The following is a 69,546-nucleotide window of genomic DNA, read 5'->3' on the forward strand; positions in this document are numbered from 1 at the left end:
AAGTTGCTTACCTGTAACTGTAGTTCTCCTTGGACAGATGATCTTACAGCTACACAATCCCGCCCAGCCTCCCCTATTGTTGCCGCCAGCTTTATACCGAACTGTTTATGTCGGTTGGGGGTGTGCTTATATAGGGGCCAGGTGGGATACTTTCGGGCGGGAGGGCTGGCACACGCGCAAAGCTCTTTAGCTTTGCAGCTTTTAGACTGCCGGGTCGGCTCCGTCACGGGGACGTCACCTTCTTGTGTGGCTGTAAGATCATCTGTCCAAGGAGAACTACCGTTACAGGTAAGCAACTTCTATTTCCAGCCACAGCCAGAATTCAGGAGCTAGTTGAATAGCGACCTTTTCCTGCTGGGAGATAGAGATTACTGATGAGACAGGAGGAGTACCAGCCAATAGGACCACCTGTTAATCAGTTTCTCTATCTCCGCCTGCTGGTAGATGTGAGCTATCCCCATTGGTCTCTGGATTCATCTGCTGCTGTTGCAAGGGAAGTTAGATTATTATTGCTGTTACCAGATAGGGGTAGTAGTTCAAGTTAATAAGGCAGATGACAGTGCATCCATCCTGCCAAAGTTTTCTACAAAAAAAGCCAACTAATCCCATGTAATTGAAAATAGTTTTTAAATTCAAGGAGTAATTTATGATTTTGAGACAGTTGTCACAGTCAACACGAGGAAGGTCTAAAAATGAAAAGTAGTTTCTGAACTCACTACCAGAAACATATTCCGCTGAAGTTTCAAGAGGATGTAGCTAGGTCAGATTAATACACTCCTAATGTAAGTACACTGTCCAGAATTCCATTTCCTACATGATACAAAAAAGCACCACTTTGTAAACTTCTAATAGCCAGTGAACATTTAATAAAGCAAATTTAACATACAAAGAGCACCAGTTAAAGCTAGTACATCCAAGAAACTCAGGACAGCATGTCAGACAATAAGTGAAAGGATATGACAATCACTCAGTGATTATGTACCACAGAAATTCAATTCATTAGAATGGTGGTTTCAAGTATTCAAAATTATTTTTATTAAAAAGAATTTCATTATTGTGGATAGAATTGTGAACTGGTTCCTTACCCAAATTCTGAAAATATTAGAAGTGGTTCTTAAACCTGTCCTAGGGGACCCAGCTAGTCGGGTTTTTAAGATTTCCCTAATGATTATTTATGCATGACACAGTTTTGCACATAATAGAGGTGACATGTATGCAAATGTACATCATGCATTTTAATTAGGGAAATCTTGAAAACCCGACTGGCTGTGGGACCCCGTAGCACAAGTTTAAATACACTGCCAGTATTTTCAGAGTTTGGAGTAGGAAACCAGTTCACACTTATCTAAAATAATGAAAGTTTTTTTAAAATAAAAAACAGTTTTGAATACTTGAAAACATATCTAATTCTGCAAAAGCAGGTATATGATAGAATAATCCTTAAAATATGTGAAGAGTGCAGACAAAGAAACTTTTCACTTGAACATCAAGAACTTAACTGAATTGTCTTGGTTATAATTTTACTTGAACATAAGGTCCAATCCAGTTGTCAGCTAGTTCCCGAAGTGTGTTGTACCTTCGTTCAAACTCTTCACTGTTACACTCTACAAGTAACCGTGTGATCTCTTGTTTTAGAGACATGATGGTCAGGGATTTGTCTTGGGAGGCAGAATAAGAGCTTTTCAAGATTTCTAGTAGACCATCAGTGAGAGGTTTGTTGTCATCTGAACTATTATTCCTCTTATACCACTGCTCATGAATCATTTCACTCTGCACCACCTTCATGTCAGAGTTAAGAACAGCAAGAATGTGCCGGCAGGGGAGCTGAAATGTCTGATTGAAGTGGCAAGTGCACCTTTTTAGATTTTTCCTATCTACTACTTGACAGTCTTCTAGAAGCTGAATGTTGATCTTGTCATTGTTGGTACCCGCTAGCTGTACAGACTTTTGAGCAACTGCAAATTCCTGCAGACAGAGTTTGGCTGCTGCTGGTGTGCAGATACGAACTATGGAGAGTTGGACTTGGTCTTCAGTTTCATTGGTGTTTTCTTGAGTATGGTGTGGCTCATTTCCTTGGGAATGAACAAGGCCTGCAGAAGATGAAGGATAGGAATCACTCACAGGATTCACATCTTTATGTGCCAACCCATCACTGTTATCAATATGACCATTTTCCAATTTACCAGTGAAACCTATGACCTCTTTGGGCACCGTGGTATTTTTACCATATGTGCATTGATGAACATGCTTTGCCAAAGAGCTGATGCTAGTTTCCAAAGACACGCCTGTAGTGAACAGCTGGCTGAAGTCCCGAGAAATTACTTCTAGGCCGTGAAAATACTGTATACATTCTGCCCAACTCCTCCATCTGTGCAAAGCCCAGATGTGATCAGCTAATAGCCAATGAGAATTCAGCTGTGGGAGCAAATCTGGTTTTACAAACTCTTTCAGGATCACATGCATCTTATTTAGATTGCTTTCCGTTGCTGAGCACATCGTGTTTTTTAAGGCATTAAGTAATAACCTCTCTGTTTGGTTGTTCAGAGACAACTGATAGATTTTTTGCTGAAAAAACTTACATATGTGAAAGACAGACAGAACAATCTCAGCAGATGGAAATGCTTCGGAAAGGGTTGGACTACCAGGGAAGTATGGCTCAACCAAAAAAGTCTTGATATTGGCCCAGTTTGGGTTGAAATCTTTGAACGTCTTATACATCCGAGCCAAGCTCTCTTTGGATTCATCTTTGGGAATAGCGAAATGAACCACTTTTTCTATTTCCCCATTTGCTCTTAAACCAGGGTTGTCTGCTAGAAAAGCATACAGGGATCTCCCTTTCGCGATGCGTGTTCTATGAACTAGTATAACATGTGGAAAATTAAGAAAAACTGTTTGCATGAATTTGGTTTCAAAACTCAGGGAATCCAGGTTAGAAGTTTTGTCCAACTGGTAAGCCACCAGTGTCCCACTATCAAAGCCTAACAAGGATACCCAAGCCATGATTAACTGAAATGTGATATTGGATTTCAGATTTCCTCCAAATTTATTCAATTAGAACTTGCTAGTGGTATTTTAGTATAATGCACATTTCTTAACTGAGAAACTCAACAGGAAGAATTTCTGGTGGATTAGTATTCTTTGATGAATGCTGGTTTCAAATCTCCCCAATAGGGAAAATGCTCAGTCACATTTCCATTAATTTGACAAAGCCCAGGTAAGGCGCTCAACCTGTTGGACAAAAAGAAATATTTGTATTCACAGATCACTTAAAAAAAAGGTTCTTCATCATATAAAATAACCTTGATATAATAGCCAAGAAAACAGATGGCTTGGTGGACTAGCACACATTCATAATGTACTTACCACGATAACTCATGGCAACAGCATTATCTTAATACACACAACCCCCAAATTCTATAAAGTCTGCCTTACTTTGGCACCTAATTTAATTCAAAGGTTTTAATCGTTGTCATGCCATTAATTGGACTTAACTGATAGGCACCTAACTCAAAAAATACAATTCTATATAAGTAGGCACCTAATCCAAAGCAGATAGTTAAAAGTTGGCCATGATTAGGGGCAGATCATGGGTGAGATTTTGAATTCTGACAGGAACTGTTGTGCGTCTAACTTAGGAGTGTTAGGATGCCTAAGGCCGCTTAGGCAGTGCCAAGCTCGATTTTATGCAATGCACCTTTTATAGAACTGTGTTTAGCGCTGCACTAGTTGGCACCAATTTTAGAGGCAAAATATATAGAATTGGGGCCTCGGGGTCTATTTGAAGTGAGCCGATGGTCTAATGCAGTGATTTTTAAATCTGTCCTGGGGTCCCCCAGCCAGTCAGGTTTTTAAGCTATTCCTAATGAATATGCAAGAGAGAAATTTGCATGCTTATTATCTACTTTATAGGCAAATATCATATTCATTAAGATTATCTTGAAAACCCAACTGGCTTGGGTTCCTCTATATAGGTTTAAGAACCAGTAGCCTAATACACTGGTTCTCAATGTTGGTGTTCTAGCCCAAAATAAAGTTACCAATGAAGAATCATCTATACTATTATCACAATCTTTGTCAGTCAAACAGGCCTAGACAGAATAGGCATGAAAACAAAATTTACTTTGAGCTATAAAGAAGGTCCCACCAAAACAAGGTTGTGGTACACTGGGAAAACAGGAAAGGGAGGGCATTAGCAGCTCAATTGTCTGTAATTGAGGGCCTAGAAGTCCCTAACTGCTCTGGATAATCAAAATAAAATTAACCAGGCTCTTGGATGAATGTATCCAAAAATATTTGAGTGCTGCCACTGAGCACAGGAAAATGAAAAATTGTCTACATATTTTTAAACTATAGGCATGTAAGGAATTCAGTAGACAGCACAAATCCCCCATCTTTCCCATCAAGTCTGCTGGAGCTACAATTCCCAAGACAGCAAAAAAGATGGGTCACTTCAAAATAAAATCTCACCGACAAGGAAGAGGAAATTCTGCACAACTATGTTATTCTACAGAAATATCGCATTGTGCAGTCGCTGGCAAACCATGACATGGGAGTGAGAAGAGGAACAAAGGGGCAAAGACCAGCAAGAGTAAAGGATGCAAGGTTAAAACGGAACAGAAGAGAAATATGGAGGAAAGATGTGGAAAGCCTATCCACTAAAACACAGAATACTTTACATCAGCTGGTATAGTAGAATGCCACTATGCGCAATAGCAGCAAATTTCACTATTCGCTTTTAAATTGTGTACATTTGTTCTAGGTTAAGTTTTTTTGGCTCTTGTACATTTTTAAAGCAAATGTAATAAATGTACATTACATTTACTATCTTGATTAAAGCTGCAAATCTAGACCTCAAGCTCTTACATGCTTTCATGTACTGCTTCGTGTGTCTTCCTTTCAGATTTGCAAAACATTAGTATAAATTACATTAGTATAATTTTCATAGGCATCTCTTACAGCTCCGTTTTACAGTCCTCTAGCCCAGCACACCAAGCACAAGAAAATATATACCAGTGGCCATAGTACTCAACTCTGAGGGTACTCAGGGTGCTTGAGCACCCCCAATATTAAACGAACTCAATGTCTGTGTCCAGAGAGGGGTAATTTCCATTGGGTTTAGCATATCCCAATAAGTTTGAAAAGTTGGTCCCTTTACAACTATTAAAATATATGAACTTCAACGGCTTTGAGAGCAAGTTTATACTCTGAATACCTGGAATGGGAGGATTAGACTTGGGGGAAGAGAGTGGGAAGCTGAAGTTTCAAGATCTGCCCTCTGAATGCATATACTTTGCTGGAATGCCCGAGACTCAGCTGGAGGCTTCTTAGGAGGGAAGAGGAGACTTGCCTGAGGACGAGACCTTTAGAGGCACAGCAGATGAGGCCGACGAGGGTGACTTGCTCGATGTCGAGGACTTAGACGCCGCCGACATCTGCCTATCTGTCTTTCTTGAATTTGTTGGACCTGTCCAGATCGGGCAGGTTAGTGAATCTGGGCTTTAGAGACAGATCAGAGAGTGTGTGTGTGGGGGGGGGGGGGAGGGGGGAGAGGAGAACACCTGCTGTGAAACTCATTTCACAAATATGCCATAAGCCTGAAAAGGCTTCCAGCACTTGGGGTGCAGAGTCACCCTGAGATGACCGACATATGCATTCCTTAAGTCCACAGCCTTGCGCATAGATCCATCAGCCTGCCAAGCCTGGAAAAGAAAAGAACAAAAAAAATAGGCTGCCCCATCGGGCTAGCCGAGCCTTTAGTTACCTGCTTAATCAGGGGAGAGGCTAAGCTTTGCGCTGCTGCCGCAACACGTGGAGCAAACACACTCCGAAGGTGCCTAATCTGTGCAATCCTGGCAAGAAAATCATACTGGAAGGGCCGAAGTAGGCCACAGCAAATGTTTTCAGGCAAGTTTTGGAGAAGAAGTAGGGAGCTTTTTGGGGGGGGAAAAAAAAAAAAAAGATCACTAAAAATCCAAGATGGCCACTACTAAGAAATTCATGCCAAAACCGCGATATTTTTCACACATTTAACTGTAAAAACGTCGAGTTTAGGAATCCTCCACTGCCCCAGGTACAAAATAAATACTTGTTTGTAGACGTAAACCGCTTTGAATGTGTTTGTGCAACTCTAAAAAAAAAAAAAAAAAAAAAGGTGGTCTACAAGTCCCAATCCCTGGAGTGGTTGCAGGCTGCACAACCTGTTCGTTTCCCGCCTCTCACCTCTGAGGGCTAACACCCCCCCCCCCCCCAGACCCAGGTCACAACTACAGGACACAGCACCGAAGCAACTCTCACCTTTTCGCCAGACCCTGTTCATCGCCGATAAACCGCTCTTCAACCGCATCCCACCACCAGGCCTCTTCCAGGGCGGCGGCGCGAACGAGCATGCGCATGGACGCGAGCAGCGCGGAAACCGGAAGCGGCGGCGGTTGATCCGGCAAGCTGCGATTTTTTTATTTTTTTTTGTTCGTTGATGCGCATGCGCCCCCAACAAAAAAAGCGGCCTTTCCCACCTCGTTCCCGCGTTCTCCTGTTCTATTAGGGGCGACGAAGAAAGGCGGGGCGCGGTTTATTTCGCTCGCCCCTCCCTACAGTCCGCCTTCCTTTGAGCTCCTGTAAAGTTATTGGTGGTTGCCTCAGGGCTCCCGCCCCTCCGCGTGCTGTCGGTGGCGCGTGACCTTTCGTGCCTGGGGTCGGAGCGCGTGACTTTTTTTCCGCCAAGAGTCAGGTGATCAATCCTCGTCTCTTCCGAGAAAACGCCGGGAAGGAGCAGCGTGTTGTGGACGCGGAGCCGTGGCGGAGGTCAGTGCGTCGGGGGTGGCTATAGTCGAGGGGGTTGTATGACAGCAAAATACGGAGGATAACTGAGACCCAGGCGAGGTCCCGGAGAGATATGCTAGATACGTTTAAATACCTATGTGGTATAAATGCACACGAGGGAGCCTCTTTCGTTTAAAAACAGAGATGTCAAATTCCTCTTTGAGAGCCGCAATCCAGTCGGGTTTTCAGGATTTCCCCAATGAATATGCATGAGATCTGTTTGCATGCACTGCTTTCACTGTATGCTAATAGATCTCATGCATATTCATTGGGGAAACCCTGAAAACCTGACTGGATTGTGGCCCTCCAGGAGGGACTTTGACACCCCTGCCCTAGAATGTATGAGTGATTGCTCAAGTGCTCCTCTTAGAGCAGGAAAGTCCCTCCTGGAGGGCTACAATCCAGTCGAGTTTTCAGGATTTCCCCAATGAATATGCATGAGATCTGTTTGCATGCACTGCTTTCACTGTATGCTAATAGATCTCATGCATATTCATTGGGGAAACCCTGAAAACCTGACTGGATTGTGGCCCTCCAGGAGGGACTTTGACACCCCTGCCCTAGAATGTATGAGTGATTGCTCAAGTGCTCCTCTTAGAGCAGGAAAGTCCCTCCTGGAGGGCTACAATCCAGTCGAGTTTTCAGGATTTCCCCAATGAATATGCATGAGATCTATTTGCATGCACTGCTTTCTTTGTATGCTAATAGACCTCATACATATTCATCGGGGAAATCCTGAAAACCTGACTGGATTGCAGCCCTTGAGGAGGGATTTTGACACCTCTGGTTTAAAAGGAAGCTCCGGAGTGAGAGGGAAAAGGATGACGTTAAGAGGTGACAGATTCAGGAGTAATCTAAGGAAATACTTTTTTTAAAATTTTTTTTACAAAAATGGTGGTAGATGCTTAGAATAGCCTGGTGGTGGAGACAAAGATTGCGCCTGAATTCAAGAAAGCTGGGCAGGCAAGTGTGATCTCTTAGGGCAGGGGTGTCAAAGTCCCTCCTCAAGGGCCGCTTGAGATCTATTTGCATGCACTGCTTTCATTGTATGCTAATAGATCTCATGCATATTCATTGGAGAAATCCTGAAAACCCGACTGGATTGTGGCCCTCGAGGAGGGACTTTGACACCCCTGTCTTAAGGAGAGGAGGAGATAGTGGATGGACCGCCATGTTTCTGTGTTTCTAACTTTTTGGTAGTAAAGTCTTAAAGTCAATCAATTTGTACCTTTGCTTAATCTTTGTAAACCGCATAGAACTTCACGGTATTGCGTATATAAGCTGTTATTATTATTATTAAAGATGCTAGGAAAGAACTTCAGGGCTATTGGTGCATGGATTGTATGGGGTAAGCAAAACTGTGCTCTCTTCTTTGAGACAGCCCTGCCAGCCCAATTGAGAAACTTTATAGCCTACCTGCACTGCCTGGATCCCTCCTCCACCCCCAAGGATCACATGACAAGGTGATTTAAAAAGTTCTGTACAATTTGGCGCAAACAGAAGTTCTTTTACTCCTCATCTCAATCTTACTGCCTCCTTATGACATTGATATATTATCTTCACGTGTAACCCTCTTTTCTCTAGGCTAGCCCACAACCGTTTTTTCTCGGTTCCCCCTCTGCTGGTACGACTCCCTTACTCCCCCTTCCCCAATCTCTCCCCATGCCACTAAACCCCTTTACACTACACTACTCGCTCCTTAAACCCATTGCATGCATACTTTCTCTTCTCCACTTTAAAGATCCAGCACTTTCTCTCTCTCATACAGTCATCGCCATTCTCCTTCCATGTTGCAGCAGCATGTCCCCCCATACTTCCCCTCCCTCACCCTTACCTTCCTCCTTCCCTTTCTCTCTGCTGGGGACATCAACCCCAATCCTGGTCCTCTCACCCTACTCTTATGGCGACGAAAATGATAGGAGGCTTGCGCCAGAAGACATATGAGGAGAGACTGGAAGCCCTGAATATGTATACCCTAGAGCAGGGGTGTCAAAGTCCCTCCTCGAGGGCCGGAATCCAGTCGGGTTTTCTGGATTTCCCCAATGAATATGCATTGAAAGCAGTGCATGCAAATAGATCTCATGCAGATTCATTGGGGAAATCCTGAAAACCCGACTAGATTGCGGCCCTCGAGGACCGACTTTGACACCTGTGCCCTAGAGGAAAGGAGAGACAGGGGAGATATGATTCAGACGTTCAAATACTTGAAGGGTATTAATGTAGAACAAATTATTTTCCAGAGAAAGGAAAATGGTAAAGCCAGAGGATATAATTTGAGGTTGAGGTGTGGTAGATTCAGGGGTAATGTTAGGAAATTCTACTTTACGGAGAGGGTAGTGGATGCCTGGAATGCGCTCCCGAGAGAGGTGGTGGAGAGTAAAACTGTGATTGAGTTCAAAGAAGCGTGGGATGAACACAGAGGATTTAGAATCAGAAAATAATATTAAATATTGAACTAAGGCCAGTACTGGGCAGACTTGCATGGTCTGTGTCTGTATATGGCCGTTTGGTGGAGGATGGGCTGGGGAGGGCTTCAATGGCTGGGAGGGTGTAGATGGGCTGGAGTAAGTTTTAACAGAGATTTCGGCAGTTGGAACCCAAGCACAGTACCGGGTAAAGCTTTGGATTCTTGCCCATAAATAGCTAAGAAGAAAAAATTAAAAAATTTAAATCAAGTTGTGCAGACTGGATGGACCATTCGGGTCTTTATCTGCCGTCATCTACTATGTTACCTTACTCCTGCAGACCAACCCGCAATATCGCCAACCTTATTTCTATTCATCTCCTCCTCCCTGCCATTCTCTTGCATCCTATGGAATGCCTGCTCCATTCCTCACCCAGTTGGTCAAGGAGGAGGTGTTGGGCTGCTACTCTCACCCTCTTGCAGATTTCAACCTCTTCTCCCACCACAATCCCAACACTTTCTCTCCTTTGAAGTCCGTTCCATCCATCTATTCGCTCCCTTACCTCTCCGAGTAGCAGTTATCTACTGACCCCCCTGATAATGTTTCGCTCTTCCTGAAAAGGATTAGGTCCCAATTCCTGCCCCATACTTTCTCTGCCATTTGGAAGACAGGTGCACCCGGGGACATATTGTAGAGGCAAGAAATGATCTCCAAAACGTGTCCAATTTTATAGTCAGCTTCACATCTCTTTTATATTATTCTACATGAATCAGTGTTGTCAGCATGTGACGTAAACACAAACCATATATGGACACAGGTCACATGAAACTTTAAACACATCAGCATTTTTTCTATCTCAAGCTGGAGTCCAAAAGGTAAGAAGAGCCTTGGGCCAGTATAGCCTCTTAACTAAAGCTGTTTGCAAATATGGCTTATAAAAACAATTGAAGTCACTCACAACAAGATAAGAACATATCTTTTCAAACATCAGAGAAGGAAAAACAAACAGGTCTGGCTTCAAAACATTCTATGGAAAACTACCAAGGTATATGATACGTGTCCCTTCATTTCCTTCCTTTGACTCCTGGCTCCTCTTCTTCCTTGAGCCCTCATCCTTGGAGACTTCAACATCCATGTCAACGACCCCCCTCCGACTCTTTCACTTCCAGGTTCCTTGCCCTAACATCTTCATTCAATCTCCAGCTGTGCTCTACCAGCCTTACACACTAGAAAGGACACTACCTAGATCTAATCCTTTTCTCCAACTGCTCCTCCTCCCCCTTTCTGACCATCATCTGTTAATGTTCACTATTCATCACTCCACCCCCCCCCCATACCCTGCCAATTGCCACCAATATGTTCAGGAACTTTCAGGCTATCGATCCTAGAGCCCTCTCCACTGCTGTCTCATCCCTCTCCTCAACTACTATATCACACAAGATTGTAAACAAAGCTGTCCTTTCCTACAAAACTATTCTCTCCTCTGCTCTAGATACTTTGTTCCTCCAATTTCATGCCCTGTTAGTTGTGCCAAACCCCAACCCTGGCTGACCCCCTTACATCCATTACCTGCGCTCCTGTTCTATTCCACCAAATGTCTCTAAATTAAATCCCATGCACACGCTGACTTCTTACACTTCAAATTCATGCTGACGTCATTCCAGGTTGTCCTCTCACTAGCCAAACAAGAATACTATACCCACTTAACCACCTCTCTTAGCTTCAATCCTCGCTGTCTCTTTACCACACTAAACTCCCTCCTCAAAGCACCCTCATCTCCTATACTCCTCTTCAATTTGTCTCCAAACTATGGCAGATTTCTTCTACAATAAGATCCAGAAGATTCACATTGAGCTCTCAATCGGGCAACCTCCTCCTCCCCCCTCCCCTCCCTCCAACTGTCCCTTCTGCTAACCTCCTCTCAACACCTGCCACCCTCTCCTATGAAATCACCAAGGAGGAAACCACATATCTCTCATCCTCCAAACCCACTACTTGTACCGTTCTTTGGGTTTTTGCAGCCCAAATCCATGACCTTGCATTTCTTAGCATTAAATTTTAGCTACCAAATTTCAGACCATTCTTCAAGCTTTGCTAGGTCTTTCTTCATGCACCTTTCAAACTGTCCTCTCTCCTGGTCACAAATATATACACACCCAGATGTAGGTGATAATTCCATTAGATGTTACTGCACATTAATTCCTTCTCCCATTGTCCCTGTAGGCCTTGGTCTTATTTAAGGACGGGAAAACCCGGATTCATGGCCCCGCCCTGATCCGCCTCCAGCCCTGCCCCCAAAAGGCCTCATCTTTTTTATATGCCGATCTCCATGCCACGTCGAGGGCTTCCAGTAGGTGTGGATGCATGTGACGTCCTCCGCGTGTGATTGCCGAAGGCCCTCCAAACACGGCAGAAGCTCAGGGCTTTCCAAAACCGTGTTTTTGGAAAGTCCGTCTGGGTTTTCCTGGACGTCTGGTAACCCTAGCCATGTATATTTCATTTTCTTTATTGCAATGCTCCTGTGAAGTCAAGTAATTAAGCCATGTGGGTTTCTTAATGGTTGTTAGGTACAGCAATACTCGTGAACACGTGGACACATGAAAAACAGAGTATTTCTATAGTCACAAAATTGACATCTGAGAAGGGAGGGGGAGGAGAGGGAAAGAGAGTCCTGGACAGGTGAAGAGCCTCCCCCTCTGAAATCCCCTAACACAGTGTTTTTCAACCTTTTTTGGGCAAAGGCACACTTGATTCATGAAAAAAATCACGAGGCACACCACCATTAGAAAATGTTAAAAAATTTAACTCTCTGCTTATATTGACTATATATAAAGTAATTCTCTTGAATAGGAATCAAATAAACACAAAGAAAGTATTTTATAATTACTTTATTACGAAATAAAAATTATAAAAATTATAAAATACTTTATTCAGTGCGAAACCTGGGCCTGTTTGGCTGAACACAAAGCTGATATTCTGGCTGGAATGGAAGAAAGACACACACGTAGCTCTTCGTCAACAGCTTTCAGTCTCTCTCTGTATTTGGTTTTTATAGCATACAAAAATAGACAAATATACCCTCCATCCTTTTTATTAAACCACAATAGCAGTTTTTAGCGCAGGGAGCTGCGCTGAATGCCCAGCGCTGCTCTTGACGCTCATAGGCTCCCTGCGCTAAAAACCACTATTGCGGTTTAGTAAAAGGGGACCATATTGTAAAATATAGACAGCAGATATAAATTCAGAACTGTGCATAGTAAGTGAAGGGAAGTTTTCATCTCTGGGAATTTACCCAGTTAACTATTAAGTTATTTGGGCAAATTCCTTTGAAAACTGTGGTAATACTGCCTCCACTTTGCTAAATTTAAAATCAAATCATTTTTCCTACCTTGTCTGGTGATTTCTGGTTGCACTTTCTTCTTCTGACTGTGCATCCAATCTTTCTTCCCTTCTATCAGCCTGTATGCTTTCTCTCCTCCACACCTCATTCCCTCCCCCAACTTTTTCTTCCTCTCTCCCTGACCTTTCTTTCTTTTTTTCTGTTTCTCTTCTTTCCTTCCGTTTCCCTGCCTGCCCCCTTTCTTTCTTTCTCCCTGCCGTTCCCCAAGCCACTGCCACTGCCGCTGCCATCGGGGAACAGGACCCACCAATGGATAACAGGCCCCAAAGCCGACGCGGACGCATGCTCTCCCTGACGTCAATTGTGCAATCGGAGAGGAAGTTCCGCCCAGCCAGGCAGCGATTGGCTGGCCCGAACTTCCTCTCCAACTACAGAATTGACGTCGGGGAGAAGAAGACTTATCGGCTCGATAGATTAGATCGCCAAGACAAAGTGAGTCCTGGGTGATCGACTCACTTTGCCTTGGCGAGCTACTGGCGCCCCTGCCTCGGGCCCCCTGTCAGCTCCGGGCCCGGCGGCCCTGCGGCACACCAGGCAACATCTCGCGGCACACTAGTGTGCCGCGGAACAGCGGTTGAAAAACACTGCCCTAACATATTAGGCCAATAAACACAACTGGTAAAGGCCTAAGATGGCTGGGAATGCTCTGACTAAAACTGTCAAGCCTTTGCGCAATCTATGCTTGCTGAAATCAGCAAGCCAAGCAAAACTTATGCTAAAAATGAGCGAGTGAAATGAAACTTATTCAACTCCTCCACCTGATAGTAAGATTTTCTATCAGCTGCCTTTATTTTTTTAAAAAGTTTTTTGGGGATCCTCAGCGCCACCACTCAGAGCTCAACTAGATTTCATTGCTCTAAGCTTTATGTGCCAGCTCCTCATCGGTTCCCTTTATTAATTTCAGTCTTATACGTTTAAATTATTGCTCTTGTGCAATCTATTAACATTTAAGCATGTACTTACCTTTTATCTTGTGGTCTCTGGCTAGGGGAAACATCTGCTGTAATGCCATACAAACAGGGACGTGAACCTAAGAAGGATGAGGACATGTCTTGACCAAGAAAACAAAAATACATTATTTGCGAGATCTATCCTGGAATGGGCGGATTCTTTTTTTTTTTTATGCAAAATTTAACAATTTATAATATCAAACGATACCAAAGAAAAAGGATTATTTCACAAAATTTTAGAATAATTATACATACAGTACAAAATTCCTTTTCAAGCCCACAAAATTGGGGAGTCAAACCTAAAGATCAACTAACATTTAAATGTAAAGAAAACTAAGAGGAATGGGCGGATTCTTACCGGACACTTTGCTCAAAATTGTTGAGTTGATATTAAAATGACATTTGATAGGAATAGCTAGTTATTTTAGTAAACAGGACATGCGCATGGTATGACACAGATATTATGAACCAATTAATAAACTGATAAATGTAATGACGTTTGTAAGTGACCAATAAAAACTAACAATATGATATGTGCCAACGTGGCCTTAAGCTGTCAAGAATTGTATAAGAGACAGCCGTTGTGATTATGAAAAGAGACAGACATCCAGGTATACTCAAACGCTTGAGGCATACTATCTGTCAGCTCCATATGCTGTAAAGATTTGTTCTTGTAACCTGTTATTGATTGTTAATAAAATATATATTAATTAAACCAGCAAATTGAGCTTCCATGAAGCCAATGGTATTGAAAGGCCGTAAACAGGCGGCTTTTCACATCTGATACTCACAATGAATATTCATTAGATTACCCAGATTACCCAGATCAAGAAGAACTCAGAACCTTTTCACCTTCCCCCCTCATAATGGTACCCGACGTAAGAAACTTTACGACAGACTTCTAGCAACACAGGCAGCGAAAACTGGCCCCACCATCACCAAACTGATGATCAAAACAACAGACATCAAAGTGTTTCGGAAAGAAATCAAAACATTTCTTTTCAAAAAACACGTCCTTACTTAATTTTCCCCTCCCCAATCGCACATGCAGTCTCCCCAGCAAATAACACACTAGTCATCCCCTCGAACCTCATATACCAAAAATATCCAGACTCCTAAATAAGCATCTCCCATAGGTATCCATTTAACCTTCTCCTAAATAAGCATCTCCCTTAGGTATCCACTTAACTGATTCCTTCAAAGTTAGGTATCTTTCTTCAGTTGCCTATATTGTCTTCCCCACTGAACTTTGTAACTACTTGAACCCTGTCAAGTTATTCTATCGATAAATCCAGATATTTTATACTTGTATTTCTATACCACAACATGTAATTTACTTGAATCGTTGTTATGTAATTCTCTCGGTAATGTCCTGATCTCTTTTAACTGTAATCCGCTTAGAACCGCAAGGCACAGGCGGAATAGAAATCACAAATGTAATGTAATGTAATTAGTCAGATTTGCATGCAGTGGAGGTAATATATGAAAATCTACCTGATGAATATTCATTGTATCATGAAAACCTAACTAGACAGGTTTGGGAACCACTGCGGTAGATGTTGTACAGCTAAGTGGAGATAACAGCTCATGACTAATTGCTGCTTCTTTTTTTTTTCTCTCTCTTTCAGATGGTCTCCTTGCTGTTCTGTGCCCTTCTGTTGGGTGGGCTCCAGGTGGAGTCAGCACCTAGTGCTGATCAGATTCAATTCCTGCCTGGACTGACTAAGCAGCCCATGTTCTACCAGTACTCTGGGTATTTGAATGTATTGAAGACCAAACACTTGCACTACTGGTCAGAAACTTTCTTTTTTCATAAATGTACCTTCTTTTTATGCTGCGGGGATTTGATCAGGATAAGAATAGCCTTATTGGGTCAGACCGATGGTCCGTCAAGCCCAGTAGCCCATTCTCAAGGGGGCCAATCCAGGTCACTGGTACCCTGGCCAAAACCCAAGGAGTAGCAACATTCCATTCAGAATCATAAATAATAGCAAGATTCTGGACTCCCAAAGAGTAACAAAACGATTCCGGAACCCCAAAGAGTAGCAACCTTCCATGCTACCAATCCAGGGCAAGCAGTGGATTCCCCCATTTCTTTGGAGTGAATTTCCACATGTTTGCATCATTGAATATGATGGAAAGTCCCTTGCTTAGCATGTAAATGGAAGTGACTGCCTATTATCCCAGGACAAGCAGGCAGATATTCTCACATGTGGGTGACGTCATCCACGGAGCCCTGACGCGGACAGCTTTTCAAGCAAACTTGATTGAAGTTTCAAAAATGTGGGACCAGACTGACCATCTGCATCTCGCATAATGTAACGGGCAATGGATGCATTGAAAAATAATTTTAGAACTGGCACATTGTTTCAGTGTGAAGTTCTCAAGTAGTTCACTAGGCACTGAAGTAATTCTGCTATGGTGACATATCTAAAAGTGTCGCTGCATATCCTGGATTTTTCATGCAAGTGGTACAATGCCTTTTCTGACCTGGCCTGTCCTTGCCAGTCAGGTTTTTCAGGATATCCAGAATGAATGCACATAAGCTTGATTTGCATACACTGCCTCTGTTATATACAAATTTCTCTCATGCATATTCACTGTGGCTATCCTGAAAAGCCTGACTGGCAAGGGGATACTCCAGGACAGAGTTGAGAAACACGCCTTGGAATCCGAACGCCCCAGTACTCGAACAACTTCGAATCCGAACAAAAAATTCGAGCAAATTTTGCCCCCCCTGGTATCGGCTTTGGAATCCGAACTCCCTGCACATTGTTCGTGTGTGTCTGTGTGTATGTTTCCCCAGCGCTCAGGCCACCCATACGTCGTTCAGTTCATTGTCGGAAGCTATAGTGAAAGCATCTCATGTTATTTTTGCCTTGTGTAATGTAGTGAGAAAAATACTGTATTGTATTATTATTATTTGTTAATATTTTACCTTAAAAGTCAGTGTATTTACTGTTAAAATTTGTGGGACCCAGGAACGGATTAATCCAGTGTCTTATTTTAAATGGGAAAAATTGTCTTGGAACTTGAACGGGGTTCTGGAAGGGATTAAGTTCAGATTCCACGGTATCACTGTAATTTATTTATCTGCCTTTTCATGTTCCAGAGTGTATAAGACAAACCTCTTTGTGGTGCTTAACTAAAACGCCAAAACAAATGAAGCTGTTGCAAGGAGTCTTTCATAACCCGTGATGGCTAAAAAAGAAGGCCTGTGCTAGATCATGTTTCTATTAGATTATGGTTACTGCGGATGGGCAGACTAGATGGGCCATTTGGCCTTTATCTGCCATCATGTTTCTATGTTTCTAATAGAAAGAACCCCAATCAAATATACTGGGTCAATAGTATAGCAAGTAAACTAAACTAAACTAAGCCTTAAGTTTATATACCGCATCATCTCCACGGAGGTGGGGCTCGACACAGTTTACAAAGCTTAAAAATATAAGAAGAGAGGGGATAAAGGGTTTACAAAAGCATATAAAAAGAGGGGATGTAGACAGGAGAAGAGATGTTATATGCTAGAGAAAAGCCAGGTTTTCAGTTGTTTTCGGAATAGTTGGAGGGAGCCCAGATTCCGCAGCGGGACAGTGAGATCGTTCCAAAGGCCCGTGATTTTGGAGAGGAGGGATCTACCCAGTTTACCTGCATGGAGGATGCCGTGTAGAGAGGGGAAGGATAGTTTGTCTGTGGGCTGATCTGGTGGTAGCAGGCGTCTGGGCGAGGAAGGATAGAGGGATTAGGGGTGGAAGGATGCCATGAATGATCTTGAAAGCCAGGCAGGAGCATTTGAAATGAATTCTGGAAAGTACTGGGAGCCAGTGAAGATTGGTAAATAGTTGGGAGACGTGGTCAGATTTGCGTTTAGCAAAAATCAGCTTGGCCGCAGTATTCTGGATAAGCTGTAGTCTCCCAAAGGATAGAAAAAAACAAAAATAAAGGAGAACTCCTTATGTATAGAAAAGACTTTCAACCAGAGAGGTGCTCAGAACCTTGAATAAAGGTGATGAAAAATACTAACTGGGGAAAACCCCTATAAGTGTTTCAATGCTCTATCATTGCATCTTTTCCATTGGAAGAAAGAAATCCGTGAAAAACTTGTGCAAAAACTTAACTGGTGTCAAAAATGTATACAGTGGTACCTCGGTTTACGAGTGCACCGGTTTGCGAGTGTTTTGCAAGACGAGCAAAACATTTGCAAAATCAGCGCCTCGGAAACTCGATTTGCGAGCGCCCCCCCCCCCTGCGAACCGGCACCCTCCCCCCCGCGATCCGGCACCCCCCTGCCGCGATCTGAGGTCCCCCCAACCCACCCAAACCCTCTTCTTACTTTTCTGTAGCCTCCGCAGCGGCACCGGCACCAGCGTGTCCTGTGCGTGGTGCCGGTGCCTGAAGATCTGCTTCCTGTGCAAGGCCCGTGAACTCTCACGTCGAACGTGAACTCTCAAGGCCCAGCACAGGAAGCAGATCTTCAGGCACCACGCACAGGACATGCTGGTGCCGGTGCCGCTGCGGAGGCTACAGAAAAGTAAGAAGAGGGTTCGGGTGGGTTGGGGGGACCACAGGTCGCGGCGGGGGGGTGCCCGATGGCGGCAGGGGGGGTGCCCAATGGCGGCGGGGGGTGCCGGATCGCGGGGGGGGAGGGGGCCGGTTCGCGGGGGGGCCTTCGGGGGGAGCAATGCCGGTTCTCGTGGGGGGGGGGGGGGCAGCGCTGCTGGCCTCGGGGGGGGGGGGGTGGAAACATATCAAAGCAAGTTTCCCTTACTTCCTATGGGGAAACTTGCTTTGATATACAAGCATTTTGGATTACGAGCATGCTCCTGGAACGGATTATGCTCGTAATCCAAGGTACCACTGTATATATTTTTGACACCAGTTAAGTTTTTGCACATGTTTTTCACGGATTTCTTTCTTCCAATGGAGAAAATGCAATGATAGAGCATTGAAACACTTATAGGGGTTTTCCCCAGTTAGTGTTTTTCATCACCTTTATTCAAGGTTCTGAGCACTTCTCTGGTTGAAAGTCTTTTCTATACATAAGGAGTTCTCCTTTATTTTTGTTTATTTGTCTAATAGAAAGAATACATGACTTGGTTTTATAGTGAGAAAACAATGGTGTTTTCAGTTGTGATGGGTTATTCAAGTTTCAAGCAGGGCTGTGGAGTCGTAGTCGGAGGAAATTTCGGGTACCTGGAGTCGAAGTCAGAAGTACAAAAAACTGAGGAGTCAGAGTCGGAACATTTATCTACCGACTCCACAGCCCTGGTTTCAAGTTGAATGGAGATTTGATTAATTGCTTAATCATAATTCTAAGCGATGTACATAATAATAAAATTACAAAATGTGGGGAACAATACAATAAATAACAAAAATCAGGTCTGACAAGACTATTAACAAACGTAACAGAACTAAGAACATAAGGGAAGAGAGGGATAAGAACTACAAATTACAAAAGTTAAAGAGACATATAAGGGAGATACAGAAGGAAAGGGAAGTTAAAAATTACTTCAATAAAATTAGAGAGAAAGTAAAATTGGTTGGAAAATTAAATGGCTAATTTTCAAAGGCGTCTTTAAAAAGAAAGCTCTTTAGTTTACTTTTGAATTTTTCTAAGTTGTGTTCTTCCCTCAAGTGAATAGGAAGTGAGTTCCAAGTTTGGGGGACTGTAACAGAAAAAATCAATTGCCATCTAGTATTAATAATTCTAAGAGAGGGAATCGTCAGCAAGTGCTGTTCAGTAGATCTTAACGTTCTATTGGAAGTATATGGAATTAATAACTTATAAATGAAAGCTGGAGTTTTGTAAAGAAGGGATTTGAATGTGAGCAAACATAGTTTATATGTTATCTGGTGAGCAACTGGAAGCCAGTGCGCTTTATTGAGAAGGGGTGTTACGTGATCAAACTTCTTAGCTTTGAATATGAGCTTGATAGAAGCATTCTGAATAATTTGTAGACACTTGATTTCATTTTGAGCTATTCCCTTGAATAGGGCATTGCAGTAATCGGTTTTGGAAATCACGAGAGAGTGGATAAGACTATTGAGGGATTTAGTGCAGAGAAATTGTGAAGCTGAGCGAATTTGGCGAAGCCTAAAGAAAGTTGATTTGATAATGCTACTAATGTGATCATGAAAGGATAGTTTGTAATCAAAAATAATCCCTAGAATCTTAATATTACTTACTGGTTATAAGGGAGAGCCCTTAATAGAGATTGGAAAATTCAGTTTTAAATTATCTCTCCATGGAAAGACCATCACATTTGATTTATTAACGTTGAGTGCTAGTCTATTAGTATTCAGCCATTGGTGTATTTTTTCAGGTTTCATATTAATTGTTATTGTATCCAGAAGATTATTAGTTTCTAACAGATGTAGGAGCTGAATGTCATCGCACCAACCCTTCATGATATATAAAGATGTGTCATGAGGATCCAGGAGGTTGTTCATGAGTTTTAGGAGGCAAAGCTTACCAGTAACTAAGGGGTCCTTTCTACCAACCTGCAGTTAAAAAGTGGTCTTAATGCACCCTTGTGTGAGTTTTTCCTGCATGCTAAGGCCATGTTTACAAAAAATAAATAAAATTAGTTTGTGTACTTACCACCACCACTCATTGTGTAGGCAATAAGGGCTCATGCCTTATTCTACGCTAATCAGTTAGCATCTGGTAGTTTAGCACAGGAATGCCGACTCTTTCCCACACCAGGTGTGGTTAGCGTGTATCTAGAGAATGACACGGGGACAAATTTTTCCCTGTCCCCACAGGAATTCATTTTCCCGTCCAGGCGAGTTCTTTTCCTGTCCTTGCCCCGTTCCTGCAAGCTCTGTCCTCATCTGCGCAAGCCTCAAATACTTTCAAATCCTAAGTAGCAACATTCTGTAGCTGAGATTGTGATGTCATAATGCCTCATTCCACCAATGCCTAAGCTCCGTCCTCACCTGCACAAGCCTCAAACACTTTAAAATCATAAGTAGCAGCATTCTAGAGCTCAGATTGTGATGTCATAATGCCTCATTCCACCAATGCCTAAGCTCCGTCCTCATCTGCACAAGCCTCAAACCCTTTAAAATCCTAAGTAGCAACATTCTAGAGCTCAGACTGTGATGTCATAATGCCTCATTCCACCAATGCCTAAGCTCCGTCCTCATCCGCACAAGCCTCAAACACTTAAAATTATAAAGTGTTCAGGGTATCTGAAGTTAGGGCTGGGCTTACAGGAATGGGAGAGTGACAAAACTTGCAGAGATGAGATGGGGAAAGTCAGTTCCTGCAAGGACAGGGAAAAATTTGTCCCCGTGTCATTCTCTAATGTGTGCATGTTGGGCATTTAATTTAGGATGGCTGAGTGTATCCTTCAGTATGCCATTTTAAGTTGTAAGGACCCAGATGCCTGAAGTGTATTCTGATTGGCTGTTGAAGAATAAACACATGGCATTTTTTTAATCTTGTTACTAAACCACTTAGATATTTTCCTTTTTTAAAATTTCTTCAGGTTTGTGGAATCTCAAGGTGATCCTAGTACGTCCCCTGTGGTTTTGTGGCTGAATGGGGGACCTGGCTGCAGCTCCTTGGATGGTCTCCTGACAGAGCATGGTCCTTTCCTGGTGAGGAATTCTTCATGCCTCTGATTCCGCAAGTCTCAGAAGCTTTTGGAATGCTTTGATAATGCTGTTTACTAAGATTTTAGAGAGTGAGGCCACCACTGCTGCCTCCTGCAAAAGATGATGGGGAGGAAATAGCTGAGCACTTGTCTTTCCTGCCAGTCCTGTAACAGCACTTGCTTGAATACGGTTTCCCACCCTATAAATTGAAGGCATTTTGAAGCCTTGTATAGGATGTGTGCTGTATAAATGATGCTGTATCACTTAAGGGTTTTCCACCCTGAATCGTTCTCGTTCTAGCAAGATAACTCTCTCTTCACTTCCAGATTCAGCCGGATGGTAGCACTCTGGAGTACAATCCCTATTCCTGGAACAAGGTACGTCAAGATCTCACCCCGTTTCCCTCTCTTAACAAATATATGGGAATAGTATTGAGATGTTGTAACCTCTCTGCTCTGTGCTATAGTTTTATTTACAAAATCGTGTACACATTGTGCACTATTTCCAGTTCTAGGTGAACAATGAAACGTATGATTGTATAATCCTTTAAACAAAATATTACACACAAAGATTGGACAAAGTAACAAGTCATAAAATATGAAAATAAAAGTGAAAATATTAGAGGAAGAGATGTCTTAGTTACCTTTTTCTATTCCATAGTATCTTTATGGCTTCTAGAAATTCTTCTTTTCTGTCTAGATTGCAAATGTTCTTTACCTGGAGTCTCCTGCAGGGGTTGGATTTTCCTACTCAGATGACAAGAACTATGTGACTAATGATACAGAGGTAAGATGACGTTGGCTGTGTTCAGTGTTAGCACAAATGCATCTTTTCAGACTGCTGTAGAGAAACTAAGGGCCTTAATGCGCAGGATAGCGCGTGCTAGACCTTAACGCCAGTATTGAGCTGGCGTTAGTTCTAGAAGCGTAGCGCGGGTTTAGCACACACTAAAATGCTGCGTGCGCTAAAAACGCTAGCGCACTTTAGTAAAAGGAGCCCTAAATCAAACTTATACCAGTGTCCCGCAACTAAACATAGTGGCCGCAGCTCGAGGCATCTGGCAGTGCGTGGACGACAACGCGATGATGTCATGCGCATACATGACATCATCACATTGATGTCTGTGAATGTTGAGGAAGGGAAGAGAAGTCCTGTGTAGGAAAAGCCCAGGTGAAGACCCCTGAGAATTCCCCAATGTAGCAGAAACAGGCCAATACAGCTAAGACCTAAAATGGTTGCTGAAAGAGCAAAATGGACACTTGACTAAAAACTGTCAGCTTTGAAAGACACTTCTGCTTTCTTGAGAGCAAGGTCAAACAGAAGGCACAGCTGGAGAGAAAAACAATTCTAGTGAAAAAGGGATCTTGGCACTATAGTAGCAGGATAAGCTGATAAGTTTCACAAGAAAAAGGATGAAAAATTCACCACGATACTGACAGATGCTGCGCAAGGAACAAGGGATGTAAAAATATGAGAGCTAACCACAAAGCTAAAAAGCCGTTGGGCCAAGGTACTCAAGGGAGGGACTCTGATATATTAACAGGACAATTACTGGGAAAGAGAATAGATGTAGATAGAAAAAGGCGTGACACACAGTACCACTCATTATACTAATCAATCCATAGATTAATGAATGAGATAAGGAATATGATTAACCAATGAAAATGTAACATGCACCAACGTGGACCAGAGCTGTCGGAATCATATAAAAGAAAGCTTGACCACATAACCATAAGTTCTATGCGGTTTGCAAAAGATTATAAACTTAAGACAGTTTGATAATGACTGAAAAATTTTGAACAAGTATTTTGAGAAAAGATGAGTTTTCAGTTGGGTTCTGAAGTGTTATAAGAACAAGCTCCAGGCAATAACAATCATGGGAAGCCGCTTGGAATGCTAAAGTACGGTCAAGAAATTTCTTGCTTTTACAGCCCTGTACTGACAGGAAAAGTAAACAGGGCATGGGATCTTCTACTACAGTGGTATCTCGGTTTACGAGTGCACCAGTTTGCGAGTGTTTTGCAAGACGAGCAAAACATTCGCAAACTTGGTGCTTCATAAACCGAGCTTGCCTTGCTGTACGAGCGCCCCGGCGATCCGGCATCCCCCCCCAGCGATCCGGCATCCTCCCCCCCGCTCGCATTGCCCCCCCTCCACCGCGATCCTACGTCTGGGCTGGGCTGGACTGGCTTTGAGCATTTGCGCATGCTCAAAGCCTTCTGGTCTCGCTTTCAATCTCGGAGAGAGCGAGACCAGAAGGCTTTGAGCATTCGCAAATGCTCAAAGCCAGCCCAGCCCAGAAGAAGGAGGATCTCCGACGCACTGCCCAACCGCGCCAGAAGAGGGAGGATCTTCGGGCACCGGCACTGGTGCCAAGTCAGGTAAAGGATGTCATTGACTGCTCGGGAGGGAGGAAAGTAGGATCGCGGTGGAGGGGGGGCAACGCGAGCGGGGGGGATGCTAGTTTGCAGGGGGGGGAAGCTGGATCGCGGGGAGGAGTTTGGAACAGCGTCGGATTCCTCAAGGGGGGGGGAGAATGGAGCAGCGCCGGTAGCTTCGTGGAGGGGGGGGGGGAGGAGGTGGAACCAATCAAAGCAGTTTCCCTTACTTCCTATGGGGAAACTTGCTTTGATATATGAGCAATTTGGTTTACGAGCATGCTTCTGGAACGAATTATGCTCGTAAACCAAGGTTCCACTGTATATTTATACGATGCTAAAGAAAATCTATTAGCCATGTAAAACGGAGCGGTACCATACATAGCCTTATAGCGGTCTATAGTGGTTTATAATTTTTTCCACTATTGAAGGGTGGCCAGTTGCTGGAGCAGTTGAGCTTTGGCTTCTTTAGGAGTGTGACTTTTTTTCAGCTATACCGTCACACTGAGGGCATCTCATAAGAAAAGAATAAAATCAAATTCAATAATCATTGTTATACTCAAATATCTCCTGTCCTCGTCTGTATTTACACTTTTTTCTAGTTTTGAACATGTGGCATCAGAACTGAACAGTGGGTTCATGTGATGCTTGCCTGTCTAGTCTTATGTCGAGCGGGAGTTCCAGTACAGTTCACACTTTTTGTTTTTTTACCCAGGTTGCCATGAATAATTACCTGGCCCTGAAGGAGTTCTTTCGCCTCTTCTTAGAATTCAGCAGAAATGAATTTTTCATCTTTGGTGAGAGCTATGGAGGTATCTATGTCCCAACCCTTGCTGAAATAGTGATGCAGGATTCCAGCATCAACCTAAAGGTAAGAAGAGCTCACCACAGGATCCAGGATGATGCTGTATACAAACTGTCCTTTCCTTCCAATTATCACAGAATTGTGACTGGATAGAAGAGAAATATTATAAATGTGTTCTGATGAACAGCAGTTAGACTCTCCAGGATCGCCATGTAATTGAGCAGAAAGCACCCTCACCTCATTCTCCCGTAGACTGTGTGTGCATAGCTGGTGGTCTCCAAAGATGTCTTTTGGTATCGCTGTGAAACTGGATGTTTTGTTGTAGGGAATCGCTATTGGAAATGGTTTGGCAAGCTATGAAGACAATCAGAATTCTTTGATATATTTTGCTTACTACCACGGACTCCTGGGGGTCAGGTAAGGACATAGCAATGGGCGTATTAGACTGGTAGCAGTGTGTGCTTCATACATTTCTTGCTAGGAAATGAAGCACCATGATGGTATGAATTGCGGAAGAAAAATTCCAAATAGCAGATGGTGTGCTTGTATTTTAACTTTTTTTCTGAGATCCGTTACAGCAAGATAAGGATTTCTCAGTACTAAATCTTTCACTAGTTTTCTGCCTGTAGCTTATCTTTTTTTCTTTTCCTTAGAAAACCAGGGATCACAATGAAATAGGAAGCCAGAAAAATAGCTCAAGTGTAGAAATAAACTGACTCCAATATAGAATTCTGTCTACAGAGAGTGGTCAAATCATATATACTCCGCTCAGAGATATGAAACTCGAAAAAAGGAAGGCTAAAAAGCTTTAGAGTCAGCTTAGTAGTGATTGAGACAGCATAGTTAGCACCGACATTTATCAGTCGTATGAAGAATCATCTAATGAAGCACTTTTGAAACACACTGTCGGGTCTCCCGAAGCAGACACCGAAACGGGGCCGCGTTGGGATCCCTTGAATCAGTTTACAAGTTAAGTGCTTTTATTACATTCATCTAGTTTTGACAGTGTATCCATGCACACTATGAACATTTGAATCAATTGAATAATTTCAAAAGCATCATCTTTTTGAAACTTAGTATTTTTGTTTTTGAAACTATTGGACTATCAGATATAAAGTTTCCATCTAGTCTCAGAGAGTGATCTGTTATAAATATCGCAATGACTGGAAGGTGAACTCTTTTCACAAAGGTGGCTTTTTAGCCTTCCTTTTTTCGAGTTTCATATCTCTGAGCAGAGTATATATGATTTGACCACTCTCTGTAGACAGAATTCTATATTGGAGTCAGTTCATTTGTACACTTGAGTCATCTTTTTTTCTTGGCCATTTTTTTGTGCCTTTATCTGAAGCAAAGCATGCAAATGCTTTAGAGCAGTGTATTGCAGACTGTGTGCCACGGCACACGAGATGCCAGCAAGGAGGAGAGGCGCCAGCTGACTGCTTACACGACGTGCCGATGACTCTCCTCTCCCCCACCAGCAAAAGGACAGATTCAGGGTCTGGCCGGAGAGCCTCCGTGCATGCGCAGACATTGACATGATGTATGCGCACTTCCGGGTGCCTTCCAGTGGCGAAACGTTTGTGGGACACTGCTTTAGAGTGATATGAAAATCTACATGCATGGCTTTCAGGTGCCCCAGAAGGGTGTCATGTTCTTCTCACTACAAGCTTGACTAACTAAGTTGTCATATCATTGGGATAGCAGATGGCATTGACTTCCGAGTACCTCTGAGCCAAGATCTAAAATTGACGGTATAAATTGCCATTGTCTGTGCTCACAGTGTGATGTTGTATTCTCTTGATCTGTACTTTGCCATTAGATTTTCTGCCTCCTCTTTTTCCAGGCTCTGGTTAGACCTACAAACCTTATGTTGTCCCAAAGGACAGTGCAACTTCTATGATAATCCCGATGCAAACTGCACACAGAACGTGAGTATGATTTACACAAAATGATTGCAGGCTTGTCCTACGTTCCTTTTCAGGCCTGTGCAGTCTAGAAGAGTGCTAGAAAACCTCTATGCTGCTCTGCTCTTGTCTGTATACCATCTGCCTCCAGGATAGTATCCCATAAAGATTCTTTAGAGCAACCTGAAGATCTGACTGATTGCTTTGGGGTTCCTCTTCCCTCTTCTTCCCCTCAAAAGCTTCCTGATGTGTTCCTGGATTAGGAACAGAGTTGTGGGTCAGTTCATTGGATCATAATATATAGTCCTGCCAGAAGAATAAATGTATAATGGGGGCTTCCTGTGTACACCAGGATAAAGTCAGCCAAATGCTGGTGTTAATTCAACAGATTCAATATCTAGTCTTCATAAACCACTTTACATAAACTGTTCACGATCCTCAGAGGGCTAAGGTGTTATTCAACGGCACTATACCAGCCCAGGCTTCCCAGATCTTTTTCTTTCTGCGAATGTGCTAGTTACCCCCACCTCGGTGCATTCAACAGCTATTAAACAGCTCTATTTGAGAGGGAAGGTAGGGAGAGGTGAGAGTTCAGGTAAGCAACCTTGCTTCCTCCATGGACAACCAGGATGAGTTAACGTACACTGCCCAGCAGAAGACACTGGAGGAGTGTGTTTGCTCTGCAGTGTGGGATGAACACAGGATCTAGAATCAGAAAATAATAGTAAATATTGAAGAACTAAAGCCAGTACTGGGCAGACTTGCACCGTCTGTGTCTGTATATGGCCGTTTGGTGGAGGATGGGCTGGAGTGAGCTTTGACGGAGACTTTAGTAGTTGGAACCTAAGAACAGTACCGGGCAGAGCTTTGGATTCTTGCTCAGAAATAGCTAAGAAGAAGAAAAAAAACCAACAGATTTTTAGATTGAATCAGGTTGGGCAGACTAGATGGACTAGTCGGGTCTTTATCTGCTGTCATCTACTATGTTACTACAGGCTGCAAAGGTTGGCGCTAAAGTTCACAGATGCATGCGGTTTTAGTGATGGGGCCCTTAAGGTGAACAGATCATGTGCCAAGACTTTGCTTGGGAGAAGGAAAGCAATGCAGCACAATTCTGGTCCACTACAGTAACATTCAAAAAGGATCCAAGTAAATCATCAACTATAGTGCTGAAAGGTGTATGCAGCGCTGTACATTTTTTTTTTTATATTTTATTTCTTTATTAATTTTCAATTTAAATCAAGCTAACCACTTGTACAGAAAGCAATAGTCATAATAACAAATAATCATAAGGTAATTTAACATCCAATAAAGAAACATTATTTAACTATTTATGCTCAAGTCCTCCTACTGGATCCAAGTTTTTAAATTTAGCGAAAAATTAAAATTACAGAAATTATTTTTGCAAGATGCTAAAAGCAGAAGCACTGAAAAATGAGGTTTCTTAATTATATTAGGGTTCAAGATAATCCTCCATCCAGACGAGACGTAGCTACAAAAGTTGTCAATTGAGATGGTTCAAAGAATACATATTTAACAGAACGGTAACACACTATACATTTACATGGGTGTCTCAAATAAAAGGTAGCCCCAAGAGAAGTAACCCCAGGTTTCAAAAGAAGAAATTTGCGGCGACGCTTCTGTGTCTCCCTTGTAAGATCAGGAAACATCTGTACTTTACAACCAAGAAAAATTTTTTGTCTAGTTTTAAAGTAAAGTCTTAATAACCATGTTTTATCTAACGGAAGCGCCACAGTCAGAATCAAAGTTGCTGGTGATGCCAAGTCTTTATCAGATGTCTCCAATAATTCTGAAACATTTAAAGTTTGTTGGCCCAGTTCTTTTTGTTGATTTACAGAAACTTTCGTAGGCAAATAATAGACACGTGAGAATGGTGGTAACATTTCTTCTGATACTTCTAGAATTTCCATCAAATATCTCTTAAGCATTTCTCTTGGATTTACCATTTCTAATTTAGGAAAGTTAATTGTTCTCAAGCATTTCAACTTTCCTTCTCAAGTTGGTATTGTCTTTAATTAGCGCTGTACATTTTAACATACAAAAGACAAGTCCCTGCTCAGGAGAGCTTGCAATCTAATTTAGACAGGACATTTCAGGCTTGGGGAGATTATGGTAGAGGAAATGATACAGTGGGTCTAGGTATCGTGACAGCAGTGAGTGGGAGTTGGTTGAAAGCAGTTTCAAAAAAGTGGGCTTTTAGCTTAGATTTGAATATTGCTAGAGATGGAGCTGTTGATCTGGCAGGCTGAGAAGGTCTGCACTGCACAATCAAAGCTGGTAATGACCTTCAGTGGCTAAGGCATAGAGAAACCTGAAATGTTAGGGATTTTTTCAGGGTTGTGTGGTGGTGGTTTTTTTTGTGTGTGTTTTTTTTTTTTAATAATGCCAGCAGCAGGTACAGATTCCGTTGAGATTTCATCATCGTCACCTTCAGGAACATTTGGGCGAGCCATCTTATGATTCTATTGCTCTCAAATGGACTCAGGATCTTTCCTGCGAGGTGACTGCTTCCACGATCCGTAGGGGGACCTTTCGGACAGCTCGGGTGTCCCATAGTGTGATACTGTTTGAAATGAATTACAAATTTTTGCACCGGCTCTACAGGTCTACCTCTTACCAATTTCGGGCAAAAATGTGTCTGTCCGACCAATGCCGCAAATGTTTTCACTCTCCATCTATTCTGGGCCATCAGTTCTGGTCTTGCACTCGGATCTCTACCTTTTGGCAGCAGCTTTGTGCTCATATTCAAACCATGTGGAATTACAAATTTGCACTGGATCCGGTGATGTTGTTTATGTTGGATCATATTCCCTTGTCTGCACCGAAGGGGTTTCGCAGCTTTCTGTCTAGAGCAGTGTTGTTGGGGGAAGAAGGCGATTTTGCTCTGCTGGATCTCTGCTGCGTCCCCGACGCTTTCTCGGTGGCGAACATTGATGATTCACCAAGCCTCTATGGAGAGACTGTGTTTTTCTTCCTTGGATTCTGCTCAGGGCCGTTTATTTTGTCTTTGCTGGACACCATTTTGGGACACTTAAACGCCTAGAGCTCGTAGCCATTTATTGGATGTATGAGATTTTATGTAGGGACTGCACTGGAATGGACTTTGTGTTTTTCTTATGTTTAGGTTGAGGCTGGGGAGTGGGGGGGGGGACGCTCTGGTGTCAGGTGAAGTTGGGCTGTGTTTTGGTACTCATTTTCTTCAGTTGTACACCTTGCATATTTGAGTATTTGTACTTTTTCATAAAATGCAATAAAATATATTCTTAAAAAAAAAAAAATAATGCCAGCAGCAAAGCGTGTTTACAAATCTTTTCAAAATCTTAAGTCAAAAGGAATTCTGGTGTTAATAGTGAATGGAAGGGGATACCAATCTAATCCAATCCTTAGTCTTTTATACCGGGTCATTCCCCTGAGGGACTCGAACCAGTTAACAAAAATTAACTCAAGGAAACATTAAAAAAACAGTAATAAAGCAGGAAAAATTCAATTAATGCCAACGTTCAGTTATCAACTAAAAATTTCTTAGACAGATACATCATCTTTCAATTATCGGCTAAGAATTTCTTAAGCAGATATGTTTTCAGAGTTTTTCTAAAGCATGTCAACGAAAAAAGACTTCCAATATCTGAAGGGAGAACATTCCAGATTTTCACCCTAGTAAAAGCCATAGAATGTGAGAACCTACCTAAAGTTTGAATCCCTCTAATAGAAGGGAATATTTTGAATTTATGTATATCCCTAGTAGAAAGGGGTCGATGAGAGTTGAAAGAAAGTGAAAATAATGGGGGAAAAAAATCCCACATAAACTCTTAAATATAATATTGGCACATTTAAACTGAAACAAGTCCAAAACTCCACCTCACACCGTTAGAGAAAGTAATGTATGGAAGAGGAAACAACATGCAATATAATCAAGTTTGCAGATGATACAAAATTATGTTGGGCGGTTGGCACTCTAAGATATTGCGAGAATCTGCAGAAGGATCTCAACCAGCTGGAGACGTGGGCGAAAAAGTGGCAGATGAATTTTAACTTAGACAAATGCAAGGTGATGCATTTGGGAAAGAAAAACAAAGAACATGAATATAGGATGTGGGGGGTGACTTTAACCAAATGCGAACATGAAAAGGATCTGGGGGTAGTGATTGATAGAACCCTTAAACCTTCGGCTCAATGTGCGGTGGCGGCGAAAAAAGCAAACAGGATGTTGGGTATGATTAAGAAGGGGATCACGAGTAGATCGGAAGAAGTTATAATGCCACTTTATAGAGCTACTAGTCTTATAGCCCGTTACATTAACGGGTGCTAGAATATATGTGTGTGTGTCTCTCTTTATTTCTTGTTCTCTCTCTCTCTCCTTAGCCGCTTTCTGTCTTTCTTTTTCCTTGGCTGTCCATCACCACCCCTTGCCTGCTCCCCCTGTCCATTCTCCCTTCCTTTTACCTCCCCTGTGTCCACCACCACCCCTTCACAGCTCTCCTTATGCAGCAGCAGCCCTTCTCCCTTTGTTTTAGCTGCCCCCTGTCCAGCAGCACCTTCCTTCTCCCCCTGTCCAACATTAGGCCTCCGTTCCTTTTTCTTCACCCACCCCCTGTCCATCAGCACCTCTTTCCTTCTCCCCCTGTCCATCAGTAGGCGTACCTTCCTTTTTCTCCCCCCCTCCTCCTTCTTATCCCTATGATACAGTTACCTTGCTCTGCCCCTGATCAGAGGTTCCCGACAGCCGCCCAGTTGCACCCATTTGAAAAGCTCCCTCTGCGGCATCCCGCACCCCTCCTGACGCGACTCCCACTGTCTTTCTTTCTGTCTGTCTCTGTCCCTGGCCCCCTTTGTTATATCTCCCTGCACCTGTGCCTTTCTTCTTCTCTTTCTGTCTCCCTTCCTCCCACTGTCTGTGTGTCCAAAGCAGCATTCCCTTCCCCTCCATTTCCCTCCCCCTACACCAGTTCCCTGTGCACCTGCCCCTGTGTCTTTTTTCTTGTCTTTCTGTCTCCCTTCCTCCCTTTGTCTTTGTGTCCAAAGCAGCATTCCCTCCCCCTCAATTTCCCTCCCCCCACACCAGTTTCCTGTGCAGCAGCATTATTGTTTCCTCTACCCCCTTTCCCTTCCCATAGTCGTGACTAAAAACGCGGGCCCGAGTCCTTTGCCGGCGGCCCCCCCTTCCCTTCCCTTCCCGCGGGTCCGAGTACACATGACGATTCAAGCAACGTTTCCACCAGTCTTTACACGCTGCTTCGGGTCCTTCTACTGTCCTGATTTACTCTGGCACGTCCGGAGCAAATCAGGGTAGTAGAAGGGCCCGAAGCAGCGTCTGACACGCTGCTTAAATCGCCGGTCGGGGCCGCGGTAAGGGAAGAGGGGGGGGCGGCGGAAATCTACCTTGCCTCTCCTCCACCGTCGGGAGTCAGCGCCAGGAACTTTAACGGCTGGTGGTTCCTCTTTGAAACTGTGACGTCGCTGGAGCCGGGAGACGACGGAGAGGGCAGGGGGTGAGCCGCGCATGCGCACTTCCTAGCTACAGCTCACAGAAAACGGACCCACGCTTAGAAAGTGCGCGTGCGCGGCTTACCGTTTTATTATATTAGATGGTTAGACCACACTTAGAATACTGTGTCCAACACTGGTCTCCATACCTTAAGAAGGATATAACTCTGCTGGAGAGGGTGCAGAGGCGAGCCACGAAACTAGTCAAAGGTACGGAGAATTTGAGCTACGAGGAACGCCTCAAGAAACTGGGACTGTTCACCCTCAAGAAGAGAAGACTGCGAGGTGATATGATAGAGACTTTTAAAATATTAAAAGGATTTGACAAAATAGATCAGGAACCCTCATTACTAACATTTTCAGATGTGACACGGACAAGAGGTCATAGCCTGAAACTGAGCGGCAGCAGGTTCAGGACCAACGTCGGAAAGTTCTGTTTCGTACAACGAGTGGTGGGCACTTGGAATGCTCTCCCGGAAGAGGTTGTGATGGAGACTACTGTTCTGGGTTTCAAACGCAAGTTGGATGCATACCTTCTTGCTAATCATATTGAGGGTTACGGGAAAACCGGGTCTCCATAAAGGAGTACCTAAATGGGCCTCCGCGTGTGCGGATCGCCGGACTAGATGGACCTAGGTCTGATCCGGAGAAGGCATTTCTTATGTTCTTATGAATCTATCAATTTAGAACAGCCAGCTCCAGTACATTGTACATTCAGTCCTCTTCAAATCATCTCAGAAGTTCACAGTGGGTGCTCTTTCTTCAGCATCCTCACTTCTTAACTGCTAGATCTGCCGGCACTGTGTGGTTCTCCGGCGGCTGGCATGCCCCCCCCCCCCCCCCTCGAAGTGGCACTGTTGGGTTCTTCTTCCGATGATGGAGGAGGCAGACGGAGGAGACAGCGCTGCAGCACCCGGCCCCGACAGGTACAGACCCCGGGTTCTGGAACCAATCGTTGCTGTTGCCACTATTGTCTAGGGGAACTTTGTTTTGATAAACGAGCATTTTGGATTACGAGCATGCTCCTGGAACGGATTATGCTCGTAATCCAAGGTACTACTGTATGTATGTGTATGTATATATATATAAAAAATAATATGGGAGATAGTGGGGATCCCTGAGGCACATTCTTCAAACAGGCGACCAAGATGGAGAGAATTTACCCTCAGCGCGTACTTGATCGTAGTTTCAAGAAGCCGCTGAACCAATTCTAGCACAACGGCCATGGACCAGGAAGTGTTGAACGTTTGCAACCAATGAGATAAGAAGAGTTTCGGTACTATGGTTTGGACGAAATCCATGTTGGAATGGAAGAAGTATGGAAAATTCATCCAAATATTCCAAAAGTTGCCTTGAAACAATAGATTCCAAAATCTTTGTTAACAGCGGTATGTTTGCAACAAGACGATAATGGGAAGCTAAAGTTGGATCTAATTCAGAATTTTTAAACAATGGGTTAAGTATAATTCGTCCCATATCTGATGCAAAAAAAAAAAAAAAAACATTGGTAAGAATATAATTAACCCACATTGTAAATCAGGCAGTAACATATATAGGAATGTTACAAAAAATGTATGAAGGAACAGGATCAAGTAAACATTTTTTGTAACCACATTTAGCACAAAGCTTCAGACGTCGGCATTCTGTTATTGTACTGAAGTTGTGCCAATATCTATCAGCTGGAATCTCGTTAGAGGACTTTTCATTACAAGGTAGATAAAGTTAAAAAATGATGACCTTATTTTTAAAATTTTGACATTAAAAAAATAGCTAATTCTTCTACAGAAGGTTTAATACATTTATCGGTCTGCTCTGATGTTGTTGTAGTAGATTTCCACAATAGAAATAAAGCCTTATTTTGATCTTTTGCTGTATTGATTTTGTTGTCATAATATATTTTCCTAGCTTTAATGATCTCACGATTATATTCCTTTATCTTCCTTCTCTAATTTATCTTGTCTAGTTCTGCATCATTTTTTTTCCACTTCCTGTCTAGCTTTCTACACATCTGCTTAAGTTGACGATGGTACTGGGAATTCCAAGGGGCTTTTTTCTTATACGAAATCTCCTTCATTTTAATAGGAGCTAATTATTAAAAAATGCATAACTAAATTAAGAGGAAAAAAAGACTACACAGTAAATAGTAACTAATTGCTGTGTGTGTTGTCAGATCACACCATGGTTGATGCTGATCTGGGAATACAAGGCTAAATTAGTTTGGAGGGTAGCCTTGAATTTGTCAGGTTGATTCTCATAAGCAGAAGGTGGCAGTGAATTCCACAGAATAACTGCTGAGAAAAAAATGCAGAATGCCATGTGGTTTAGTTACGGTAAATTCCTGGATGTTAAGTCTACAAGCTCAGAATGTAACTAAACCACACGACATTTCAGTAATGTAGCCAGACAGTTAGCTTTGGGTGGGCCTCCCTTCCTAACCCCACCCCCCAACCTATGAAACCTGTTTTCTTCCTTTCTCACCTCTCCCTCCCCCCAGTCTGTACAGAATTTCTGGTTTTCTTCAGGTTGACGGCAGAAGTTCCTACACGCTTCCAGGTTAGCTGCCAGCAGTGTGTAGGAAGCGTTGCCGGATGGGCAGACCTGAGCCCAAACTGGGCAGGCCAGCATCACCCTGTGACTACGCTCTTGGTCCATTTCCATTGGTGGGAAGTTGGGGGCAGGAGGTGGGAAAGGCTGGTCATAGGTAGACACTGACACTGAGCAAGTTGCTATCCAAGGAGCAGCTGCTAAAAACAAAGACCTTAAGTTGAGCCATTTTTAGTGCTTTCTATGCCCAGTTTTCATAGAGCAGACTGTATGCTGCGTGTGTTTGCAAGTCCTCCTGGTTTGCTGTGTGACTTTTCTTGGAAGATTACAAAGGGGTGGAGAAGATTTAGCACTTTTTTAAAGAGAGAATTCCATTCTAACTTTTTTTTTTTTTCTCCCCCAGGTCCTTGAAGTAATGAAAATTGTTTATGATTCAGGATTAAATATCTACAATTTGTATGCTCCATGCGCAGGAGGAGCACCTGGAGAGATCCGGTAGGTTTCTAACTAGTACAATGCAAATGCTGAGTTATATTTTTACTAAGCAGTAAATCTGATGTCATCTTAGCCCATGAGAAGGTTTATCATGATGTCAGCATGACCCTGGCACTGCTGGCCTTGGCCTTCAAGCCAGCAAGGGCACATCTTTCTATTTGGACCATACAGCCAATTTAAACATAAAGGCAAATAATGGTTCTTAAGAACTGAGCATTGTAACAGCAGGTAAAGGCCCGAGTCATCCATCCAGTCTGCCCAACCATACGTGCTCCATAAATTAATTTAGTTTAAATGGCCCTTTTTCTTAGATATTTCTGGGCCAAAAACCCAGAGCCCTGCCCAGTAGTGTGCTTAGGTTCCATCTACTGGAGTCTCCATCAAAGCTCACTCCAGCCCATCTTAACCATCCCAGCCATCGAAACCCTCCCCAGCCCATCCTCAACTGGCAAGTCTGCCCAGTACTGGCTTTAGTTCCTGCATTGTATACCCTTTATTTTCTGATTAGAGATCCTCTGTGTTCATCCCATGCTTTTTTGAACTCTGTCACACTGTTTCTTCGCCTTTTAGATCTTCAGACACTATCACTATAATAAGAATAATAATTATCTCCTAGCCGAAATAAGAAGTGGTGATGTGACTTTATGCTTCTCTTTTTTACTGAAGTCTGGGCTCAGTGCTTAATTCCTGAGAGAGAGACGCCAGTAGACTAGTAGCAGAATGTTATACTTGAGACTGTAGTCTACTGGTCGTAGAGTATGGTGTGTAATTCCTCTGTGTGTACAGCCCTTGTGCAGGTGCTGTACGGGAATGTTTTGTCTTGTGAAACAGAAACATAGAAGGAACTTCAGAGCCTTAATATCCGACTCTTTGTGGCCCCTGAAATTCCATCGCTTAGCTCCTTTCAAAGTTCGATACTGTAGTCAGTCTTTAATTGTAAATTATTGTTTACTTTTCTAGGTATGAAGAAGACCGGACTGTTGTACATCACTTTGGAATACCTTTTCCCAAGCTCCCAGCCCATATCCAGTGGGGGAAGGTACATATCGATGCTGGCTACTGCATGCACTAATCTGTAAAACACAAACAGTAACTTTTTCCCACTCCCAAGTCTAAGATTTGAATTTAGCTCGCTCCTTTTCAGTGCTAGTTCAAATTAGATTCAGATGCATAGGCTTTTCTCTGTTCCTCTGAAGTCTAAGGCTGTGTCCAAGATTATTATGACTATTTCCCTGATTCTCTGCCCAGTACTCAACAAAGTTACTGCACTCTGCGTAAAGCCTAGGAGGGAGATGCCTCTTGGCAGAGGTGGTGGAGACACACAGACTGTGTCTGAATTCAAGAAAATGTGGGACAGACACATGGGATCTTTAGGGAGAGGAGGAGATGAGCAGACTGGATGGGCCATTTGGCCCTTATCTGCTGTGGAAAGATAGAGGATAAAAGATCTGCTGTAGTGGAAAGATAGAGGATAAAACATATATATAAGCAAGATTATAGCACTTACATTTAGTGGCATGGCATAGCAAGGGGGGTTGGTCTCCTGCAGAACTTCAGCATTCTTTTACCTTTGCTGGGGGGAGGGGGTGCATGCACAAGAAGTCATAGTGTCGGCAGATGAAGTCATGCCGACTTCTGCCTTCAGGGAACAGCAACACTTATTTATTTGGCTGGCGGGGCCTTGGCATCCTCACAAGCAAAGGTATATTTGGCACAGGGTGGAGGAGTAATCTGGGTGTCCCCAAATTGGAGGGCAGGCTACACCCATGCTTACATTACCTCACGGATCTCATTAATTCTATTCTAAACTGCCTCCATTTTGTTCTGATTAGAGAATGACACGGGGACAAATTTATCCTCCTCCCTGCAGGAACTCAATTCCCCCTGTCCCTATGAGTTTTGTCACTGGCCCTGCCCCTGCCCCATTCCTGTAAGCTCAGCCTTAACTGCACAAGCCTCGAACACTTTATACAGCTGTGGTCTAAAGTTTAAGCAGGAAGGGATGATCACCTTGATAAAGCCTTTTTAGGCGAAACATGTTGGCCTGATATCCCGTTATTGCGACCACTAAGCTAAGTACTGATTAATACTGATTTAAAGTATAAAGCATTAATTAAAAATTGAAAGTATAAATATTAAATACATGAGAAGTCCAGTGAGGGGTGGACACATGAAGCCATGGACTACAAAAGCAATTGAGTGGTGTTGCTGAGGACTATTGGCTAATGGTTTTGGGAAATTCTAAAGACACTGTTTAAGAATTGAACAGTTGTTTCATGATATCTTGAATTATAGATTTCTCAAAAAATTTTGGTTTATTGAAACGGAAGTGCTTTAGCAAATTTTATTCATATTTGTAAGCACAGGAGAGGCCGAGATCCACAAGCAAAAGGCATGTAAAAAAAGTTCTTTTTTTTTTGTAGTTGGCATATTAAATAAGATATATATGAAGGGGGTTTATGGTAGTTTTTCCTGAATTTAAAGAATGTAATTGATTAGGGGGAGAGTGGATAAATTCTGATATGGATTTTAATAGAATATTAAGTGTTGTATTGGAGATTAATATGCTATAATTACTGTTACACTTATTGTAAGTTATAAAAATGAATAAAGAATTGGGAAAAAAAAAGTTCTATCTGCGTGATCTACACAAGTTTCTTTATTGCTCAGTGTGACCTCGTTTTGCCCAACCCTTGCTGCAAGAGGGATAAAAGTGTTGAAATATGAAATCAACATATCAATTTTTTAAAAGGTATTAAACGTAATTTGCTTAAAAACTTATTCAACTACGTTATAGTACTCTACTTGTTTGTTTATGCTTGCATCTGTGTTTAATTTTTTTACATAAGTTTTTCATCATACCTTTTTTGTTGTTATTAATACCCAAGCTATGGGGGTTTCCCCCTCCCCTCCCCCCTCCCCCCCCCCCCCGTCTGTGTATCTGTGTACGCAACTCCTGGGTTGTGTGAAATGTTGGTCACATTGGGCAATAAAGAGACTGGAGAATGGAGGAGTAACCTAATAGTCTGAGAATGGGGGAAGTCAGATTAGATTGCCACTGCAGCTGCCTGTGACTGTGAGCAAGTCACTTTACCCTCCGTTGCCCCAGGTACAAAACATCTATATAATATGTAAACTTCTTTGATTGTAACCATAGAAAGGCAGTACAGTGATACTTTGGATTACAAGCATAATCCGTTCCAGGAGCATGCTCGTAATCCAAAATGCTCGTTTATCAAAACAAAGTTCCCCATAGAAAATAGTGGCAACAGCAACGATTCGTTCTAGAACCCGGGGTCTATACCTGTCGGGTGCTGCAGCGCCATCTCCTCCGTCTGCCTCCTCCGTGGGTCATCTGAAGAAGAACCCCACAGTGCCACTTCAGGGGGGGATGCCAGCCGCCAGAGAACCCCACAGTGCTGCTTCGGGGGGGGGGGGTGCCAGCCGCCGGAGAACTCCACAGTGCCGCTTCGGAAGGGGGGATGCCAGCCGCTGGAGAATCCCACAGTGCCGCTTCGGGGGGGGGGATGCCAGCCGCCGGAGAATCTCGCAGTACCTTCAGAGAGATACCTCCTCCATCCGCCGGCCAGCCCTCCACGTCGGATGCCACTCGCATGCTGGAGAGCCCTCACCCGAGCCCACGCAGACGAGCGCCGCCCCACCCACACGCCGCGCACGACACACACAACGCCGCTGCCCCACCTGCACGCCGCGCACGACACACACAACGCCGATGATTGACGCTGTGCACGTCACACGCAACGCGCAGGCGGGACAGCACCCAGCCGCGCAGGCCCAGACAGTGGTCCTCCAACCTGCGGAAGGACCCGATGTAGAAGACTGGCCGGTAGATGGAAGAGGAATCCCCTGTAAGTGCTCGTTGATCGGGGCAGTGCTTGGTTTGCGAGTCAAAAGTTTGCTGAGTGTTTTGCTCGTCTTGCAAAACACTCGCAAATCGGGTTACTCGCAAACCGAGGTACCACTGTATATCAAATCCTATCCCCTTTTGTTTACCATTATCTGTGTGTTAGCTACACGTTTTGTGTGTTTATTCAAAGTTCGTTTGCATGGTGGGTATATGACATTACTCTACTCTTCATCGCCCACAGAATCTGTTGCAATTGGTAAAAACCCAGAAGAAAGTGCATCTGGATCCACCTTGTATTAACAGCACAGCCTCGAGGATCTTCTTGAATAACCCTTATGTGAGGAAAGCCTTGAATATACCTCCTGAGGTCCCAGAGTGGGTGGTCTGCAGGTAAAGGCCGTGTCCAGATTTCATTTTTTCCTAGGGAAAGACACCCAAAAGTTGCATAATTGTTAACCAGGTTATCCCACCCTCATCCGTCACCTCTTCAAGTTTTATTTTAATTTGATGAATTGCTTATTTAGTTTTACTAAGCGTGATACAACATTAATAATTAATTTTTTTTTAAAAAGGCATATATTTAAACATAAGGCAAAGAGGGACAGAACTACATTTCAATATTTTAAAGTACAGCAGAGAACCATAAAAGGAAAGAACATTAGGGAGGGTAAAATAGAAACCTGAAAGAAACTAATGTAGAATTTAAGCATAATTTAAAGATTAAAAGCATCTTTAAAAAGAAAACTCTTTAAGTTACTTTTAAAACGACTCAAACTATTTTCCTCTCTTACATGCTGAGGTAAAGTGTTCCAAAGTTGCGGAGCCATCACTGAAAACCTGTCATGTCGTCGAGTTCCAATAATTTTCAGAGAGGGGACTACCATGAGTTTTTGATTAGTGGACCGGAGAGAACGTGACGTACCATAAGGGATGAGTAAATTATTAATAAATTGGGGTTCGTTTGTGGAAAGGGTTTTGAATACTAAGAGTAAAATTTTAAAAGTAATACAGTGGTTAATTGGAAGCCAGTGAGATTTAGTCAGAAAAGGAGTGACATGATCGTGTTTTTTACCATTATGAATGAGTTTAACGGCAGTGTTATCCTAGGACAAGCAGGCAGCATATTCTTGACTGATGGGTGACGGCACCGACGGAGCCCCGGTACGGACAATTTTAGAGTGATTGCACTCTAAGAACTTGGAAAGTTCTAGTAGGCCGCACCACGCACGCGCGAGTGCCTTCCCACCCGACGGAGGCGCGCGGTCCCCAGTTTCTTAGTTTCCGCGGAGCTAAGAAGCCGCGTTCTTTTCAACGGCCGTTGAAAAGCTCTTTTTCGCCTTCCCGCTCGCGTGGATTTGCTATCGGAAGAATTCTTCTTTCTTTTATTTTTCTTTTTAGTATTTTTTTCATCATATATATATTTTTTCTTATTCTCGGGTTCGCCCCGGCGGGGCCTGTTGCCATCATCGAAGCCTCGGCTTTCGATTTGGCAGAGGCCGTCTTTACTTTCATGCCCCCTCAGCCAGGGTTCAAAAAGTGCCAACGGTGTGCACGGCCCATTTCTTTGACCGACCCGCACAACTGGTGTTTACAGTGTCTGGGTCCGGATCATAGGGCTTCCACCTGCACCCGTCAAATTCAACAGAAATTACTTTTCGGTGCCGAGATGGCTGATTCTGCGGCATCGACACCAGCATCGGCTCCTTCGCAATCGGCACCTACTTCCTCGACGCCGCGTGACACCGCTCCGGCGTCGCACCAGTCAGGTAAACCGGCTAAGAAGCCTTCCCCGCTCGAGCGCCCTCCGGTTGCTGTAGCAGCGAGTCCAGTCCTGCCGACCACGAGGCGCCCGCACAAACGCTCCGCCCCTATAGAGGTGAGTGCATCTTCATCTGCCTCCTCATCCTCTGGGCATCGAGCGGCACCACAGGTACCGCAGAAAAAGAAAGCGGTACCGGTGCCTTCTTTGGACGAGCATATTCCAGCCATCCTTCAGGTGCAGGTTAAAGAGCAGTTGCAGCAACTCCTCCCTGCTCTCTTGGCACCGAACCTTCCAGAAAGGGTTTTGAATACTAAGAGTAAAATTTTAAAAGTAATACAGTGGTTAATTGGAAGCCAGTGAGATTTAGTCAGAAAAGGAGTGACATGATCGTGTTTTTTACCGTTATGAATGAGTTTAAAGGCAGCGTTCTGGATTATCTGAAAACGCTTCTTTTCTTTTTGCGTGACATTTATTTTATTTTATTTTTTAAATTTCTTTATTCATTTTTTCATATTACAAGTGTATCAGAAAAATACATATAATCTTATAAACACACACTTGATTTTCCTTCATGAATACTTTAAGTACAATATATCATATTTATATTCATATTTTTATAATTATATTTTTTTTTTTGCGTGACATTTATTAATAAAAAAATTATAGTAATCAAGCTTAGCGATTAATTAGAGTGAATTAATATATTTAGTAATTTTGGCTCTAGAAACTTAGAGATTGAGCGAATCATTCTCAGTCTATAAAAACAAGATTCTACAGTATTACTTATGTGCTCGTGGTAAGAAAATTTATCATCGATGATGACACCCAATATTTTTAATGATGTTACCAACTCCAGATGAATGTTATCGAGGGTGAAAGGGGTTCTCAAGATTATGTGCTATGATTAACTATTCAGTTTGGTTCAGTTGTGAGAAAGTGGTGGATGAGGTTTTTTTTAAAAATATATATATAAATGTGGATCCACCGGATGGTTCCTTGGTATCTGGTATCTCAAGATTGCAAATAGCATATGTAAGTAAACGGTTTGTTTGTCCTGTGCTCTGTGGTATGTTTATGCTTCTGGCATTTGAGGCTAGGTAAGGCATTTCTTTGTTTCAGAACAGAAACGCATTAAGTGCAGATGTCGCTGGACAAAACATTTTTCCAAAAATTTTGCTTACTCCTTCAAAATCAACACAAATATAATTTCCCCCTGGATGTATCACAAATAAATTTTGAGAAACATGATGATATCTTTAATTGACTATAGCATGTTTTAATGCACAAAGTTTCTGATACGCTGTGATAGTTCGCCATGGCTAAAAGTGTTTTCCTGCTGATTTTCGTTTGTACTTTGTGTCCAGTTCATCTCGTTGCAGTGTCAGCACTAATGGATTCCAGTTGCCCCGTTTATCTTTTTTTCATAGTGGCAATGTCCTGGTGAAACCTTTCGCCATGTTAGTCGCATGACTGCACCAAGATTTGTGGGGAAGAAGTGTGAATGTAGAAAGGGCATCTTCAGTGACACGTTGCACTTCATGGTTTTGTGTGCTCTAAGAAGTTTGTCATCCAGTTGAATAGGTTTAAATCATGTTTATTGAGCAACAGGAAACAAGCACATCCAACATGAGAACCAGCAATACAAAAAGAGAGTAGCGAAAACAGAAAATAACAAGCTCAGGCAATTTCCAATTTCAACCACCCAGTCCACCCCCGCCCACCCACCCAACCGCCCACCCACCCAAGTCCAAAAACTAAGGCAAGTGAGCGAAAGAAAAGGAGAAAAATAGAGGACAAAAGGAAGTATCACAAACAACAGATACACTGCTTGACTCTCTCAGCATCTTAGTAGTTCAATAGTCTACTCCTTGCAATTGAGGAGAAGGAATTCCAGAAGGGTCCCCAAATGTGCAGAAACCGCCGACCTGCTGAAGAATCCAGGGTGCGGAGCTGAGTGCGTTCCATTTTCAGTAAAGTGGTCATATGCTGCCACCCTTGTCGAAGAGTAGGTGCCTGCTGCTCCAGCCAAAGCAACAATATAGTCTTTTTTTTCCTTGAAGCATCACCCGTTGAAGAAAAGCAGGGTAGCCCTTCGGTGTAGGGGATTGCAGAGAGAAAACATCAAAAAGGACATGTGCCTCCAGCTTTACGCTACACTTCCAAAGAGAGGAGAGGGCCTGCCTCAACCGGTCCCAAAAGCGCTGCACCGGAGGGCACTGCCAGAACATGTGACCCAAAGTGGCCTCCCGACAGCCACACTTAGGACAGCTGGAGGTCTGAGCTGTCCCAGCCAAGTAAGCCCTGCGGGGAGATATATGTAGACGAAGAGCAAATTTATATTGCAGCTCCCAACAGGCTACATTGACCATAACCTTACGAATAGCAAGAACAAAGGACTTAAAGGTAGCCTCCGACAAGGTAATCGAGAGATCTGACTTCCACGCTTCTGCATAGGCTCGATCATCCAGTTGAATATAGTTTGGTGCTCTGTAACTGCCAAGAAAATTCTCAACGACATCCTTGAATGCTTTCCAGGCAATTTTCTTTGCCCCAACTAACCAATCTTCAAATCTCTCATCATTGATGACATATCTGATCTGTGGACCGACAAAAATGCTTCAAAAGACAGAAATTTTCATACCTGGCAAGGGCAAACACAATCCCTGCAGTCTTGAACCTAATAATTCTGTTTTTGACAAACCTACGTAAGTCCCTGACCAGGTCATTTAATTTTGATGAAGGTCACCAGACGTACATGGTTCAAAACCAGGATCAATGTTGCTGCCAGTGCTTAGCTAGTGCATTGCAGATTCTTTGTACATTTCGTTTAAGCTCCATTTCTCTAGTGGCTTCAGTACCAGAAGACTGTCATCATGAGGCACTGGTCTCATGGCTGAAGGAAGATTGGGATATTCAATTGATTTCTTATTTTTACTAGAGAAACCAGATACATTTGTCAGACAGAAGTAACAGTCTGTCAAATGAGCCTTCTGTTTTCGCCATATCATTGAGATAGCAAATGGCATTGACTTCTGAGAACCTTGGAGCCAAGCTCTACGACTGACAACACAACAAATGTGAGGAGCCCATGGTTTGGCTTGATCTCCAGTCTTGCAACCGAAGTACAACTCATATGCTTTCTTAATAAGTCGAGTCATGGTGCGTCTTTGAGGCTTAAGTGTGTACTCACCACAAATATAGCAGAATGGATCGCAGCTGCAGCGACATCGATGAGACATTTCTGCTGTCACAAATCGTCCTAAAGCAGTTCATAATTAACTCTCATACTAATTAAGTTACTTACATAGACAATTTTCTTAAGGAAAAGGGGATAGATAGAGGGCTACTATACAGGTCCTGGACCTGATGGGCCGCCGCATGAGCGGACTGCTGGGCATGATGGACCTCTGGTCTGACCCAGCAGAGGCACGGCTTATGTTCTTAATACTATGCCTTAAAGCAGGGGTGTCAAACTCGATCACATTAAGGGGCCGAAATCCAAAGCACAGGCTAAGTCACAGGCCAGACCCCGCCCAATCTCCGCCCCCAGACCCCGCCCCATAATACTAATTATAACACCATTTTTTTCATTCATTTTTCATATATACACACACAATATAATCTTATTAACACATAATGGTAATGGTTAACCACAAAATTAAACTACACAAAACACACTGTATGCTTCTCAACATTCATTCCTACCAGAACACAGATAACCCCTATGCAAATACAATACATTACATTACATTACATTAGGGATTTCTCTTCCGCCATTACCTTGCAGTTCAAGGCGGATTACAAAAGAATTATCCAAGATGTATTACAACAAGAATTTACAAAAAAAAAAAAAAATTGGTCATTTTCAAAAAGAGTAAGAAATGGGTAAGGTTTGGGGTAGTTGGCTTTAGTGAGAGGTGGAGTTTGAGACTTGCGGTATTATTTCTTTTTTCAGAGTTTTCTTGAAGAGTATGGTCTTTATTTCTTTTCTAAAAGTCTTGTAGTCGAGGGATGCCATAGAAACATAGAAGATGACGGCAGAAAAGGGCTACAGCCCATCAAGTCTGCCCACTCTGCTTACCCACCCCCTGTCTATGCCCTAATGACCCAATTTCCTTATCTTGACCCTCGTAGGGATCCCACATGGGTATCCCATTTATTCTTAAAGTCTGGCACGCTGTCTGCCTCGATCACCTGCACTGGAAGCTTGTTCCAATGATCAACCACTCTCTCTGTGAAGAAATACTTTCTGGTGTCGCCATGAAATTTTCCGCCCCTGAGTTTGAGCGGGTGCCCTCTTGTGGCCGAGGGTCCCTTGAGAGAGAAAATATCATCTTCCACTTCGACACGTCCCGTGAGGTACTTAAATGTTTTGATCATGTCTCCTCTCTCCCTACGTTCCTCGAGAGTGTAGAGCTGCAATTTGTTCAGTCTCTCTTCGTAGATTGGCGATTTGGTTGTCTAGTTTGGCTGCTTGAGTGGCCAGGAGGCCATCATATAGTTTTTTCCGTTTGACCTCCTTAATTGGGGGGTATGAGAATGGGGTGTGAGTTTTCCTATGTCTGGTTGCGGTGTTGTGGATGAGGCGGTTATTCAGGTAGTTTGGACTGTCTCCGTATAAAGACCCAAAAACTAAAAGTACTAATATGTTTAAAAAACACCCTAAGATTTAACATTCTGCATGCAGTACAACCCCCAGAGAAAAAGAAACAAATGTATTTCTTCCTGAGTAGTGCAAAAGATAGACAGCAGATTAAAATGCTCAAAATTGACACAATTCAAACACTAACTTGAAAATAAAATCATTCCTCCATGCTGTGCTTCCCTCCGGGTGTCTAATCTTCTGGCCGGCTCCAACCTGGCCGTTTTATGAGGCCCTCAGTCCAATGCCCCCCAGTGTCATCTTGTGGCCGGCTCCCTCTTCCTCATAGCTGTAGTGTGCACGGAGCCGCATGCGTCCTGCATCTGAACCGGAAGCCTTCTCTCTGACGTTGCAACGTCGGAGGGAATGTTTCTGGATGAGGTGTGGGACACGCGAGGAGCTGCTGCACACGGCTCCATGCAGACTATGGCTGTGAAAAGGAGGGAGCCGGCCACAAGATAACATTGGGGCATCGGACCGCGAGCCATATAAAACGACCAGGCGGGCCGGATTTAGCCCGCGGGCCTTGTATTTGACATCTTTGCCTTAAAGCATCAAAAAACACCCGAACTGATAGACATACAATGAAGATTATCCCTGTATGCGAACTGCTTTTATATAGCCTTTTCAGACAGCATCCATCAAGCTCATGTACAGGCTTGCCCAAACTGCATCATTTCCATGGGCGTTATGCTACCTGCCCTGAATGTACATCCGGACATGCCCACATTATACCCAGCAAGGTATAATGTGAGCAATAGGCCTATATTAAGAATTGAGCTAAGAATTAATTGCATTAGCCTGAAAGTATAATGTAAAAATGTACTTTTTTTGGGGGGGAGGGGTAAAACATTACATGATACATCATTTTAAATGTGATTTTCATGATCAGCTGCCAAAAATTTGTAAGGTACACCGAAAAGTGTTGAAGAAACAAAAGCTTTGTTGTCCAGTGGGGCCTGCTACCCAAATAAATGATGGATGCCCAACGGTCACATTCACATGCCGCCCTATAAAACTAGAGAACTTTTTTTTTCCCCCCACAGTTCTGAAGTGTACAGTCATTATGGATGTGTACTAAAAGACATGCGTAAACAGTACCTGAAGCTGCTGAGTAACTTGGTGAGTAACTGGCTCTCTTTTGAAGGGAAGGTTAATAGCTAACTAGTTTTTCCACATTGGAAAAGAACATTTTTCAGTGAAGGCCATTTTTTTGCACCTTAGATAACAAACATCCTAAAACACTGTTTTTTAAAATAAAATTTAGAAAATATATAGAAATAACTGATATGTTTGAGTAGGTAAAAAAATATATTGTGGTACCAACAGAACCAGGCATAGTATACAATCTCTTCCTGCTATGGTCCTGATTCTACTAAATGTGTTTTTCATGTTAGTGTCCAAGAAAAGCTTGGCGTTGCGCCCTGTGATTTTTAGGGTGTGAGCTTTTAACTAGTGTCAAAATTCCAAGGGGACAAGTGTGCTAAGGGTTTTCATTGGTTGAGAAACATGATGGCAGATAAAGGCCAAATGGTCCATTCGCAGCATCCAGTATCTCCTCCTCTGCCTAAGAGATTCCATGTGCCTGTCTCATGCTTTCTTGAATTCAGACACTCTTTGTCTCTACCACCTCTATCAGAAGACTATTCCATGCATCTACCACCCTTTCTTTAAAATATTTCCTTTCATTACGCCTCAGCCCTGTTGTCTCTTAACTTCATCCTATACACTTTCACCCCGGAGTTTCTTTTCAACTGAAAGACATATGTATATATGCCTAGTAGGTACAGTGGTGCCTCGCATAAAGAACGCCTCGCACAGCGAACGCTGCACACAACGAACTTCATGTCATGATTCATACAACGAACTTCGTTTCACACAACGAAGTCGCCCGAGCTTCCACGATCGCTGCCGATGTATTGCATCCTTCCGCGCAGGCACTGCAGGCAGTCGTTAGTCACTGCACTTAACTTAAGCACGTATCGCGGCAGTCGTCCTTTTAAGATAAACTCAATATTTTTTATATATCATGGCTTCTAAAAAAAGCAGGAAGGTGATTTCTGTTGAAATGAAACGGGAAATAATTAGGAGGAGTGAATGTGGGGTAAAACAGTGTGACCTCGTCAAAGAGTTTGGCCTCAGCAAGACCACCATTTTCACCATTTTGACAAATTTATCTTTTTTTATTCATCTTAGCATATTTTATGCTGCAGAATGAATAATTTTTTTTAACATGTATTGTTATGGGAAAACGCGTTTCACATAACGAACTTTTCGCATAACAAACTTGCTCCTGGAACGAATTAAGTTCGTTGTGTGAGGCACCACTGTATTTACACCTCATGTATATATATGCCTAGTAGGTATTTAAACATCTCTCAGACCATGTACTTTTTACTGTCTAGAACAGGAGTGTCAAAATCCCTCCTCAGGGCCGCAATCCAGTCGGGTTTTCAGGATTTCCCCAGTGAATATGAATGAGTTCTATTTGCATGCACTGCTTTCATTGTATGCTAATTAGATCTCATGCATATTCATTGTGATCTATGAGCTAAACTGCCTCCATTTTGAAATGGTTCAAGTCATAAAGCTGTTGGTATGGCATACACAATGCATGTTAAATACACGTAACAAATTCAGCCCTTAAATTTGAATAGGATCTGAATGAACTGATCAGCAAGAGCAGGGCTCCCCAAAATCTTTAATACTTTAGCTAGTTGGGTTTTCAAGATTATGCATATGTGCATTAAATTTTGCACAGACTAGAACAGCAACATGTGCCTGCAGCTGCCGCCATCTTTTTTTTTTTTCTTGGGTGGAGAGGGCGATAAAAGTTTGTTCAAATAGATTTATCTGAAGGCTCCACTGAGCTTAATTTAGCTTGTGCAGGTGGGGGCTACCCACTCACACTCTCGCCCCTGCTTAAAGTGAGGTTGGAGAAAATGGAGGAAGTAGAGGACACCAGAGCATGGCTTGGGTCAGCCATTGTCACGAGAGTAAGTGACCAAGAGCATAAATGTGAAGAGAACATGGGATGCTGTGGGGTGATAGGATGGAGAGCTGCTTAAGATCTTGGGTATCTGCCAATGAATATTTCCTGAATAAGTGCTAAGGTTTTTTGGGTCCTCAGTGATGGAGCAGAAGTGGTGGTCAATGTTGATAATATCTGGCTGTTACTACACTATTTTATTTCAGGTTATTATCACACCATGTAATTTTTCTTGCTTGGGGGTGAGAAGGGGGTTCTTGGCTTGAGCTGGGTGGGATAGTATCCTGTGTTTAGAATTCACTCATACTTTCAAAAGTAAAGTTGTTATACAGTAGTTCCTTTCTTTGTTAGTCTGTAAACAGTTAGTCCTGCCTTGTCAGCTAAAGCGGTCTAACAAGTCCTGAATAATAAAGTTTGTGGCGGTGGGCTTTCTCCACAGTCGTACCGAATCCTGGTGTATAATGGAGATGTGGACATGGCCTGTAACTTTTTTGGAGATCAGTGGTTTGTAGATGCACTGCAGCAGAAGGTAAGCAGGAGTCGGTGTGTGATGAGTGCTGGGGTACAGCTCTAGCGGACAGTCGGATTTTGAAATGTTTTGGTCTGCTCACTTGTTTGCATTTTAACTGATTTGAAGGAACTATGGCCCAGATTCTATATGCAACACTGTAAGTTAAGCAGTGGTGCCCTATCACAGTCTAACTTAATTGTTTAATTGCCCCAGTAATTGATTACATCATGTATGTGAAATCTGTTTTTATTAAGCAAAAGTGAAATACAAACCACACAACATTACATAACACTATGTCCATTCTAACACAGTTGGGAAGGTTCGCAACTCTTATAAACCTCCCCCCTCCCTGTAATGTCACATTAGCAAAGAAAATACCCCCGTTTTCAGCCCCCCTATCCCTTTCCACCCCCCAGAGTTGTGATATCCACTTAATAGACTGCTTTTATATTAATGGACACTTTAATAAAATTAATTTATTATTAAATACTGCCAAAGCCATAGTAGTTCGAGCGGTTTATCATAAGAGGAGCTGGACAATCAGCGATGATAGGCACAATGTAATGTAATGTAATTTATTTCTTATATACCGCTACATCCGTTAGGTTCTAAGCGGTTTACAGAAAATATACATTAAGATTAGAAATAAGAAAGGTACTTGAAAAATTCCCTTACTGTCCCGAAGGCTCACAATCTAACTAAAGTACCTGGAGGGTAATAGAGAAGTGAAAAGTAGAGTTAGAGGAAAAATAAAAAATAAAATAAACATTTTAACAAGACAGCATTGATCTAAATACTTTGGAAGGTAGAAGAGAGGAGAGAAAGGAATAGAAGCAGAAGGGGGAGCCGTTGAACAGTAGAATTCTGGAGAAATTTAAATGATAGAAATAGAACAAAACAAAGACAAAAGGCAAAACAATAGATAAGATTAAAGATAAATCATAAGCTGGAAAGAAAAATAAAATAAAACTTTGTCTTCAATCCACGGTTTCAGCGTCAGTGATGAAGTGGAGCAAGTAAGTTTAGGAGGAGCGATTGACGTTTCCAGAAAAAGGGGTCAATACATTTAAGTAGAGTACAGAGAGGGTTTGAGAGATCTTGGTTACAAATCAGTTAGAGTATAAAGAGATAGGGCAATAGGAGTTCTTAGGTCACAAATCGGTTGTACAAGTTTGTTTTTACTAGTTTATTAAAACTTAGATAGGATGAGGAGTGTGTAATTATGTTACCCAGCCAATTGTTCATTTAGAAACAGTCTCTCAAAATCAAACTCTGAGCTCTATGAGGCAAGGATTGTATGTAAGGCTCCCAGGTCAACAGGAACGGTCTTTTGCGCTGTGAGCTGAAGCGAGCCTCCCGAGCCTCATATGTCGGCAGTAGATGAAATTCATTTCTCCAATGCCAGTAGTCAGGTTTGGAGTCCTTCAGCCAATATTGTAAAATACATTTGTGACCCACCATGCATGCCTTATTGAACAGAGAGCATCTTCCCCACTCCATAGACCCGACAGCTGCCAGCTTGACCTAAAATAACCCTCCTGGGTGAGCTAACTATTACCACCCCCCATAGCTTACCCAATTAAAAACTCATTAAAAAAAATAGGTGCTGGAAGGAGTCTACAGCAGGATGCCTTACGCCTAAGTGGGCATGGTTAGAAGCAGAGTGGGATTTAGGCACCATCAGACACGATTCACTAAAGAACTTAGCCGTCTGCACTGTAGGCCAGTAAAGCCCTGGGCTACATTAAGTTTTCTGGTGGGTGCCCTTAGCTGCGATTCGTTAAACGGCGCTTAGGTATGATTGATGCATGACCAGCACCATTTTTTTGTAGGTGACTGTCAATTTGGGCACCGTTTACATTAATAAATTCTGATTTTTAAAAAAATTGTTATATACAGTGGTACCTTGGTTTACGAGTGCACCGGTTTGCGAGTGTTTTGCAAGACAAGCAAAACATTCGCAAAAATCGGCGCATCGGAAACCAAGTGAGCCTCGATTTGCGAGCACCCCCCCCCCCCCGCTAACCAGCACCCTCCCCCCCGCCATCCGGCACCCCCCCACCACCATCGGGCACCCCCCCCCCCCGCCGCGACCTGAGGTCCCCCAACCCACCCGAACCCTCTTCTTACTTCAGTGTAGCCTCTGCACCAGCACCAGCATGTCCTGCCCTGCTCAAGGCCCAGCACAGGAGGCAGATCTTCGGGCACCGGCAGGACATGCTGGTGCCCATGTCGGTGCGGAGGTTACACTGAAGTAAGAAGAGGGTTCAGGTGGGTTGGGGGATCTCAGGTCGCGGCGGGGGGGTGCCTGATGGCGGCGGGGGGGGCCTTCGGGGGGAGTAATGCCGGTTCTCGTGGGGGGGGAAACAACGCTGCTGGCCTCGGGGGGGGGGTGGAGGATGGGAACCTATCAAAGCGAGTTTCCATTATTTCCTATGGGGAAACTCGCTTTGATAAACGAGCATTTTGGATTACGAGAATGCTCCTGGAACGGATTATGCTCGTAATCCAAGGTACCACTGTATAATGTATTTGTTGTAAGATGAAAAATAAATAAAGATTTTTTTTTTTAAAAGTTGCTCGTTAATTTCAGTATGACCCTCGTACATATATGTCAGGGGTCTCAAAGTGCCTCCTTGAGAGCCGGAATCCAGTCGGGTTTTCAGGATTTCCCCAATGAATATGCATGAGATCTATGTGCATGCACTGCTTTCAATGCATATTCATTGGGGAAATCCTGAAAACCCGACTGGATTGCGGCCCTCAAGGAGGGACTTTGAGATCCCTGATATATGTCAACACAATATGCAATAAAACATAAGCGAAGATGGAATATCTAGACAGGTAAGACAGAGTAGTAACATGACTTAAAAAAAAATAAGGGGGCTAATTTTAAAGAAAGTTGTATGAGGCAGAATTGTATACAAATACTCGGGGTAGGAATGGATATTTCCTCCAAGATACTTATCAAGCCTCCCGGATGGCATCTTAAGACCCAATAAAGTGTGTTTTAAAGTAATTATTTCAGACTGCCCTAGAAACTTTTTTTTTTTTTTTTAAACTGGGACTTCTGTATTGTCTTCTGATCTAGTTGCAAGTAAACCGCAGAATTTGGCTGTACAATGACGGGGACAGTGAACAGGTTGGAGGGTTTGTGAAGGAGTTCAACAATATTGCTTTCCTGACCATCAAGGTAAGTATAGATGTTTTAATTTTAGCTGCTGTCTTCTAACAGCATCTATGAGAAGATGAGGCGTAGAGATAACTTTGCAGTAGTTTTTCCAAGTTTAATATAAATCCTTAATTTATGACAAAACACATGGAGGGGCATAATCCAAAAAAATACGTCTAAGTTTGTTTTGGACCTAAGTCGCTAGTCACCTAAAGTCAAAAATGTCCAAAGTCCATTCTCGAAAAATACGTCCAAAATATTCCCCCCCCCCCGAGAATCGTCTACTTCTACGTCCAGCCGTTTGATCGTCCAGACCGCTAAGTTGTCTGTCTTTAAAACACCATTCTCGTCCAAAAATTTGGCCAAGTCAAAACACCTAAAACAAGACCTTTTGGATGTGGGCGGGGTCAGCAAAGTGATGGATTGGACACCCAGACATGGCAACAGAGTAGTGGGGCACTGCTGCGAACTTCACAAAAAGGGTGCCACATAAACATCTCACCACAACTCCCTTATAGGTCATGGGGATCCCCCCCAAAACCTACTAGATCCACATGTCTACCACCCCAATAGCCAGTGGTTAGAGTGGCTTCTGGGCCTGGATCCTTCTCTCTATGGTTCACTAACCCCCCCCCCCTCCCCCTCCCCAGACTTCTTGAGCCATCTCTGTGCAGCTCTACTAGGCTTTCCTGTGCCAGGTGCTGATGTTCTGGAGGCAGGTATGTATGTTTTTATTCTGATTTTTATGGTATTGGGGGGAGGGTCGGTGATCACTCGGGCAGGGTGTAGGGGTCTATACTTTGTCCCTGCAGTGGTTATCTGGTCACTTTGGAGACCTTCTGGGCTTTTAGACCTGTTTTTAGATCTCCTAAGTCATGACGTACAAGTTCCATGTAGCGGTCTAGTTAAACTTTTCGTTATACTTGCAGTATGACTAAGTCTAGGTCAGCCCACATCCACTCCTCCTAAAACATCCCTTTCAGCTCTGGACGTACAGCGGCTCTGAAAAGGCCTAAGCTGTTTTTAGATGCATCGAAAACCCATTTCGATTGTCGGCACTTGGACGACCTGTCTCTTTGATCGTCCAAGGGCCGATTTAGGTGAGATTTTAGACATATTTCCATTTTGATTCTGAGCCCCTTAACCTTTATTGATAACTGTTACCAGGAACCTACTGTACCTGCAGCTGCATTTGATCAGTTTAACATCCTTTAGTTTTATACAGTACTAAATCTCTTTTACAGGGAGCTGGTCACATGGCACCATCTGATAATCCCAGCGCCGCCTTCACCATGTTCAGCCGTTTTCTGAGCCGGCAGCCATTCTAAGGAGCACAGGGGCTGAAACTGTGCTGGAGACGTGATTACCAGGCCCGCCTCTCCAGAGCTGCTTAAATTTTATCTTCTCTTTAGCTGTTGGGAGTTGCATAATACTCTTACCGCCTGCACTGTGACAACGAGTACTTCAACAGGGGTCCAATACAACCATTCTGTGTAGAAACAAAATGAGACAAGATTGACAAAACACTGGTCAAGGAACCTTTAACTCTATTTCTATTTTTCATCACTCTGATGCAGGGATACATTTATAAGAGTGGGTTGGTTTCTGCTCCTATGCTTGACTTTATTCGTGGTGCTTTTACAGGGGGAACACAATGAAGCAGCTGTGACCCTGTCATTTAAAATACGGGTACCAAAATAGGACAAGGAGATGCCAGACTTCAAATGAAGCTGAAATGGGGAACTCCTGAGCTGAAGGCTGGGGTTTCTTTTCTGTGTAAACATATCTGATTTTAGGAATACAATGAAATGGGAAACTTCCTTTTTGAGCAGTAGCTAATCATAGTTCAGGCCTAAATGGAATTCAGAAGCCATGACCATAGTTGTTTAAGGCCGTTTGTCAGGGGATGGAGGATTAAGGGCCCTTGTGGAACAGGGGCCCTAGTTAGGAATCATTGGGGTAGAATCATAAGCCGTCATTTGCTTACCTGGACAGTTAAACAGGCCATTGCTTTAACATAAATGCAGTGCATTTAAACCATCTTGTGTAGCTTGCTAAAATCTTGAAATACAAAAGGGGTCATTTTGACTCTTGAAGTTTTAATGCATGTTTGCTTTGAGATGTAGCTTCTGCTGGGCACTTAAGTCTATGTTGAAGTGAAATGAATAGATTGATCTCCGTGATCCTGTGATACTTTCTGGCCTTAAACATACAGAGAGCACCCACACCAGTGCTTTGTATCCAGGATGGCTGTTAGCTCTGCTCCATGAAGGAAATAACACATGCAGGGAAGATTGAAGCAGACTTCTGATTGTATTTTATTTTGAGCGGGGAAAAATAACTTGTCTTGAATTGTGAAAGTTCTTTAATTTTAAAAATTACCGGATCTCAATAAAGAGTACAAAATCAATTTGTGGATTTTTGATTTATTTTGTGTTTTTGCTCTGCGAGACTAATTTTGTTTGTTTGCTTCTGATAGCCTAAGAAAGTAGTTTTACATTCAGGTACTCAAGTATCTGTCCTGGTGGGTTCACAATCTGGGGAGAGTCTGGCGCAGTGGTTAAGCTCTAGCCTCGGCACCCTGAGGTTGTGGGTTCAAACCCAAGCTGCTCCTTGTGACCCTGGGCAGGTCACATAATCCCCCCCATCACCCCAGGTACATTAGATAAATTGTGAGCCCTCCGGGACTCTGAGCTCCCCCAGAGCTGAGATTGTGACATCATAATGCCTCTTCCACCAATAAAAGCCAACCTCATCAGTGATGTCACAATGCTTTGATTGGCTCTTTTTTGCTACACTTTTATTTCTAGGGTGGCACAGTGGTTAAAGCTCCAGCCTCAGCACCCTGGGGTTGGGGGTTCAAACCCACGCTGCTCCTTGTGACCCTGGGCAAGTCACTTAATCCCCCCCTTGCCCCAGGTACATTAGGTAAATTGTGAGCCCACCAGGACAAGGGAAAAATGCTTGAGAATCTGAATAAATTCATGTAAAACCATTCTGAGCTCCCCTGAGAGAATGGTATAGAAAATTGAATAAATAAATAGTGTGAAAAGTTTCAGCCTCTGATAAGCAGAGGTATTGTGATGTCATAATGCCTCTTTCCACCAATGCCTAAGAGCCAACCTCAGCAGTGATGTCACAATGCTTTGATTGGCTCTTTTTTGCTACATTTTTATTTCTAGAGTGGTGCAGTGGTTAAAGCTCCAGCCTCGGCACCCTGGGGTTGTGGGTTCAAACCCACGCTGCTCCTTGTGACCCTGGGCAAGTCGCTTAATCCCCCCCATCACCCCAGGTACATTAGATAGATTGTGAGCCCACCGGGACAGACAGGGAAAAATTCTTGAGTACCTGAATAAATTCATGTAAACCCATTCTGAGCTCCCCTGAGAGAACGATATAGAAAATGTAATAAATAAATAAATGTACCTGTAACAATTATTGAGGCTATTAAGAGCATTTTGCTAATTAAATTAGGTGCCCTTTATAGATCAACCCCTTAATGTATTGACCTGGCTCTAGTATAGGGGTCTCCAAAGTCCCTCCTTGAGGGCCGCAATCCAGTCGGGTTTTCAGGATTTCCCCAATGAATATGCACGAGATCTATGTGCATGCACTGCTTTCAATGCATATTCATTGGGGAAATCCTGAAAACCCGACTGGATTGCGGCCCTCAAAGAGTGACTTTGAGATCCCTGCTCTAGTCCGTATCAGGACTTCCCATCTACCAGCTTTGAATACAGTGGTCTGACAGCATGGATGCCTTTGTCCTGTTTGTTTTTATGAATATCTGTAGCCAGGATGCTCATTGAAGCACCATGCTTCTTAATTTGTTAAAAATGCTTGAGTACCTGAATAAATTCATGTACAGTGTTCCCCCGTGAATTTGCGGTTCGCGGACTCACTAATTTGCGGTATTTTCCGACCGCCTCTTCCTGTACTAAAGCCGGGCTACACCAATCAAGAGCTGCGTGTCAAAGCAGCTCCTGATTGGCGTAGCCTTACTTCAGTAACAGAAAGAGGCGGTCGGAGCATTCCGTGAGTGATTTTCTTCACTCTCCGGCGCTCCAGCTGCCCTCCACTGCCTTTTGACGGGCAAAAAAAATGGCGGTTTTTCAAAATGTGTGGGGGTTCCTGGAGCGGAGCCCCCGGCGAATATCGGAGGAGTACTGTAAATCGTTCTGAGAGAACGGTATAGAAAATTGAATAAATAAATAGTGTGAAAAGTTTCAGCCTATGATAAGCAGAGCTGGTATTGTGATGTCATAATGCCTCTTTCCACCAATGCCTAAGAGCCAACCTCATCAGTGATGTCATAATGCTTTGATTGGCTCTTTTTTGCTACACTTTTATTTCTAGAGTGGTGCAGTGGTTAAAGCTCCAGCCTCGGCACCCTGGGGTTGTGGGTTCAAACCCACGCTGCTCCTTGTGACCCTGGGCAAGTCGCTTAATCCCCCCATCACCCCAGGTACATTAGATAGATTGTGAGCCCAGGGAAAAATGCTTGAGGACCTGAATAAATTCATGTAAACCCATTCTGAGCTCCCCTGAGAGAACGGTATAGAAAATTGAATAAATAAATAAAAATAAAATTTTCTAGGGCAGAAGCTAGTTGAACCCTGGAATTTTTATTTCTTTTTAATAGGCAAGGGGAGGCGGGAGGACCACAGCACAGGAGCTTAGCAGTCAGGAGAGGCTGAATTTTTATTGTGGTTTTCAGTTACAGACTGATATAAGTAGCGGTTTAGACTGAGTTCTGAATTAATAAGATCCTGTGTTTAAGAACCATGGGCTGCTTGTCAAAGAATTATATATAAGGCATTTAGGGGCTGATTCTATAAACGGTGTCTTAAATTGTCCAGCGGCTTAAAAAAAAAAAATGGCGTTGGCTGTATGTCGATCATACTTGACCGTCGTTTACAGAATCCCGGTTTGTGGTGTCTACATAAAAACTTAGAGGTCCTTTTATCGAGCCGCGCTAGCGGGGTTAGCAGGTCGGACATTTCATCACGCACTAATCTCCGCGGCCGGCTAAAAAACTAACGCCTGCTCAATGCAGGCATTAGCGGCTAGCGCGGCAGGCGGTTTAACACGCGGTGTTATGTGCGTTAAACCCCTACCGCAGCTTGATAAAAGGACCCCTTAGGCGCCTGAGATGTAGGCAAGGGTTTTAAAGGCCTACATTTCAAGTGCCTAAGATTTTGGGGGAATCGCATTTAGCAGCGCTTAAGTCACACTCTGCCCATAGAAATGCCCACTTAGGCATTAAGCACTGCTAAGTGCCATGCGATAGGTGCCTACTGCACAATTAAAAATATTTTTTTTTAACAATTATTGAGGCTATTAAGAGTATTTTGCCAATTAATCATTTATCGTTTATTAAACTTGTTATACTACCTTAGTTTCAACACAATTCAAAGCGGTGGATTATAAAAGCAATTTATAACATAGAAGTAGAACACCATTAATAAAACAGGATAGCACTTCTCATTCATACCGAAAAACATAAAATATTTAAAAACAAATTAATGCAAAAGTACATGTGCTCACCATTACTTTCCTTTCAATTCCTACTTTCTTTATATATTTAACTTTTTCTTAGTAGGAAAAAAAAAACCCTCTTTCAAAAAGAAATGTTTTTAGAAGCACTCTGAATTTAATATATGAGGATTCTAGTTGTAAGTTTAAAGGTAATGAATTTCATAACAATGGAGCAATAGCAAAAAATGCTGTATTTCTAGTTCTTTCCTTTATAGAATCAGCTCCTTAATATATTTTATTATATACTAGAATAGATGTGTTGAATTTCTTTCTTTCTTTCTTTTTGTCTCTCTCCCTGCCCTCGTCTTTCTTTCTGTCTCTCACCCTGCCCCCTCTTTCTTTCTTTCTGTCTCTCTCCCTGCCCCCTCTTTCTTTCTTTCTGTCTCTCTCCCTGCCCCCTCTTTCTTTCTTTCTGTCTCTCTCCCTGCCCCCTCTTTCTTTCTTTCTGTCTCTCTCCCTGCCCCTTCTTTCTTTCTTTCTGTCTCTCTCCCTGCCCCTTCTTTCTTTCTTTCTGTCTCTCTCCCTGCCCCTTCTTTCTTTCTTTCTGTCTCTTTTTCTGTCTTCTATTGGCTCCTGGCGCTATCCATCACCATTTCCTTAGTCCTCTGTAACCTTTTGGCCCTCATCAATCCTTCACTGTATTTATCCCCCTTTCAGTCCCAGCTCCATTCCTATCTATCCTTCCTTCCATTGCCTCCAATGCCATTCTTCCTGTCCCTATATTCCACCCCCACCCAGCTTCTCTTCCTTTTTTATCCTTTCTCTTGTCCCCCACCCCAGGACCAGTTTCTCTCTCGTCTCTCCCCTGCCCCTTCCCACATTACTGCAACTGTCCCCTTCCCCATTCCAACATCTACCACTTTAATCCTCTTCACCCAACTGCACCCCAACACCAGAGCCTGCACCAATTCAAACCCTACCCCCCTCCTCGGCCACTGCACTGAATCTTTGGGCAGGCTGCCCCTCCCCAGCCCTTCACCCTGATGGATCCTACACACACACACACCTGGTCCACCGCCCCCACAGGTCTGCCCTCCCTCCACGTGGGTCTGGTCTCCTGGACCCCCATTACAGTCACGAGCGGAGTTCCGCAGGGGTCTGTACTTGGACCGCTGCTGTTCAATATATTTATAAATGACCTGGAAACGGGGACGAAATGTGAAGTTATAAAATTTGCGGACGACACTAAACTCTGTAGAAGGGTTAGAACTACGGAAGAGTGTGAGGACCTACAAAGGGACCTAAACAAACTGGAGGAGTGGGCGAATAAATGGCAGATGAAATTCAATGTAGGGAAATGTAAGGTCATGCATATAGGGAGAAAAAACCTGATGTTCAGCTACCAAATGGGGGGATTAGTATTAGAGGGAAGTAACCTTGAAAGAGATTTGGGTGTATTGGTGGATACAACAATGAAGTCAACGGCGCAATGCGCAGCAGCCGCGAAGAAGGCAAACAGAATGTTGGGTATTATTAAAAATGGTATTATGACCAGAACAAAAGAAGTCATCCTGCCATTGTATCGGGCAATGGTGCGCCCGCACCTGGAGTACTGTGTTCAGTATTGGTCACCGTACCTCAAGAAGGATATGGCAATACTTGAGAGGGTCCAGAGAAGAGCGACACGAATGATTAAGGGCATGGAAAACCTTTCATACACTGAAAGACTGGAGAGGCTAGAGCTCTTCTCCTTGGAAAAGCGGAGACTCAGAGGGGACATGATAGAAACCTACAAGATCATGAAGGGCATAGAGAGAGTAGAGAGGGACAGATTCTTCAAATTTTCAAAACATAAAAGAACAAGAGGGCATTCGGAAAAATTGGAAGGGGATAGATTCAAAACAAATGCTAGGAAGTTTTTCTTTACTCAGCGGGTGGTGGATACCTGGAATGCGCTTCCAGAGGACGTAATAGGGCAGAGTACGGTAATGGGGTTTAAGAAAGGATTGGACAATTTTCTGTTGAAAAAGGGGATAGAGGGGTATAGATAGAGGATTGCTGCACAGGTCCTGGACCTGTTGGGCCGCCGCGTGAGCGGACTGCTGGGCGCGATGGACCTCGGGTCTGACCCGGCAGAGGCATTGCTTATGTTCTTATGTACTTACCAGAGGCAGCAGTCCTGACCTACCAACCCCTCCCTCTGTGCCCCAAAGCAGTAGCAGCGGCAGCAGCAGTCCTGACCCGCCAACCCTCCCCCCATTCCTTATCCAAAGTAGCAGCGGCAGTGCTGCAAACAGGCTGTTCACGCATGTGCGGATGCAATGCGGTGACGTGACGAGTTCGGACAAGTTCCTGGAGGAAAAGTCCATAGTCTGCTATTGAGGCAGACATGGGGAAAACCACTGCTTGCCTTGGGATCAGTAGCATGGAATGTTGCTACTATTTGGGTTTCTGTCATACCGTGGCCTGGATTGGCCACTGGTGAAAACAGGAGACTGGGATAGATGGACCAATATGGCTATTATGTTCTTAAATTTTTATTTTCATATGTTCTTTATGACTAACAGAAATTGTATATGCCTCCAGTGGGCAGACAGTTCTTCAATGAATAACAGTGTAGTCCAAATCAAATTCTTAGCTAAATTCAGTTGGCTTCAGGAAGTGTCATTTGCTCCTCTATCAGTGATTGCATGTTTCCCCTCAATGCCATCTGCCCTCATATGATAAGCATTATCAACATCTTGATTCCGTTTTAACTTCTTTATTCGTTTCTGTGGCCCATGTCTCGTTATGATAGATCTCATGACATAAATTTGGTGTATATTTAAGCAGTGCCTCAATTCAGGCTGTTTTCATGTAGGATCTAGAATCAGAAAATAATATTAAATATTGAACTAAGGCCAGTACTGGGCAGACTTGCACGGTCTGTGTCTGTACATGGCCGTTTGGGTAGGATGGACTGGGGAGGGCTTCAATGGCTGGGAGGTTGTGGATGGGCTGGAGTAGGTTTTGACGGAGATTTTGGCAGTTGGAACCCAAGTGCAGTTCCGGGTAGAGCTTTGGATTCTTGCCCAGAAATAGCTAAGAAGAAAAAATTAAAAAAATTTTAAAATTGAATCAGTTTAGGCAGACTGGATGGACCATTCGGGTCTTTATCTGCCGTCATCTACTATATGTTACTTTATGAGAGAGAAAGAAAGACAAAGAGAAAAAGAGAGAGAGAGAAAGACAAAGAAAGAGAGAGAAAGACAAAGAGAGAGAGAGAAAAACAAAGAAAGAGAGAGATAGAAAAACAAAGAAAGAGAGAGAAGTGGTGGAGAGGAAAACGGTGACTGGGTTCAAAGAAGCGTGGGATGAACACAAAGGGTCTAGAATCAGAAAATAATATTAAAAATTGAACTAAGGCCAGTACTGGGCAGACTTGCACGGTTTGTGTCTGTATATGGCCGTTTGGGGGAAGATGGGCTGGTGAGGGCTTCAATGGCTGGGAGGGTGTAGATGGGCTGGAGTATAGGTTTTGACGGAGATTTCGGCAGTTGGAACTCAAGAACAGTACCGGGTAAAGCTTTGGATTCTTGCCCAGAAATAGCTAAGAAGAAAAAATTAAAAAATTTAAATTGAATCAGGTTGGGCAGACTGGATGGACCATTCGGTTCTTCATTTGACATCATCTACTATATGTTACTATGAGAGAGAAAGAGAGAGATAAAGAAAGACAAAGAGAGAGACAAAGAAAGAGAGAGAGAGACAAAGAGAGAGAAAGACAAAGAGAGACAAAAAGAGAGAAAGACAAAGAAAGAGAGAAAAAGAGAGAGAAAGACAAAGAAAGAGAGGTTGTGGAGAGTAAAACTGTGACTGAGTTCAAAGAAGCGTGGGATGAACACAGAGGATCTAGAATCAGAAAATAATATTAAATATTGAACTAAGGCCAGTACTGGGCAGACTTGCACGGTCTGTGTCTGTATATGGCCGTTTGGGGAGGATGGACTGGGGAGGGCTTCAATGGCTGGGAGGGTGTAGATGGGCTGGAGTAGGTTTTGACGGAGATTTTGGCAGTTGGAACCCAAGCACAGTACCGGGTAGAGCTTTGGATTCTTGCCCAGAAATAGCTAAGAAGAAAAAAATTTAAATTAAATCAGGTTGGGCAGACTGGATGGACCATTCGGGTCTTTATCTGTCGTCATCTACTATGTTATGTTACTACGTGCTCTTTTGAAGTGTTAGTGCCAGTTCAGTGACTTCAGGTTAGAGAATGACAGGGGGACAAATTTTCCCTGTCCCTCCAGGAACTCAATTTCCCCATCCCGTCCCCACAAGTTTCATCGCTGCCCTGCCCCATTCCTGTAAGCTCTGCCTTAACTGCACAAGCCTCAAACTCTTATGATTTTAAAGTGTTTGAGGCTTGTGCAGAGGAGAACAGAGCTTGCAGGAATGAGGCAGGGACGGGGGAAAAAATCTGTCCCCATGTCATTCGCTACTTGGGAGAACAGTATAGAAAATTGAATAAATACCGGTAAATAGTGTGAAGAGTTTCAGCCTCTGATAACCAGAGCTGGAATTGTGACATCATAACGCCTCATTCCACCAATGCCTAAGAGCCAACCTCAGCAGTGATGTAACAATGGCTTGACTGTCTTTTACTTGGCTCACTTTTACTACATTTTGATTTCTAGAGTGGTGCAGTGTAGAGAATGACATGTCCCATCCCCGCAGGAACTCAATTTCCCCATCCTGTCCCCGCGAGTTTGTCGCTGTCCCTAGCCCTTCCCCATTCCTGTAAGCTCTACCTTAACTGCACAAGCCTCAAGCACTTATGATTTTAAAGTGTTTGAGGTTTGTGCAGATGAGGACAGAGCTTGCAGGGATGGAAAAATGAGTCCCTGTGGGGACTGGGAAATATTTGTCCCCGTGTCATTCTCTACTTCAGGTAAATCTGCTTCTTGTGTCATCTGACCCTTTATTCTCCCTTCCCCTGCACACTTAGATCATCTCAATGGAACAAACTTGTTGTCCCTACTTTTTGTGAAATTACCTATGATAACACATGTTGCTCCATTTTCTATCCAGGGTCCAAAACTCTGGAATAAACTGCCTTTCCATCTTTGTTTATTTTGCTCTCATCAACAATTTAAATCTGACCTTGGGACCTTCCTCTTTGCTGATGCAGACACTTAACATCTTTTGACCATACACTTCCATGGACATCAGTCACTGGCCTTGATTATACAACTTCCACCAACCCCCTCCCTCCCCCCCCCCCCCCCCCCCGCACCTCGGGAATTGTAAACTGCCCTGTACATTCCCGTATTTTAAAGATGGAGTATAAATTCTTAATAAACTTAGAACTCTGCTGCATTTTATCTGGGTCTATGACAATAATTGTTAAGGATTAATGACAGATGTGTATGTAATGTAATTTATTTCTTATATACCGCTACATCCGTTAGGTTCTAAGCGGTTTACAGAAAATATACATTAAGATTAGAAATAAGAAAGGTACTTGAAAAATTCCCTTACTGTCCCGAAGGCTCACAATCTAACTAAAGTACCTGGAGGGTAATAGAGAAGTGAAAAGTAGAGTTAGAGGAAAAATAAAAATAAAATAAACATTTTAACAAGACAGCATTGATCTAAATACTTTGGAAGGTAGAAGAGAGGAGAGAAAGGAATAGAAGCAGAAGGGGGAGCCGTTGAACAGTAGAATTCTGGAGAAATTTAAATGATAGAAATAGAACAAAACAAAGACAAAAGGCAAAACAATAGATAAGATTAAAGATAAATCATAAGCTGGAAAGAAAAATAAAATAAAACTTTGTCTTCAATCCACAGTTTCAGCGTCAGTGATGAAGTGGAGCAAGTAAGTTTAGGAGGAGCGATTGACGTTTCCAGAAAGGGCTTCTTCAGGGAAGAGACTTGGCAGACAGTCCCAGGATGCCTATGTCTCCTCCCCTGCGATGTTCTCCCATCCATGCATTCCCTCCCAGACACACTGCCCGTGCCCCAGCCGCTCCAAGGAGGCTGCCCCAGATGAGGCATGAATGAGTTACCAACTTTATCACTGATGGAATGAAATTATGGAATGAAGAAAACCTAGAAGAACCAGGGAGCGTATCCTGCAGTCCTGTCATGGCATCAGGTTGCAGAAGCAGAACATTGTAACCAAGAGGAGGGTAACTACCTTGTTTTAGTCTTTGGAAAAGTTAAAAAAGTGGATGGGAAGAAGGCAATTGTATAGTCGGAAACTGTCCTTGCTAAGTCTCTAATGGCCTCTACTCCTAAGAACATAAGAATTGCCATACTGGGAGAGACCAAAGGTCCTTCAAGCTCAGCATCCTAACTCCAACAGTGGCCAACCCAGGACCCAAGTACCTAGCTAGATCCCAAGTAGTAAAACAGATTTTATGCTGCAATAGGTAAGAAGAAAGGTAGGGTTGGGCAGACTGGATGGACCAATCAGGTCTTTATCTGCTGTCATCTACTATGTTACTATGTTATCCTAAGAATAAGCAGTGGATTTCTCCAAGCCATCTCGATAATTGCCTATGGACTTCTGTTGTAGGAAATTAGTCAAGCCTTTTTTTAAACCCTGCTAAACTAACTTCATCACATTCTCCAGCAACAAATTCCAGAGTTTAACTACATGTGTGAAGAAATATTTTCTCTGGTGTTTTAAATCTACTACTAAGTAGCTTCATCACATGTACCTAAGTCCTAGTATTTTTGGAAAGAGTAAACAAGTGATTCACATCTACCCTTTCAACTCCACTCAGTATTTTATAAAACTCTATCATATCACCTCCGAGCCATCTCTTCTCCAAGCTGAAGAGCCCTAGCTGCTTTAGCCTTTCCTCTTAGGGAAGTTGTCCCATCCTGTTTATCATTTCAATCACCCTTCTGTGTACCTTTTCTAATTCTGTTAGATCTTTTATGATATATGGCGACTAGAATGGTACGTAACATAGAGCAATACAAGGGCATTATAACATTTTCATGCCTTTCCTCATAATTCCTAACATTCTATTTGCTTTCTTAGCTGCCACCGCACATTGAGCTGATCGTTTCAACGTATCCTCAATGATGACACCTAGATCCTTTTCCTAGGCAGTGACTCCTAATGTGGAACCCTGCATCATGTAGCTATAATTTGGGTTCCTCCTTCCCACATGCATCACTTTGCACTTGCTCACATTTTAATGCCCAGTCTTCCAAGGTCCTTTTGCATTTTTTCATAATTCTCTTTGAAGAATTTTGTGTCATCAGCAAATTTAATTATCTCACTAGTTATTCCCATCTCTAGATCATTGATAAATATATTTAAAAAACAGCAATCCCAACACAGATCCCTGGGGACCCCCAATATTTAATTCCAACAATATACCTCTTTTAATTCACATTATTAAAAAATGTTTTTGAAAATCATGTTCCTTATAGACTGCCTCTTAAGGGGAAAAGCCTCAGTTATCCCTGGACAAGCAGGTAGGTATTCTCACTAATGGGTGACGTGATCAAACGGAGCCCCGATGTGGACGTCTCACAAGCATTTTTGCTTGAAGAAACTCGAAGTTTCGAGTCGCCCGCACAGCGCATGCGCGAGTGCCTTCCTGCCCAGACCAGGGCGCGTCTCCTCAGTTCTTACTTTTCCGCGGAGCCGAGAAGTCCGTCTTCGACTCTCTGCGTGAAGATTTTTCATTTGTGCCTTCTAAAGTCCGTGGTTTTGGGTTATTCTCTTAATCGCTGATTTTCGTCGTTCTTTATTGTTTAAAAAAAAAAAAAAAAATTTCCATCCGTTCGACCAGGCAGGTCACGTGGCCGCAGCCCCGTGGCTTCGATCTTGCGGCGGAGCTTTTCCGGCTTATGTCCCGGCCTATCACCAGTTTTAAAAAGTGTGCCAAGTGCCAGCGCGCAATTTTGCTAACGGACCCTCATCAACGCTGTGTTCGGTGTCTCGGGCCTGAACATCTTCCGTAATCGTGCCAGCCTTGCTCCACAGATCCCCGCACACCACCAGAACAAATCTTGTGGCAGTGCTAGATAGGGACATTACTCTATAGGCTAAAAATAACCCCTCTGGATTGTTCTTAACCACTCGACCTCCCTCTTCTACAAAACCATGCGGTAATAGCCCCAAAACCCATAGAGATTTAAAGGGCTTCAGGGCTGTTGCTGTGCGGCTTTATAGAAGAGGGGGTTAGTGAAAAAAAACCTTAACCTTAACCAGCCGAGTTCACGCTGCTTTAGACTATGTTTTAGATTTTCCTTGCCGACGAGGTACACCACCATTTCGCTCTAGGCTGCTTCAGAGCAGGAAATCCTACAGAAAAAAATCAAAGATCAAAACTGCAGAACTGAATCATATACACTTTTCAACTCACGTACTAATCAGGCAAATAAGCTCTGCGCTTACATCACAGCTGCATCAGCTGCGGGGCAGAGACGCTCAGTTTAAAGAGGCAGTGTCTGACGTCCTCAGATGACGTGACTAGGTGATGTATTCCATCGCTTGCTGACTGACCTGTCATTGCAAAAACTCAATCAACCATTCAGTCAAAAAGGTATGTTACTAAAAATATGAAGAGTATATTTAAAAAAATATATGCCACTCAATCTTAAGGTTTAACCCATTCAGTTCTTCCATGCCCAAATGGTAGATCCATTCTTGTTCTTTACATTGGAGAGTGTGTTTCCTGTCTCCACCCCGATCATGCAGTGACACTTGATCTACCATGAAGGTTGCTCCGGTGTTCTCCAAAGCGTATTCCAAAAGGTCGAGTGGTTTGACCAATATCCAACTTATTACAGGGACATATTAGGGCATAAACCACATAGGCCATATCGCAGGATATTTTGTGATGTACCCATTTCTTTTTTTTTTTGAGAGGAAGTACTACTTTATTTTTTTTTTTCAGCATTTTATTAAAATTTTTTAGCAAAAACATTACACATATAAACAATAGTACTATAATACATCATAATAAGCTGCATAATTCCCATACAGTATAATAGTCATGAAAGATTAGTGCCCAATTCCTTACAAAATTCATCCCACACAGATTTTATGGAGAATAAGTGCTCTATGTATTCAGAAAACTTCAAGGTTTTACAGAAGAAAACCAAAGAAATCGATCTACTTAAAAAGGAGCTGGAAGATTTAAATAATAGATCCAGATAAAATAATATAAGGATTTTAGGAATTAAAGAAGGACTAGAAGGTACAAATCCTGTGGACTTTTTGGTGAAACTATTACCAAAACTTTTAGACATTACATTTGAGTCTTCATTGGAGATAGAGAATGCATACTGTACCCATATCTTATCCCCAGTCTGTAGATTGTTAAAGAAACCATTAATCTCTAAAGTGGAGTCGCATGTCTTACAATTCCCACATTTTGTGTGGCTCACTTTAGATTGTTCCATGCTTTGTTGAAAGATGTGTCAGCAGGACAGGGTATTTCCTTAAGATTACGATTCCTGCTGAGAGCCACTCTAAGATCCTTGTCCTCAAAGACCGGGTGAAGCTGCATAATTGGCCAGAGGAAGCACTGTTCAGTTTGTTAAATTGACCCATTACATCTTTCAGTATTACAGAGATTTGTTTGTTTCTCCGATTCATCAGAATTAAATATCATTTCTGACACCAGTAACTGCCCCATATCTTTCTTGGTGAAGCAAAGAAATCATTTAATCTCTCCGTTATGGCCTTCTCTTCCCTGAGAGCCCATTTTATTCTTGATCCAACCAATTCTCTTCTCAGGTTCTTGCTTTTAATATGCCTAAAAGAGTTTTTACTGTGCGTTTTTGCTTCCAGCTCAGTCTTCTTTTCAAGGTCTCTCTTTGTCTTCCTTATTAGCACCTTACATTTGACATTCCATTCCTTATGCTGTTTACAATTATTTTCAGTCAAATCCTTCTTCCACTTTCTGAAAGATTCTCTTTTGGCTCTAATAACTTCCATAACCTCACTTGTTAACCCCGCCAGTTGCTGTATGGTCTTCCTTCCTCCTTTTTTAATACATGTAATATAGCTAATCTGGGCTTCCAGGATTATATTTTTGAATAACATCCTCGCCTGATGTAAATTTTTGACCTTTGCAGCTGCTCCTCTAAGTTTCTTTTTTTTTTTTTTTTTACCATTCTTATGTTATCATATTTTCCTTTTTTAAAACTTAAATGCTGTGTGCCCTTATTTCAGGGATTATATCAAATCTGATCATGTTATTATCACTGTTATCAAGCGGCTCCAGCACCAATTCAAGTGCTCCATTAAGAACTACGTCTAGACTTGCTTTGCCTCTTGTCAGTTCCTGAATCAGCTGCTCCATAAAGCTGTCCTTGATTTCATCAAGTAATTTTATCTTCCTAACATGCCCTAATGTTACATTTACCCAGCCAATATCTGGGTTGTTGAAATTGCCCATTATTATTAGTTTGTTAGCCTCCCTAATTTCTGATGACATATAACATTAGTAAAAAAAATTTGGCCGTCTTGTACCTTAGCCTATAGGTCCCTGCACAGAGTTTCCCCTATCTGACCGGGTGATCAATTTCAACTGGCTATGTTTTCAGGTACATCACTGTGAATGTATATGAGTCACATTTGCGTATATTTTGAGTTCCTAGTGCATGCAAATTTCATTTCTTACATCTTTATTATAAAAGATGTGTCTGTGGATAAACAGCTATTTATGTTCCTTAGCCATTCAGTGTACTTTGTGCTTCTTGGCCTCGCCGTTCCTCCTTCTCCTGGGCTTCTGGCCCCTTCAACACAGGCACTGGGATCTGATTCCAAGAGTCAACTTTTTCATCTACCCATGCTTCTTTTTCCTCCCTTTGTGTACTAAAGATCTGTTTTGGAACCTACTGTCCTCCACTGGACTGTCCTCCTCCTTCTGAAATCCTGCAACCACGGGTCCTAAATATGGCCACTAGTTGTTACCGTGCAAAAAAATCAAAGAAAGATCTCACTAAGCCACAATATGAAATCACAAGAAATGAGATCAAAATTGCCATTAAAAAATGGAGGAAAGAGCCTCGGAAGTCCATATGTGTGCAAACTCAATAAAAGATATAGCGGAATTAAAAAAGGTACAGAGAAGGGTGACAAAAATGATAAAAGGTTTGGAAAGACTTCCCTATGAGGAAAGGCTAAAACAGTTAGGGCTCTTCAGCTTGGAGAAGAGATGGCTCTGGGGTGATATGATAGAGGTCTATAAAATAATGAGTGGAGTGGAAAGGGTAGGGTTGCCAGATGTTACTCTAGTAAAATCCAGACCCCTAGACCTGCCCGGTTCCACCCATCCCAATCCCATTATGCCCCCAATCCCACTCTAGCCTCACCCCAGCCCCGCCCCACTGCCTGCTCTTGTCGGGCAGGAGGAAATACACGCCAAGCGCAGATTTCCTCCTGCCTGACGTGATTTAGGGGAGGCTTTTCAAAACCCAGACAAAGTGCCAGAGTTTGAAAAGCCATCCAGACCCCTGGACATGTCCTCAAAAGGAGGACATGTCTGAGGAAATCCGGATATCTGGTATCCCATAGGAAAGAGTAGATGTAAATTGCTTGTTCATGCTTTCCAAAAATGCTAGGATTAGAGGACATGCTGTGAAACTACTGGAGAAAATATTTCTTCACCCAACATGTAATTAAACTCTGGAATTCGTTGCCAGAGAATGTGATGAAATCAGTTAGCATAGCAGGGTTTAAAAAAGGTTTGGATAATTTCCTAAAAGAGAAGTCCATATGCCATTATTGAGATGGCTTGGGGAGATCCACTGCTTATTCTTAGAATATTTGGGATCTACTTGGGACCTGGGTTGGCCACTGTTGGAAATAGGATACTGGGCTTGATAGACCTTCGGTCTGTCCCAGTATGATAATTCTTATGTTCTTATGAAGACAGCTCTTGTGGGAAGGAGATTGCTAAGACTCAGGAGGGGAAAGGGGGATATTGTGCCAGAGCTGTTCTAAGAGAAGGGAGATGGTGCCTAAGCCTGAAGGATCACCTAATTTCTTTGAACCAGCATCTAGATAGAAGGCTGTGCAGGAGGTTAAGGTACTTGATCAGAGTCACCTAAGATAGGGTGAATTGTGTTTTATTTTTTATTTATAGTAATGGTATGTAATCACACATATTTGAAGATATATTTGTATATGCAAATCATATATGACGATTTCATGAAGATTTTGATATCCACTTTGGAATTGAACACTCTGCTACCACATTCAATGCAGTGAACTATGTTATGCATATGGGTCAGTTCTTCTATGAACGGCTTTCTTATGGGGGTTTTAAAATTAACTCCAGTGTCTGATTTTATCA

The 69,546-nt window shown here is 42.9% G+C and overlaps 2 protein-coding genes across 2 annotated transcripts; one reads left to right on the top strand and one right to left on the bottom strand.

Moving 5' to 3' along the window:
- Positions 1-565: 565 nt before the first annotated feature.
- Positions 566-6,521, bottom strand: LOC117345751 (zinc finger SWIM domain-containing protein 1-like). Its single transcript, XM_033914855.1, has 2 exons — positions 6,295-6,521; positions 566-3,228 (listed from the first exon to the last, which is right to left on the bottom strand). The coding sequence occupies exon 2, from the start codon at positions 2,998-3,000 to the stop codon at positions 1,513-1,515; it is 1,488 nt and encodes a 495-aa protein (XP_033770746.1). The 5' UTR covers positions 3,001-3,228; positions 6,295-6,521; the 3' UTR covers positions 566-1,512.
- Positions 6,522-6,638: 117 nt separating this feature from the next.
- Positions 6,639-54,161, top strand: LOC117345753 (lysosomal protective protein-like). Its single transcript, XM_033914856.1, has 15 exons — positions 6,639-6,801; positions 15,203-15,366; positions 21,068-21,179; positions 21,503-21,553; positions 21,876-21,962; positions 24,270-24,425; positions 24,685-24,776; positions 26,203-26,287; positions 34,716-34,807; positions 35,768-35,846; positions 38,917-39,065; positions 46,126-46,201; positions 48,508-48,597; positions 51,671-51,772; positions 52,996-54,161. The coding sequence occupies exons 2-15, from the start codon at positions 15,203-15,205 to the stop codon at positions 53,077-53,079; spliced, it is 1,419 nt and encodes a 472-aa protein (XP_033770747.1). The 5' UTR covers positions 6,639-6,801; the 3' UTR covers positions 53,080-54,161.
- Positions 54,162-69,546: the final 15,385 nt, after the last annotated feature.

This window comes from Geotrypetes seraphini, chromosome 11, assembly GCF_902459505.1.
Source record: "Geotrypetes seraphini chromosome 11, aGeoSer1.1, whole genome shotgun sequence".
Classification (NCBI taxonomy): Eukaryota; Metazoa; Chordata; class Amphibia; order Gymnophiona; family Dermophiidae; genus Geotrypetes; species Geotrypetes seraphini.

Bases quoted from the DNA above. Each gene is read 5' to 3' on its own strand.
- LOC117345753 (XM_033914856.1), top strand. From the start codon at position 15,203: ATGGTCTCCTTGCTGTTCTGTGCCCTTCTGTTGGGTGGGCTCCAGGTG. The intron at 39,066-46,125 runs GTAAAGGCCGTG...TTCCCCCCACAG, and splicing joins CCAGAGTGGGTGGTCTGCAG to TTCTGAAGTGTACAGTCATT. The intron at 46,202-48,507 runs GTGAGTAACTGG...CTTTCTCCACAG, and splicing joins TGAAGCTGCTGAGTAACTTG to TCGTACCGAATCCTGGTGTA.
- LOC117345751 (XM_033914855.1), bottom strand. From the start codon at position 3,000: ATGGCTTGGGTATCCTTGTTAGGCTTTGATAGTGGGACACTGGTGGCT.